Source organism: Theobroma umbraticum, unplaced genomic scaffold (assembly GCF_002168275.2).
Source record: "Theobroma umbraticum cultivar Fairchild unplaced genomic scaffold, ASM216827v3 scaffold_56.0, whole genome shotgun sequence".
NCBI classification, from domain to species: Eukaryota; Viridiplantae; Streptophyta; class Magnoliopsida; order Malvales; family Malvaceae; genus Theobroma; species Theobroma umbraticum.
Window position 1 is genome coordinate 4655283 of NW_018397256.1, and position 72089 is coordinate 4727371.

The 72089-nt window shown below is 31.6% G+C and overlaps 2 protein-coding genes, 1 non-coding gene and 1 pseudogene across 3 annotated transcripts; 3 read left to right on the forward strand and 1 right to left on the reverse strand.

The window, feature by feature from the left end:
* The first annotated feature begins 17574 nt into the window (after nt 1-17574).
* On the forward strand, nt 17575-17681 carry LOC149527511 (small nucleolar RNA R71). Its single transcript, XR_016350942.1, has one exon. It is a non-coding gene; the product is annotated as a small nucleolar RNA R71 (small nucleolar RNA).
* Nucleotides 17682-31813: 14132 nt separating this feature from the next.
* LOC110411595 (subtilisin-like protease SBT1.5) lies at nt 31814-33041 on the forward strand. Its single transcript, XM_089782555.1, has 3 exons — nt 31814-32360; nt 32449-32535; nt 32578-33041. The coding sequence occupies exons 1-3, from the start codon at nt 31814-31816 to the stop codon at nt 33039-33041; spliced, it is 1098 nt and encodes a 365-aa protein (XP_089638681.1).
* A 2-nt stretch (nt 33042-33043) lies between these two features.
* Nucleotides 33044-34120, forward strand: LOC149527512 (subtilisin-like protease SBT1.6 pseudogene; annotated as a pseudogene).
* Nucleotides 34121-50425: 16305 nt separating this feature from the next.
* Nucleotides 50426-59613, reverse strand: LOC110411591 (CASP-like protein XL3). The gene is made up of 3 exons (XM_021421819.2): nt 59253-59613; nt 58988-59126; nt 50426-50938 (listed from the first exon to the last, which is right to left on the reverse strand). Exons 1-3 carry the CDS (start codon nt 59405-59407, stop codon nt 50687-50689), a joined length of 546 nt encoding a protein of 181 aa, XP_021277494.1. The 5' UTR covers nt 59408-59613; the 3' UTR covers nt 50426-50686.
* Between the last annotated feature and the right edge of the window lie 12476 nt (nt 59614-72089).

The following is a 72089-nucleotide window of genomic DNA, read 5'->3' on the forward strand; positions in this document are numbered from 1 at the left end:
GGACCCCCACCATGTGACAAATAAAAAATAAGGAGACAAATGCACAAGGTGAAATATGCATGTGATTTTACTAGTTAAAGAAAGCATAAAGAATTTTTGCATGGAGAACACTTGGTGGCAATGTTGGACTAAAAGAAAGGAAATGTATATGCGTGTAATGTTATTGGATAAATGGGAGGCCAAATGAGAAATAATGTGGGAGAATGCATGTAAGGCTATTGGATATAAGTAGATGGATAAATGGAAATGCATTAAGAATGCATGAAGATAGATTAAAGAATGGATGGATAATGCAAGTAGATATTCAACCAATTAAAAGAGATGGAAATTGTTGCATGAAAATTCATAGGTTGGCAAGGTGGCCAAATAGCATGAAAAGATAAAAGAGTGTATGAATTGTATTTGGCTAAGTTGGTGTCCAAATAGAATAAAAGGATGAAAGTGTGCATGTAATTTGATTGGTCAAGTGGATGGCCATGTAAATACCAAGTTTCAAAGAGTAAAAGAGAAAAGAAAATTGATCTTGAGAAGCTTGAGAGAACCGACCATTGAGAAAGGAAAAGAAAGAAGAAATTGTTTTTGAGAGCTTCACCCGAGAGGAAGAAAAGAGAAAGAAAAGAAAAAGAAAGAAAGGAAATGGAGGAAGGCCCAGGTTTATGAGGATTCAAGAGAAACAATGAAGTTTCCTTTCCTTTACTTTGTTGAGTCTTGACATTTCATCATTCAAGGAGAACTTTGGAGATTTGAAGGAAATGTGTGGCTTGGTTTCAACATCGAAGTGAGGAAGGGTAATAATTGTGATTTTAGTTTGAATACATTTTGAAAACCAAATGGTAACATAGGAAAGTGTTTGTGGCAGCAAGATTTTCAAAGAATAAAAGGACCGGATGAATGCATGTTGATTGTACACGAGTATGTAGTGATTTGAGACCAATAAATGATGGGTAAGTGTTCTTGACCTAGAGTTTCATGAATGGAAAAAAAGATAGAACATTTGTTGATGATTTATGTTTGTGGTAGCAATGGTGAACAATGTTATGAGGAGATGTTGAATTGCATGTAGAGTTCAAGGTGATTTGGAAGCTAAGCATGCAATGTGGGTATGTTATGGCACATTAAGTTCGACTAGTTGAAAATCAATGGTTGCATGTTAGAGTATTTATAAGAATAAAGATGAATAATGCATATATTGATTAAGGATTCCTAGTTAAGATGCTACCCATGTATAATTGTGTATGTGCATAAAATTGGAAATAATGTGTGAGGTCTGTTATAGTGGAAAATAAATTATTTGAAATGTGGAGAGTTTTTGAAAATGAAAGGAACTAAGAATGTGGTACATAGGGCAGTCAATGTGAGCTGAATTAGAATGATAAATACTAAGTATATTAAGCTTGATTTATTGCTAGTAAGTGTGCAAGTGGAAAAAGATTTTCGTGGTGATTAACTGAAGGAGGAAACGGGTGACCAACATGCTAATTTGATTTGAAACGTAACCGAATAAGTGGTGAAGTAACATCCCGCCATTGTAAGGTGAGTAGGGGGTGTCAATTTTAAAAGATTCTATGCCATATCAAAGTATATGTATAGTATTATTCAATGCCTTTGTGGAAAGCATGAGTTGCTAGAAAATAATAAGTGATTTGAATACATGGTTTGGAATGATTTATACACTGCTTTTGTGGAAAGCATGAGCTGGTAGAAACAATAGGCATTTATGAATGCAAATTGATTTGGAAGTTGTTTTGTGTATGCTTATATATATATATATATATATACATATATGTAAAGTGTTTTAGAAACTGGGAAACAAGCCTTTTACAATGTTTTGCATCAAAACCATGCCTTGAATCTTTGTGTAGTGCAAATTGTTAATTGCACTTGATAAATGGCTTAAATAAAAATTCTTGCGAGTTGGTTTTAGTCCAAACTTTATGCAAATGTTTACACCATGCATGTTAATGTAAAAAAACAATTTTGAAAGGTTACCAAACCTTGTTTTCAAAGGATTTAAGGAAAAACTCTTGAAAACCTTGATTTGGTTTTGAAAATGGTTTTGACAAACCGAGAGCTTCGAGAGTAGGCTGAATGTCACATCGGGATAATGTGACCCTTATGCACAAGTGAGCTCTAGTTAGAAAACTTTGGGTCACCAACGAGTTGGTAGACGTGGCTAGGCCACAGTTTGTGATTATACATGACAAGGCCATGAGTTGTTATACGTGGCAAGGCCAAGAGTTGATATATATGGTTGCAACCACACGATTTCTTCGACCAACATCGTCGAGACTGCCATGGTTGTGGGAATTCGGTGGAAGGGGGCGTCTCGAATTGTTATTACGTGGAAAAGGGTCCACGGTTTGATTATCTATGATTACCTACTCGAGAGTTTTTAAGAGTTTGTAGACTCGTACTCTTTCACATGGTGGAGAAATATTGTTTTTACACAACTGTCGTTTTTAATTGAAAGCTTTTAGTGCTTTATATGTTCATCCTGAATTGATGTATATGGATGTACTCAGTTATATTTACATGCCACATGGTTTGGGAGTGTGCATATTTTTATACTGCCATTTGTATTTATGAAGGAAATAAATTATTTCTACAATTGAAATCTATTTTAGTATGCTTTGATTTCGGCATTGTTTGCCAAAGAAAGTATTGCACTATGATTTTCATAACATTATTTTGCAAGGCGCAAATACCTAATTTGTTATATGGTTTTATAAGGTTATAATTTTATATTCTAGTTTTATTGTTCCAAAAGTTCTACTCTAAACTTGTTTCCCATCAACGTCATGCTCACAGAGCCAATGATCACTGTGTCTAGGAGACTCACCCCTTTATCTCCCTTTGTGCAAATAGTGATCGGCCTAGAGTACATTCATCAACACATATTGTCCACCGCAGATAGGTAAAGGTATCTCATTGCACTTTATTTCGAGTCACTCTGCTATTAGAGGTCGAGTCGTTTATTGTATATTTCATTGTAAATGGACATTAGTCTTAATGCAAATGTATAATTAGAGATTATAAATTTTAATATATTTATACAATTAATGTGGAATAAAAGTTTAGTTGATTTGTCCGACTTTTCATTTTAGGTATATTACAAAGAGTTATATGGTTCCAAGCGATTACATAAATTAGTGGAATGAATATAACATATTAACTAAAGTTTAAATTAAGGCTTGTTCAGGACTTAGTGGCTTCTCCCGTAAAACTTGAACGCCAGTAGCGATCTAGGAACGTGTTGTTATATGGTCATAGCAGTAGGATTCTCACTGGTAGAAGTTTCAACATGCTTGCCTTTATCCTTTATGGATGCCTGGTATAGACTAGTGAAATGTTTTGGTGTACGACAGGTACGCCACAATTGTCTAGCCATGCCACAACGATAGCAGATACTTTCATCATTCTCCTTTTTGGGTTTCGCCATTGTCATGATTCAGGCCAAGATTGGATTGCCTAAGGCGATTAACCCTCCCACCGCCCTAATGTGGGCTATGCCCTTGGATACACTTATGGCCCTTAAATCGGCTTGTATTATTACCAGAACTAGCATTTTCCTCAAGCAATGATTTCAAGCAAGTAGGTGTAAGATTATGGTCCTTGAGTAACAACTCATTAATGTACTCGACAATCAAAAACATAGAAATCAACTACGAATACATCTTAAATTGACATTGTCAATAGTGCTATTGCGATACAATATTTGAAGCACGATAGGTGGAGAAAGTTTCCTCTAGTAGCTTTAATTTAATGAGCTTAACACTGCATAACTCTAACCGAGCCATAATACCAAATAAGGTTGAGTTATAGTTGGACACTAATTTGAACTCTTGTAGCCTAAGATGCTGCCAGTCATACTGTGTTTGAGGGAGGATAATAGTCTTGGTATGATCATACCTTTCTCTCAACCTTGTCCATAAGATCTTAAAGTCTTAGACGGATAAATATTGAGTCTTCAAGCTCTCATGCAAATGACGATGAAGGAAAATCAATGCATTCGCCTTATCTTTGTCATTTGTGTTCCCATCTTTAATAACTGCATTAACAAGACCTTACCCTTAGAGATGTATCTCCACATCGAGGCACCCAGATAGATAATTGCTTCCACTCACTTCCATGATGTGGAACTTGGGCTTTTCAATATTTTCCATAATTCTGTGTATAGAAATTGGACCCTTAAATTAATTATGAAACTATAAGGATTCTTGGAGACCCACCATCGCTTCAAGGGACAGAAAGAGGCTCAACGTCTATTCTCAGCTTCAGGCTGGTTGGACGGTACACAAAATTAAAATCTAATTGGTTGAAAAATTTTTTTTAAAAAAAACCTTTTTAGTTGGTTAGAGCCTCGTACGAATAACATGTTCTAAAATAACTTTGACATAGCATAATAGAGAGAAGCAATAGGAATGTAAAAAGGTCTTCTATTTCATTTCTTGTTCCAGTATATCTACCATTAACTATAATGCTTTTATTTATAGGCACACATAGATGAAGGGGCAATGAAGTTACATAAATAGAGGGGATAAATTTAGTAATTAGGAATGTATATACATTGAATGAAACTAGGAGATATACCAAAATAAATATGTACATTTGATATTAGGAGATACATTGGATGTTATGAAATACAATGGATATTCATATATATTCATAGCATTAATATATTAAAATACTTGACGATCAAAGTATCCAAATAATCCTTGTACCCATGTGTTTTCATAATTTAGGCCCTGTACTCAAAATCTGGTTAATTTAAGTCTCTCGATTTTGGAAATTGGAACAATTTGGTCCCTTTTCCTTACATTGTTAATAGTTACTATTAAAGGTGATGACATCAGTGTCGATGTCAATGAAGATATGGTAGATTTGCTTATGTGGCAATGCCATCTGGCAATTGCATGAAGACATGGCAATGTTGCAGTGGCAAATCGAGAAAATATTTTTTTTTCAAAAAAAAATTTGAGCCACATCATAGGTATTAAATTGAACAAAAATATATAATATAGGACTAAATTGAACAAAATTGAGGTGTTTAAGGATTAGATTGAACTAAAAAAATATTTTAAAAATACAAATATTTGAGTAAATGATGCATATACTTATTAAGAAGCTAAATATTTGCATGTAAAAAATTTATGGTGTTAAAAGATAAATATAAATATTTTTTTACTTGATTATTTGATTCTATAATAAGTACATTAATTTATTTTCTTTGTAACATTTATGTATAAATTCCCCTTCTATAAGAAAAAATTTAATATTTTATAGAGTTATTTATATAAATATCAAGATTAAAATCATTTTCACTTAAAATTTTCCATTTTTTATTAAACTTGATATTATTTTTAATGAGATGATTTCTTGGAAAATTATTTTGTCATTAAAGCATTTAATGGGCTTACTTTGGTTTTCATACAATATCTAAAAAAGGCAATTAAATCTTTTTTGTTTCTTTTTATAAATGGATTATAAAATAATCTCATTAAAAATAATATCAAATTTAATAAAACAAGAGAAATTTTAGGTCATAATGATTTTAATCATGACATTTATATAAATAACTCCATAAAATATTAGATTTTTTTTTATAGAAGGGGAATTTAAACTTGAATTTTGTAAAGAAGATAAATAAATACACTTATTATAAAATCAAATAATCAAGTAAAAAAATATTTCCATTTATTTCTTAATACCATAAATCTTTTACACTTAAACATTTAGCTCATTAATAAGTATATGGATCGTTTGCTGAAAAAGTTGTATTTCTCAATTTTTTTTGGTTCAATTTCGTCTTTAAACATCTCAATTTTGTTCAATTTAATCTTTGTACTGTACATTTTTATTCAATTCAGCTCCTATAATGAGATCTGGATTTTTTTTTAAAAAAATTTTTTCTCGATCTACCAGGTCATCATGCAAGTACCACGTGGCATTACCACCCCATCATGCAAGTGCTATGTGACACTACCACGTCATCATATCAGAGAGACATGGCATATTGCCACGTCAACAAATCTGCCACATCAGCATTGACATTATCACCTCTAGAGGCAAATATTAACGGCATAAGAGGAAAGGACTAAATTATTCCAATTTCTAAAATTGAGAGACTAAATTGACCAAATTTTGAGTATAGAGATTAAATTGATGAAAACACATAGGCACAAGGTCTATTGGGTACTTTGACCAATATTTAATAGCAATAAGGTTAATAAAAAATCTTTAAAAAGTCATCATAATTATTTAGAATAAATCTCTTAAAAATGGAACTTTTGGAGAAGTTGCGAAGGTAATTTTCTCAAATTTTTCCTACGTAAAAATAATTATGAGACTTTACCAATAGTGTTGAGGATATCTCAAAATTGTTTTTAAATAATTATTAAACTATGTAAAAAATGATAATAACTAAAATATTTAATAATTTACCAATAATATCATGATACTTATTTACTTGCGTATAAGTATTCAGAGTTTTTAACTATGAAAAAACATGGAAAAGAACTAATGATGAAATTTTAAGAGATTTGTAAGTGACAATTCCCATAAAAATCTCTTGGTGAGGAAATTTTCTAAACTCTACCAAAAGCGTTGGAGAACTTAAAATAATTTTCAAGAACAAGGTTTTTCATTCATTTTTTAAATGAAAATAAAAAATATAAAATTAATAAAAATGAAAAGCATAAATATGTAAATAGATAAAAGTCATTTAATGATGAAATTTTAAGAAGTTGTAAATGACACTTTTCCTAAAATTTTTAAGTGAAAAGTTTATTATATTCTACAAAAAGTGTTAGAGAATTTATAAGAAAAGATTTCAATATCAAATGCTTTTGACTTATTTTTAAGAAAATAATAAAAAATGAAAACTAATGATGCTTTAGAATTAAATAACGCTTTATACAAATATTTTTTTTAAAAGATTTGAAATAATCCAACAATGTAATCTTTTCAAGGAAATAAGTGATTTTCTTGAATGTTATTTAGGTGATGGAACTTAGTTTTCACAAAGTGTTGGGAAAAATTATAAAAAATTTCAATATTTAAATAATAAAAATAATTAAAAATACATATTTAGAAATTATTTGTCAAGATTAAAATAGAATAACACATAATTACCAGGTATTGTTCTTTGAATAGAAATCGCAGGGGCACTAATGCCTTCTTTCCTTAACCGTCCTCTTAAACTTTAAAATTGTTTCATAGAACGAAACTTAAATCTTTTAATAAGCTTAAGTCAAATTTAAGATATCATTATAAAAATTAGATTTAATTAAATGATCAATCACATCTAATAAAAATTAATGACAAATCCTTTTCAATTCGAGCAATCAAAATTTTGAATTCGCACATTATACATAGCAACTATTTTAGCCATCCGAAGAAGTGGCAGAATATATAGAACTTGTCGTAGGTGCACTAAATTATTGTAGGTCAGCCCCTAGAATCGTGTCCTACACTAAACTATTTCACCTGCTTTCTAATTTACAGTCTCTAATTATATACACACATATATATATATATATGTGTGTATATATATATAGATATGATATTGTTATATTCTACACTTTTTTGTGACGAAATATATTTAATAAATAACCCTTAATATTATCAATAAATTTCCAAATTTAACAAACATTATTTAAATTTAAAATAAGCTAATAATAATAAATCATTTTAACTACGAAAATCAAAATAATATAATATTGAAAGATGCATGTGGTGAAAATTACTTGAACTTGTCTCCTACGTTATTATTTATAGTTAAAATTTCAAAAGAAATAGTTAAAATTAAAATTAATGTTTAATTAATTATTATTGACAATACTAGTAGTCGATACAAAGGTGCGACAAAAATTAAAAGAAAAAAAGAAAAAAAAAACTCACATGTTGTCGGCAATGTATCCGTGACTTTTTTTTAGTGATAAAGAGAGAGAAAGTGAGGCGAGGAATTCAGAGTTGCAGAGGACGCAAGCCAAGGAAGGACCACTGGTCACAAGCACATTGCTATTTGGCATTTGCCTTAGTTTTGATGGTCATAAAATCAAGATTCGATATTTTATTAACTCTCTTGTACACCATGAACCAAAGCTATATATCTGCAAATTAATTTTCTGGTAGACATAAACTCCAACGTATATCATCAAATCCGTGCTTATATACAAAAATATGATCGAATTATCTGTTTGAATGCAACAATTCTTTTAATTAGTATAGTTCCAAAGCGAGTTTATCAGAAGGTGTATGTGGACGAGATGGCCGTACCCGCAATGAATGATGAAGCGGCTGAGGCTTGTGGGCACAAAAGTTGAAACACATTTAACCCGGGCATGTGCTTTTGCCAACAATGCTTCGATAACATTCTGGGTCCATAAGCAACTGGATTAATCCAGGACTGCACAACATTTTCAAGAGTGGTTGATTTCCAGTAGGCAGTAGCTGTGCCCACCGTTGCAGTCTTTAATCTAGATAATATTGGCTGCTGCTTTTAAACATTTGGATGTCCTACTGCCTTTTTCTTGGTGCAATACTAGAAAGAAAGAATATAGGATTTCTGCTACCTCTTTTAGAACACATGACTGAAAAATCGAAAGCACTAGGAAATGGCTTCAAGACATATATTTATGCCCCTTTCCTTAAGATTTTATTTACCCTGATTTAATAGTGTTTAAATGAATTACCAACAAATAAACTTTGAAAATATAATAAAACTCACTAATTGACTACCTTTTATACTAATGAAATCAATCTTTTAAGCACTCAAAGTGTATGATAAGATTGTCAAACTCTTATAATTTGAAAACAGTTTAGAAGCAATTTAAGGATAATTTGAAAAAAAAAATAGAGAGACTGATTGAAAGTTGTTTCTTTTCATTTTTTTTTTCATTCATATTCAAGAAACTAGAGAGTCCTATTTACATACAAAGATGATACAATTGATTGTTTTCCAACATAATCATTCGAACAAGTTTAATTATTTGAACAAACATAACTCTTGAATAATCATAATTGTTTAAAGGACCTTCTTCCTTTCATTCTTACATTATTATTGTTGAAAATGTCCTATCATTTTTAAAGTAACCTAAATGTTTTATAATTTAGAATTCGATTACATAAATGAAAGTGTTTTTCAATTGAACTTTCACTTAGTGGACAAACATAACTCTTGAATAATCATGATTATTTAACAAACTTTCTTCCTTTCATTCTTCTATTATTGTTGTTGAAAATGTCCAACAATCCCTCATCATTTTAAAGTAATCTAGATATTTTATAATTTAGAAATTGATTGCATAAATGAAAGTATTTTCCAATTGAACTTTCACTTAGTGAAAAAAATGTAAAAGTTAATTGAAATTGCATGGTAAACTATACTTTGAACTAGTTATTCCATTGGTTAACCAAACACATCTCATACAATAATTTCAACACCAACGAATACACAATATTCAGTGAACATTTATGGCTATACGTGTACATTCTTTTTTCTCGAGTACTATTAGATTCAAGCTCTTGAGCTCCTAAAAGTAGCTACACTGCACACTCACATAGGTAGATCCCATCAAGAATGCCCTGCAATTAAAGTACTCTAACAAATTTATGTTATGGATATATGAAGAGTATATTGCTCATCATTTCCTTACTATTATGGGTACTTAACATTTTAATGGGGAAGAAATATTATATTTCATATTATAGTGTTAGCAGCCACATACAAATTATGTATTTTGTCTCGTTAAACTCAAGGCTTGACGTTATACAAAGCATTAAGCTAAGGTTAAATGATGGATCACTCTTAATTTATGAGCTTGAGCTCCATCCCTTCTAAAGTCTTATTTGCAAGATTTCTACCAAGACATTTTGTCAAAGGGTTCATCATGTTTTTACTTGACTTCATGAAACGAAAGTTATAGTAATCACTTCATTTGAATTAATTGTCAGACATAACTATATCTCAACCCAATAAGTCTAGATTTTCATTACACACTTGACTATATACTTTTACTAGATTTGCTTCACTATAATAATGGATAAACATTAGAGAAATTGGTTTAGACCATAAAAATGAAACATTGACTAAGTTTTTTTAACCATTTGACTTGTTTGATGTCAACTACCAATGCAATAATTCAATTAAAAGGCAAATTACAACCTTTTCTAGAAAAATGGATCCCATTAAAAGGAAAATAAGCTCGAGAGGAGTAAAAGGTTAAATTTGGGGCTAATTCTAGCAATGGTGGCAACCGGTGATAGTAGAAACAGTGGCCTGACAATCAAATTTTGGGTAGAATAAGGGAAGGGAATTCTAGAAAGAAAAGCTCTTGCCTTAGAGAGAGAGTGGGAAGAACGAAAATAAGAAAAGAAAGGAGCTAAGATTCTTTATAAAAACATCAATACAACATCGTTTTGAAGGCACCTTATTTAAATGGCAAAATGACGTCGTTTTGTATCAACAAAAGAAACAAGAAAAGGCCTTTTAGGCCACTCTCAGTTCGTTGGTTCAAGCCCAATAAGTCTAGGTCTCTTGCTTTTTTTGGGTTTAGAATACCATTATGGTAACCTTTTTCTTTATTTTCTTTTTATCTTATTTTCATGTTTGTTTATTCAATTATAAACAAATTTTCAGTTGGACTTTTTTCATTTTTTTCTTTTAATATTCTTAATATTCTTTTGGTTAATTTTTTCTTTAATTATATTGTCTTATTTTTTTATTTAGTTAATTATTTAAATATTTTCTTTGTCAAATAATGTAGGGACCTTAATTTGGAAAACACATTTTAATAGTCATAAAATAATAAATCATGAAAATAATGTAGAATAGGTTTTGATCATAAAAAATAAATACTAAATGATAATTTGTTTGTGTCATAAAAATTTCACATAAAACCTAAACAAAATTTATGGAAATCCTTCAATGATGAAATCTCAATAATGTTTTAACTGATAACTTTGAGAGAATTTGTAGGTAAGGAAATCACTTAAAATCCTACTAAGAATGTTGAAGATTTTGGAAAATGGTCAATACAAAAGATTTACATAAATAATAACAATAAAAACAACAAAATAAAGTAAGCAAATAAATAAAAACTTAAAAATAAATAAATAAAAGTTTCCCTATGATGGATTTTGTTGTTAGTTTAATACACGCAAGTGTATGTGACAATACAAGTAATATAAAGGTAAGTCGAGCATTGTTTACCACAAAGACTTGTACCTATTCTTACTAAGTACTAAATTTATGACAAAATCTATCTTATACAAGCACCCAATTTTGAATGTTTTTTTTTAATAATTAGGGGAGGAGAGATTTGAACCCCTACTCTTTAGGCAGGAGAATAATGCACTAGCCAATGAGCCAAATGCTTAGGTGCATCCAATTTCGAGTAGTTGATTAAACTAAAAATGTTCTTTAAAACTAAGTAAATAAGGAAAATTAAAATTTCACTAAGAGAGATATTAAGTTAAAAGCCTAAGATTATGGTGTCTTTCAAAACTTTATTTGAATTTAATCATTCTTTTTAACATAGATTAATGAAATACATGGCTAACCTAAAATCTATGTTATATACAAGTCTCTATCGAGATCTTGCACACATTCCTTTTCAAAACTAATTTCATATGTCTATGCAAATCAATTAGAAAAGGTTCATTACGTTTGTGTTCTAATATGGCTATCTAAGGTATTTAGGGATATGTCTATCCTAAATACGAAACTATCACCTAACTCTGAGCTGAATCAAACAATGGCTATTCAAAACTATGATTTATTCTAAGCTTCTTTTGTGGAGTTCCATTTAGAGACTTGATACATTTCAACTAGTGATCAAGCAGTGAAAAGTAATAAGTGCAAGATTGAATAAACCATGTGATTTCCATTAATACCAAGCAAGGAAAAATCAAATATTCAAACTATATAATGAAATAACCATAATCCTAGAAATCAAAATTAGTTCATCATCATTTTTCAAGCAAACATAATTCAAGAGAAAAGATCATTTCTGTAGCAAAAGAACAAGAAATAATTGAAGACTAATAGAAATATCAAAGCCTTATTCAATTCTTGATCTTTAATTACTTTAGATTTCTTCTTGTTTCCCTTGTTGAAGAGCCTTTTTCTTTTTTCTCAAAAACTGTCTTCATTCACTCTCTATGCCTTTCCTTTCAACTACTGGAAATCACCTATTGATAGCCTTTAGAAAGCCTTAAAAACTCATTTCCTGATTGGTTGCACTTTAATAACCCATTTCAAAGCGCTAAGGCCTTAGTCCAATGATGCTTTAGCACTCCCGCTTTATATATGTTTTTGGCCATTTTTCAATCAATGCAGTGGTTTCTCCTGGGTGCCATAGTGCTAGCCTCTTGGGCTTTTGTATGGGAGCTATGATGCTCCATTGGGTACTACGGCCTTGGTTCAGAATTACTATAATGTCTCATTTTATAATGTAATTTTCTTATACTTTGAGACTTATTTGGGTGAAATGGTGAGTATAAAAGTTGTAAGTCTACCTCTCAGCTCTTTAATGGTCCCAGAATCATGTTGATTAGATCTCTGAAACTCAAGTTATCTCTAAATTATCAAAACATGTTTAGTAAAAATCTACACTTAATCTCCATTGCATTGTTCAACATTATTGAACTTTACGTATTCAAAAACCTACAACCATAAGGACTTAATTAGCATTGGCTTAAAATAGGTCTTTCTAGGATGAAAATAAACTATAATTACTTGAATTAGCCTAAGTTAACATGTTTTAAACTAATCAACTAAAAACATTAAAATTGTCTAAAAACTACTTAAAACACAAGGACTTAGTTATATTAACATCCCAAAATGTGGCTAAATAACTCTATATAATAGAGTTATCACATCTCAAAATTTAATATTTTTCTAGTCCTCGAGAAAAACCAAAATGAAACAATGTAATTGAAGACTTCAACTACGAGAATGCGCCAATTCAATGATCTTTTAATTTCCTCATAAATTAACTTGTCTTCCAAACTCCAAACAAAACTTGGATATTGTCTAAGTTCATGTTTTATCCAAGTGCATGCTCATTTTTCAAATGGATTTTCACATGTGTGTGACGTTTCTTACAATGCATATTATGCACTTTGGAAAAGATTATGTTCTTGCAAATCTCAACAAGCTAAGAATTTCATATGTTTGTTTTTCACCTCCCTTCCTCTAATGTCGACCATCGCTTAGCTATGGATCCTTAGGACTTTATTCAACTTATAATGTCAAGCTAGGGTTAAGGTATGATATAGCATATATTAAGGCTCAAATCACCCTAAGCATATAATTACTCTAGGATCTATATAGCCTTAACTTCCTTTACCAAGTACCTTTTTTTTCAGTTTTCATTCATCAACCATTATTGTTTTTATATTTTTTCTCTTCAAAATTCAACATCCCCTCAAACTTGCTTCCTTCAATGTTAGTAGAATGAATGCTTCATATCGTAGTAGGAATTTTTCTCAACTCATCCTTTTTAAGTTTTTAACATTTGATCCATATATAATTCTTAAACCAATGTACATACTTAAAAGTAAGGGCAGTGGATTGGAAATTTATTTACAAGCTAGGATAATTTATTTATGGTTGACAAAGAAAAGGATATATTTAGGCTCAAAAGGTTGTACTAGGGATAAAATTTGACTAGGTTAGCTTGAAAGGCCCAATCGATCCAAAGATGGCTTAAGTCATTCCTAGTTAAGTGTTACCTAGAATTTTGACCCAAGGAAAGATCAAACAAATTCTAAAATTCTACATGTAGTTTAAATATTCACATTCACATAATCATTCTCTAAATGTACATCATGAAACAGTATAAGAAATATGGTGCTCAAATATGGTTATCACAATCCAAAATGATGCTATATACAAAAATTCCATGCAAAACTACAACAATATTTATGATTGTTAAAAGTAAAGAGAATAACAAGGCAACTAGTTTTCATCATTGTATAGACAAATCAATTTTTATTGGTGCACTAACTCTACCTTAATGTTTCAACACATTCCTAATCCTAACATGTAAACTAACTAGTTTAAGCATAAATGCGATAACATAAAAGAAAATATAAAAATTTACCCTAAACTTAAAGTGAACATTGTCCCTAATGTTCATGAAAGTAAAGAAAGAGAATACTCCCCTAAACTCGTAGATGAAGTCAATCATCATCCTCCTCTACAGCATCCTCATCATTATCACCCACGGTGGGATCTTTGAGAGACAAGAGAAAGGTTGCCATGCTCATGTTAACATGCTCGGCATATGCCCTTATCATCTTTTCAATGGCTTTTTAAACACCCTGCTCGATGGTCTATGCAATGCTTAAGTTGTTCCATCCAAATCAACGTCACCAATAATGACCATACTCACATTCTCAATGTCAAGTGCATTGAAAAATTGATTAATAGTGTGAGCATTGAAAGGTACCTTACGACCTTGAATGAATGCTCACCCATCTTCACATTCCGTAACATTGGCATAGAATTCATGAACAATAGGCATTGCTGCTGCCTTTGGCTAGAGGTAGAATTTCTCCCACTATTGTGCATTGATAATATGTAGATGTTAGGATAAAGTCTTCTATGAACATTGATGCCACATTTTGGGACTAAAACTGTGTTGTATGGATTGGGAGTGGCACTTCTCAGCTTCAGCTGAAATAAATTTGCTATAATCAAAACTATTCCTACTACCATTAACACGTGTCCTTTTCTTTGGTGTCGTGGTGATTATCTGACCTCCAATCAACAGGCAACAAGCAATAAGCAACACACTTTTGACCACAAATAGTTAGTATACATTACAATTAAATGATCCATATATATAAAATAATTTATACTAACTATGCAACTCCACAATAATATGAATAACACTAATCTCACCAAATTTAAATTCTAAGTGCAGAAAATTAGAGGTATTCAACATACCCACTATTCAAAAATTCTAAGCTATGTACAAAACTAAAAAATTAATGAAATCCATACACTACATTATCAAATCTAGCATATACCATTCAATTTTAAGCAAAAACCCATATTCTGAACATAATACCGGCCATAAGAATAATTAGAGAAAGAAAATAAAGCACTTGCCACACTTTCCAACTCTCAAATGCTTCTAAGAAAGTAAAAATGCTCTAAAATCCTCTAAACTCAAAGTTTGATATAAGGAAATTGGTGTTTTGAACTAATATTGCAGTGGGTAAGTGAAAAAGAAGTGAAATTTTACAATTGGGGTAGAGAAAGAGTGATAAACTGCTACTTAGGGTTGAAAAATTGAGGGAAAAAGGTATATATAGGGGCATGGGATTGACACAACATCGTTGTGCTCTAGGGAGTCCTTGCCTTATAAATTTTTTTGTTGTTGTAGGATGCACCAGCGTCGCAGCTTTCCACAGCCAACGCCACAGCATTGCTAACCTATTTTTTTTGTTTTGAATGCTACTATTATTATTATTTACTTGCAAAAAGAAAATAAAAACAAGTAGTTAACAAGATAAGAAATAAAATTAAAAATGAAATTAACAATCACTAAAAAATAATTAATGAATAAATAAATAAAAATTGTTTAAGGAAAGAAAACTTGGGTTGCCTCATAAGCAATGCTTTCTTTAACGTTTTTAGCTAGACTCTTGTTTTAACTTGACTAAGGTCAAAAAGACTAATAAAAGTATCCTGATGATCTATGTCACTGCTCGATAGTGCTTTAAGCAAGGCCCATTTGCCTTAAACCTTGCATTGGTTGTGCTATCCATTAATTCTGCGACACCATATGAAAACACTCTTGAGATGAGAAACGATCCTAACCACCTTGACTTTAACTTCCCCAAAAACAACTTTAAATGAGAATTGAATAGTAATACATGTTGATCGGCTCAAATGTCATTCAACAACCTTTTTGCCAAGCTATCCTTTTGTCTTTCCTCTGTAGATTTTGGCATTTTCATAGACATTTAATCAAATCTCATCCATCTCTTTTAATTGGAACAATCATTGTACACCCACAACTACATTTACTGCAAAGCACTTTTCATAATCATTAGCATATTTTAAAGCTTTAACGGTATTGAAGGTTACCTCTTGGTCCTAGGTTTTCAAGGTAAGCTCTCTTTTCTCTTCATCTGTGAGTGTTCTAGAGATATGTAAGAAAAGTCTCTCTAGAATGATTGGAACCTCTTTGTCTTTTTCCATATCGAGTACCACAAAATTAGCTAGAAATATGAAATTTTGCACTTTTACTAATAGATCTTCTACATTGCAGCATGGATATGTAATGGTCCGGTCTGCTAGTTGTAAAGTCACTATAGTGGGCTTGATTTCTCCTAAACTTAATTTCTTATAAACTGATAATGGCATTAGGTTGATGCTAGCTCCTAGATCATTGAATGCCTTGGCAAAATAGTATGCCCCAATGGTGCATGGAATTATAAAACTACTAGGGTCTTTGAATTTCAGTGAAAGTTTGTTTTGTATGCTTGCATTACACTCCTTAGTGAGTGCCACTATCTCAAACTCACACAATTGTCTTTTCTTGGACAATATTTCTTTTAGAAACTTAAGATACGAAGGCATCTACTCTAAAGCCTCTACAAATGGTATGTTGATGTGCAGTTTTTTTAATACCTCTATAAATTTCAGAAATTGGTTCTCTTGTTGTTTTTGGAATCACTGTAGAAAGCGTGATGGTGGTGTGATTGTAGTTTCCTTGTCCATACTTTGATTGTTAGGACTAACTACCTATGTCTCATTTGGAGCTTGTTTCTCTACTTGTTCAATTTGTTTAGTATTACCCTCAATCTCTATTTCACTTCTTAAAGTGATGGCCTTTACATGTTCTTTGCTCTCCCTTTTCGTATTTGTCATAATGTCAATAGGCAACATCCCTTAAGCCCTACTATTAATTATGCTTTCCAACTACCCAATTTGTGCCTCAAGGTTTCTTAATGATGTTGCTTAACTATTGATAAGGGAGTCTGTCTTGGCCATATATTGCATTATCAACTCTTCCATGGATGGCTTCTTATTAGGAATGAGAACTATCAATTGATGTTGAAAAACAAGCGGTATATGCGGTCTTGAAGCTAAAGCTCCTTAGTTGTTTCCTCATGAGAAGTTTTGATGGTTTCTTTATCCAGGATTATATGTGTTAGAGAAGGGATTGTTTCGCTGTTTGCTTCTAATGAACTGAACCATTTATGTGCTATTACTTGGACACTGATCTTTGGCGTGTCCATCTCCACAATGTTCGGACACTACAAAAAGACTTTGAACAAGATTAGTACTAAAAGACTCAAACCTTTTATTTAAAGTAGCTACTTATGCAGTTAATGCCATAATGGCACCAATCTCATGAACTCCAGCAACTTTCCTTATGTGCAGATCGTTCAAATGGCCATAGGTAATTATTTGATGCCATCTCATCTAATAGGTCATATGCTTCATTGATAGTTTGCCCCATAAGGGCTCCTTCTTCAGCAACATTAATTGTATCTCAATCTTGGGTACATAATCCATTGTAAAACATCTATACTTGAAGCCAATTTGGAAGACCATGATGTGGGCAAAGCATAAGTAAGTCCTTGTATCTATCCCAAGCTTCATATAATGACACACCATCAAACTGTACGAACAAAATGATATCGTTCCTTATTTTGGTTGTCTTCGTCGAAGGAAAATATTTTGCAAAGAACTTCTAGGCAAGGTCATCCATGTTATCATTAAGTTTGTGGGTAACGGTTGTTCAATTTACTACCCACGCAAGTATATGTATCATAAAGATAATATAGAGATTAGTAGAGTGTCAATCCCACAGAGAATTGAATTAATCCTTATTATAAATTACTAAAATTAACACACCATAATTTTAACTAAACAATTAAAATTAGAAAGAAAAATTTTAACAAATAAGCTAATAATTAAAACTAACATATCAACAAAATTACTTCTAGTGATTACTAGACCTAAGATTATGGTAGCCCTCAATACTGCATCTGAATATTGTCTCTCTATTAACTCAGTTTAATGGATTAAGTTGCTAACCTCATGTCCTAAATTATTTACAAATCTTTGTCTAGTTTCTCATAAAAATACCTCTCCTAATTAATTTACTATATGTCTATGCAAATTAAATTGAAGAAAGATTCATTAAGTTTGTGCTCTAATTTTGGCTACATATGGCTTATAGGTGTATTTCTACCCTACATGTAAATCAAATCACCTAATCGACTAAGTGCATTCGATCATATTTTATTTTATTCAAGGTTTACCTAAATCTCTTTTGTCAAGGTTTAACCTAGGTTTTCAATTCAATCTAATTGGTGGCCAGTCAACTAGAAGCATTAAGAACAGACTAAAATAAACAACTTAAATCCAGTAAACATAAGTAAAAGAGAGATAAATAATTCAAATTATATATTGAGTTCAACCATAATCTTAGATTAATGAATTAGTTCCCCATCAAGTCATACATCATCATTAAATAAAATTTAAACATTAAAGACAAAACCCAGAGAATAAAAGAATAACGAAAAGATAGAAAAAAACCAAGGATTATATTCTTGATTTCCAAATCTCCTTGGATCCTTTAAATTTTTCTTAGCTTTGATAACTTTGTGGCTTGACTCGCAGCTGTCAATTTGGTGTTTTTTTCTTTTTTTTTTCCTTTTTTTTTAAAAAGTCCTCTGAAAAGTTGTTTTTATGGGCTTTGAAATTAGGCCAAGTTGGGTGAAGAAAGAAGTCAATTTCAGCTAAGATTTCTTCATCAGACTATGTGAGTTGTAGCCTTGCCCAATTAATTAACAAAAATCATAATTGTTCTAAGACTGCTACAGCATATCAACTTTGACAAGAAGTTTGACCATTGTCCATGCTGAACTGGACAAGAAGTTCTAGGACTGCTACAGTATATCAACTTCGACAAGAAGTGGTAAACATAAAAATTGTAGCTTTTTCTATTAGCATTCTAATGGTTTAAGAATTATCTCATTCAAAGCTCTATAAAGAGAGGAACAACTGAAATACCAAAATATGTGCAGTGCAAGTCTACACCTTGAAGTTGCTTTTGTTCCTCCACTAAAATTCTTCTTTCATCAAACACCTACAAAAACACAAATAAATCAATAACAACCTATCTTAATCACATTAACACCAAATTAAGCATAAAATTAACTAAGATTCAATTGACTCACCTATATTAACTAATTTAAAATAATAAAATAAAATCTACTAATTTTTATGCATTACTATAAGAACTAAGCTAAATTACTATCAAAATTAAGCCCAAATAACTCTATATCATAGATTTATCACACCTTAAACTTAAGATTTTGCTAGTCCTCAAGCAAAACATAGAAAAGAAATCAACTTACAAAAATCAAATTCAGTTAATGAAAACTAAATAAAAATAGTTACTACTACTACTACTTCTATTACTACTAGAGATAAAGTACACCACCTTAATGATTCCCTATAATTTTCTCAAGAGTATATCTATCAATCATTAATCTAAGGAAAAATATAGGCATCATTTAAATTCATGTTTCAATTCTAATGCAAGCACATTCTCGAATGGATTTCTCTCTATGTGTGTAATCTTTTACCAAGAATATTATGATATCCAGATGAGTTTATGCCAACACAAATTTCAAATTAGTCTTAGATTTTCATAGGTTTACTTTTTCTCTCTCTCTCCATTAATGCAGAACAATACAAAGCTAGCGATCAATAGGACTTTGTAAGCTTGTAATGCATAGCTAGGGTTACGATAAGATACAAGATAATAATGTGGCTCAAAACCCTAAGCACATAATTATTTTAAGACCTATCTATAGAGCTCTACTCTCCTTCTCCAAGTACACCTTTTATTCCACATTTGAACTTTTCTTTTTCAACACATTTTTTTTTCACAATTTCACAATTTTACACCTCCAACCTTATTTTCTTTGTATTGTAGGTAATGGGGTGACTTTTAATATCTTGAACTTCTTTTTTTCACATCAACATCACCTTTTCACCTGTTACAGTATTTAGCTCAATTTAAAATTTTAAAACAATATACATGCCTAAGAGTGAGGGTTGCAAACTTGAAAAATTTTATTTTAAAGTTATGCTCATTTATTTTGTAGTTAAACAAAGAAAATGGAAATTAGACTCAAAAGGGGTATCTTAGGGATAAAAATTTAACAAGATAAGCCTTTTAGACTTAAACAGTCCAAAGATAGCTTAAATCATCTCCCTAACTAAGTATTGCCTAGGATATTGCCTGGAGAGAAAACCAAACAAATTCTAGAATTTATGACATAATCTAAAATTCACATAAATATAAACCTTCTTTAGATATTCATAATAATTCAAAGTAAAAGATTTAATACTCAAAATTGTGGAAATCACATCCTAATAATGACACCTAGAGGGAAATAAAAATGTGGAAATTTCCTTCTAGGGTTTCCAAATGTTTAGCTGGTCTTCTTTTACTTCAAAATGAGTTAAGGGCGGCCTTTTGTACTTGCAAGGAGATTTAAAGCTGTTAAACATAAGCTTGAATTTAGATCTAGTCATGGTTAAGCTTGAGGATTGACTACAAGGCTCTTAGGATCGATTATGTTCTTCAAAAATATCAAATTAGGGCTTACATAATCGAGAATAAACTTCCTCTACTTGATTCACTTTTGGAGAACATATAACTTTTAAGTTTTGGCATTAAGAATTGACTAGCAAACCTTGAGGATCGACTATGGCTTCTTAAATGTGAGATTTCTCATGCTTGCTAGCTAGAAATCAATTAACTCTCTTATGGGATGGTTTATGGTTGCGTGTTTTCATTTTTTCTTTACCATTTTGCCATCGAATCGACTATAGCTCCTCAAGGATCAATTGGAACTTGATTCTTTATACTTTTCTTGTCTATTTTGTCCTTGGATCGATTGGCCTTGCTCTAGGATCGATTATAGCCTTGTTTTTCAAGATTCCTTATCATTTTGACACTTAACTTCAACTATATCCTCCTTGCTAATTCTTTGTGATCAAATATTAAGTTAAGGCATATTTGCTCTATGGTTTCTCAAGTTGAATACTCATGTTTGAAAGCTTTATGATGTTGTCTAAGTATTAATGGCTTTCCATACATTTATATGACCTTAGAAAGATGAAAGACATGATTTTGACAATTTCAAAGGCTTGTCAATAAAACTAAGATATCATTTCATTTTCTCAAATCAAAACATAAGATATTTCAAGGCTAACAAACTCTCCGTTTTTTATATGAAAAAATCATGAGCATATTTGCATTTGAAATCTCTTGAATTCTCCCCCTAACTCTATTAGTCTCTAAGCCCTTGTTTAAAAACTTTTAAGCTAAAGTGAGAAGGGTTAAAAATGAATAAAAACTTTAAAATTCTCCCCTTCAACACATGCATGAAGTTTCAAAAAGTTTTCAAAATTTTTTAGCTTTGAATGGTGAGTATAATAGCATTTTAATGTGCTTATAAATCTTTTCCCCCTTTTTATTTTATAAAAAAGGAATAGAAGTGTAAGCTTTAAGCACTAAGACTCAAAAGACAATGGTTAACGAAAATCATAAAATATATATATAAAATAAGATCAAAGATGTCTAACCATAAATCCAAAGCATTAACAAGTCAAGATATATTTCTAACCAAGCCATTAGTTAAATATATCCATTCAGCACAATCAAAAAGTAACACATATGTATATTTTCAACCAAGAATGCCACACATTAATATATATATATATAAGCAAAAGTGTGGCCATTACATTCGTTATGCTCATTACTAAAATATAAACATATATAGACAAACATGTAAACACCAATAAGTACACACACATGATATGCTAGAATATGAGAATGATGTGCATAAGTGTACAAGGTGCAAGTCATCTTAGCTAATGTCTTCCTTTGGAAAGGTGTTGTCAGTTTAATACAAGCAACTGCATGTGGCCGTACAAGTAATATAAAGGTAAATTCAATGTCATTTCCCACAGCGATTTGTACTTATTTTTCACTAAGTATTAAATTTATAACAAAGTGATCTTATCCAAGCAATCGATTTCCAAATGATTAATTAAACTAAAAGTGATTAAGAAAACTCAATACCTTGGATTATGGTGTTATTCAAAACTTCATTTGAATTAAATCATTCTCGTTAACTTAGATTAATGGGATACATGGTTAACCTAAAGTCCATATTATACATAAGTCTTTGTCGAGATCGTGCACACATACCTTTTCTAAACTAATTCCATAAGTTTATGCAAACTAATTAGAAAAGGTTCATTACATTTGTGTTCTACTATAGTTGCCTAAGGTATTTAGGTATATGTTTATCCTAAATATGAAACTATCACTTAACTCTGAAGTGAATCAAACATAGGCTATTTGAAACAATAGGTTATTTTAAACTTCCCCTGTCAAGTTGCATTTAGAGGATTAAGACATTACAAATGGTGATGAAGCAATGAAAAACATTAAATACAAAATTGAATAAATCATGCATCATCCATTAATACTAAGCAAGAAAAAATCAAATATTCAAACTACATTATGAAATAACCTATAATCTAAGAAAATAAATTTAGTTCATCATTGTTTTTATAGCAGACATAATTCATTCAAGAGAAATGATCATTTCTACACCAAAAGAACAAGAAATAATTGAAGAGCAAAGAAATATCAAAGCCTTTTCCTATCATGATCCTTAGTTGTCTTTGGTTTCTTCTCATTTCTTTCATTGGAAAGCCTTTTCTTTCCTCTCAAAACTTGTTGTTCATTGCCTCCTTGAGCCTCCTTTCTTAGTTGTACAAAATCTTTTATTTATAGCCTCTAAAAAACTTGAAAAACTTATTTCTCGATTGGTTGCGGATATATAATCCACATCAGAACACCACAGCCTTAGCTTAAGGGTGCCATGGTGCTTCTACCTTATATATTTATTGTTGGTTTCGCAACCAGCATCATGGCACTCCTTCTTGGGCATTGTGGCACTAGACTCTCGAGTTTTTATATGGATGCCATGATGCACCCTTAGGCGCTGCGGTCTTGGATTAGTGTAAACCTTGCAAGCCAATCGATTTTATGCTTGTAAAACACTACATTAATTAGTTATATTTTATATTAAATACATTATGGATATTTTATATAATGTATAAGGTATTCCTTTATCCATGAGTTTATTTATAAATAGTTATGAGAGACTTATGTTGATAAAGTCCTTGAAACATAATGGCCTTGTAAAGAAATTATAAAGGTTATAGTTATGAGATTCTTATGCATCAAAGCTTTGTTCCTAAATAAGTTCCTAGTCATTGTATTATCAATAATAAGGACATTGACAATGCTTAAAGATTGGTACATGTTAAGCCTCTTTTCTCTGAAAGTAAGCAACCAATATCATAAGTTGAAGTATGTGAGATACTTGGAGATAGTATGTGGGTGCTTGTTAAGGAACAAGTTTATTGAACATGACCCGTTGGGAGAGTTCCATTTGGTAGTTCACTCAAGTGTCCATGAAATACTCTCATGCTTCAGTAGTGTAAGTAATCTTGAGACTTGTGATACCAGGTAATCTTGTATGTGAATAATCATGCTTTGATTTCACTTCTATAGGTTTGAAGGTGACCAAAAGTTTAAATAGGGTCCTTTTGGGTGTGACTGAAGCATGCGAAGATGAATGAGTAGTTTGGAGAGAATTCATCACCATAAGTGATTCGAAGAAGACATGTCTCATTTTTTTCTTACTTATTTTGACTAAAAATCCTTGGCCAAGGCAATTTTGATAAGTCAATATGGAAGTTATAGGATTAATATGGATAAGTTAGAAAGTAGAGATCGAGTCAAGCTTTCTATTTATCTAAGATATATGATGAAAGGATTGAATTATATTGAGATATTGAGCACTAAAAGGTTAGTCAAACCATATTTTCTTGACATTTGGGAGGTCATGATGTATTGCTAGCTGCCATTCATGATCTATAAATATAAATATAAATTTTTAGTTAAATTAATTTATATTTATTACCGACATGTTGTGTACTTAATGGGTCACACACATAAGATGAATTGTTAAAATTAATTTAAGTTCAATTGAATGTGATCTAATTTATTTTATAAAGGCTTAATCCAATTAAGTATTGGGCTAAATCAAATATAATTTGATAGAGTATTAAATAAAGGTCCATTTAGCCCAAGACATGTTCTAATCTTTGTTAAATATAAAGTATGTCAATTCACTTTATAAAAGAATCCTTTAGCTACCTCTTGAATGCACAAAAGAGTTCTACTTTTATTTTCGTATGTGTTGAGACACAGCCAAAAGGAAATAAATGGAAGGAAGCTTAAAGTTGAGAGTTTGCTAGCACAAACTTTGGCTTAGGTATTCACACACTCTTAGTGAAGAGATTTCAGCAAATCATTGTGTGGATCACCATTAGAGGCAGGCAATTGTGTTGCTATGGTTTGAAAAGTCCAAGTTGGTGTACAAAACTAAAAAATGAAAACATAAAGAGGACTCCACCAAAGAAAGCAAGCATCAAACTTTCAGGTATGTTGAAATCTTTCTCTTATGATTTTTCCTAGATTAGTTTCAATTAAAGCGATCCATGGCTTAAAGGATTAAAATTTTAATATTTCACTATGTATGATCTACCTTAGCTTGATTGGAATCCCTTTCAACTATAGCTCTACAAGGCTGCAGCGTTACCCCTTATGCTACCTAGGTGTAATTTACTACAATGCCTCATTTTACAACATAATGCTCTCCTACCTCAACATTGAGCTGGGTGAAATGTAAACATGAAAGTTGTCTATAGGTTATCCATTTCAAACTTGAATATTGACTATGTCTTCCACGAGCATTGTTGTATACATAATCTAAAAAGTGGATACACATTAATTGGTCACTTTAACTATAGGTTATCCTTTAATGACTTAGAACCTTAAATGAAATATCACCTATAGCTTAAGTTTAAAATGAATGCCTAATGTGTTTAGATTGAGTACTCATTTCTTAAATCTTGACAATTGGTATTCACTGATTCTTAGATGTTCATCTTAAATATATTCATGATTTGACATAACAATTGGTATCACTGATGAATTACGAGAAATAACATGTACCACGTTGAATTTCATTGCTTACATAAGTTTTGATTGGTAAATGTCTTTTTTTTTTTAAACTTGAAATCATGCTTGCATTTTGTTAAACAAAATTGGAATCATAATTAATGAAGATAGCCATATTATTTCTTATGATCATGTTTCTGCTTACTTAATCATAACATTCTCTTACATTATTGCAATAAATGCAAAATGCTTTAGGAATCCTTCATTAATAATGATATTTTCTTGATGTGAAAATTCTCCTTGATTTGATAGTTTCATATATAATTCATAGAATATTTTTTGAAATGCTTTCTTGGCAATGATTTGGAAGAATGCTTGTTATATGAATAACTGATGATGATTAAAAGTGCTAAATGATGATATGCTTTTGATTTGGAATTTCTCCTTGAGTTGCCACTTTTATATGAATTGGAGAATTCCTCAGAAATGATTGATTGATATTGCTTGGTAATGCTTGCTTGATGATGATGATGATTGAAAATATATATAATGAATGCTTGATGGTACTCCATGATGGAGAATGCGTGATATCAATTGAGAATGCTTAACGATGCTTAATGATGCTTGAGAATGATGCTTGATGACTAATGATACCTTGGACATGCAATAAACTAATTTGCATAAACATCTTAAAATATGAATATTTGATGCATGTGTTGAAGATCTACTTAAATACTCATACTTATCTAGTTCCATGGATACTTGAGTATTAGATGAATATGTTGAATATCTACTTAAATACTCATTTATTCTAAGCTTATGATTTTTCTCCTAATAATTGTTTTTATAACAATTGGTAACTTATTGGTTTCATGATTTCTCTAAGGTGGAGTAAGATTATGCTTTAAAGTGATTGTCTCGTTTATCACTTCTCCTTTTTGTATCATGTTTCCTTCACTAAAAATTGGTGTTGATCTTATGATTTCTTAAAAAGGAGTTCATCATTGATATTTACATATGCATTGTCTAATGTTTCATTCAATCAAAATTGGTGTCATTAGCACTTGATGTCTTCAACAAATTGTGGTGAGAATCCAACATTTGGTGTCTTTCACTATTGGTAATGTCCTTAAACACCATAATTGGTATTGTGCTTTACATGGATTCTATGCTTCTCTCTTATGCTTAAATGTTGAAATCAACAATTGATATCAAGTTTTTATGTTCATTTCAAAATATTGGTATCAAGCTTTAAGCTTACTCAATTGATATCTAGCTTAAATTAGCATCAAGCGTTATATTGTGTCTTATCACTTGAGCTTTAAAATTTATTAAATCCTTCTTAAATGTGTTTGGGCCTTATAGTAAACAAATTGATATGCTTGGTATGCCTTATGTCCTTTTAAAAAAGCAGAATCTTTACTAGTGTTTTGCAAATTGGTATAATGAGCTTTAAAATAATTATATCCCTCATAATTGATGTATGTTTATTTGCTTTCACTAAAGAGGAACTTTTGCTTATATCTATCAATTGGTATATTGAGCTTTATATTGATTTCTAAAAATTAGTATTGGTGTTGAATATTTGTGATATCAAATCTTTCACAGTTGGTATAGTGATTAATGTGCTTATCAAATATTCATTTTTAATAAGTGGTATGTTCTTTATTGTGCTTATTCTATTTTGTAAATTGTGCTTATTGTGTTTCTATCTTCTATTGTGATATAACAAAAAAGGGGAGAGATATTGAGAAAATTTGCATTTTCAAAAAAGAATGATTGATCTTGTAGCTTGCCTCAAGTTTTAAACCTTGCAGTTATTAAGAGGGAGTTTTCGAATCTTTTAAAATATTTCAACCCTTCTCAAAGTTTTAAAAACTTAACATTTCAAATCAAAATACTTCATGATTAAACTTAGGGGGAATGATTTTTTACAAGCAAATTTTGGTCAAAGTTTTGTCATATCAAAAAGGGGGAGATTGTTAGCTTTATTAGCATTAAAATGATTATAGTTTTCAAATGACAAAAGTGATCAAAATTGCTTTAATGATCTTTGAACTTGTTTTAGTGATCCTTGAACTTGTTTGAATGATTTTTGAAGTTGTTTAAATAAGTTTTTGAACTTGTTTGAATAGTTTTTAAACTTTTTTAAATAAGCTTTGAAGTACCTAAATGTTTCCATGTGAAAAGTTTCAAAATTATTTGAATGAGTTTTGAAATTGCTTTAATGATTTTTGAACTTGTTTGAATAATTTTTTAAAACTTGTCTAAACTAGTTTTAAATGTCCGTTGCATTCAATTTTGAAATGTCCAAGTATTTGGCATCAAATTGGGTTTTAAAAGAAGAATTTTCTATGTTTTAATCTTTAAGTATCGATACTTTGGTCAAAAGTATCGATACATTTTAAATAGAATGGTTCTGCCCAAAATATATGGATGCATTCCCAAATGTATTGATACATTTCAAAATGTATCGATACATTCCCAAATGTAAGATATAGTTCAAAATGTATCGATGCATTCCAAAATGTATTGATACATTTGATCCAAAACTAGCCGTTACACACGAAAAGAAAAGGAAAAACGACTATTTTGTTCACCAAATCTTCTCTAACAGCACCAAAGCTTCTCTAACTATAAAAAGGACTTCTCCAACACATTTACAAGGTTAGAAGAGTGGAGGAAAACATCATTTGAATAAGAATCAAACCTTATAAAGAAAAAGAGAGAAAAACTAAGCTAGAGAAAGCAAATTCAATTCTTCCACCAAGTTTTTAAGCTTTCTTGTGCTATAATTCCTAGGTGTCTTCATTCCTACCTTTTGTAATAATTTTTATACTCATCATACTCTGCCTACATTGTACTTAGCAAAACTCACTTTTTAGAGGTATCATTTCTATTCAAAAATGTAAGAAAGAAACAGTTGTACTTTAGCCTTTGAAAGGCATTGTGAAGGTTGTGCTTGATTCATAAAAGCCATTGCATTGAGAGGTTGTGCTTGATACTTTGAAAGGAATTGTAAAAGTTATGTTTGAACCTTAAAAAGTATGTTTCATAGTGGATTTGAAATTCCTTAGTGAGCTAAGAGAGAGGACGTAGGCAAAGAGGGCAACCCTTTATAAAAATATTGTGTCTTTTGTCTTTATTTTTCACTCCTTGAATTTATGCATTTACATTAAAGAATTTATCAAATTTGTTATTAACTTGTTTATTCTTTAATTTACTCTTCAAACTATTATTGACACACTTTGATAAAAAAACAAATTTATGAAATTATTTTTAGCTTAGCTTGATTTGAAGCTTATGAAAATTTTACACTAGTGCATTTTGCCTTAAAGAGTTTGAAAATTTATTTTCAACTTGTTTCGTCAATATTTTGCTTAAATTACTTTTGGCATGTTTCAAAGTGAAAACAAATTTGGGAAACTTATTTTCAAACTTGCCTTCATATAAAGTTTAAATTTATTGAAAAGAATTTTTAAAAATTCAATTCACCCACTTCTTGGATTTTTTTTATTATTATAAAGCTAACACTTCTAACAGATAGGTGCGACTAGTTTCCACTACCTTGCCTAGAACGACGTCATTTGCAAGGAATGTCAAGGGTGACAAAGGTAAAGGTATAGCCTCATCGTCTCGAGGTGGACTGGCTGCCACATCCCATTTTGTTGTGGAATATGACTATCATATGACACCAAACAAGTATAGCCCGCTAGGCCCAAACAAGCCTTTTTACATCAATCATCATAACTTGGCCCATTACCCATAATCATCATATTTGAAGCATACAATATTAGACTCATGCATACATCCAAAGGCAATTATACATAGTTATGGAACTTCTAAACATAAGCTGTGCAAGTGCTTTCATTCATAATAAACTTAGAGTTAACAACTCATACATCATGTCATAGTCATTTCTCAACACCCTCAAGTGTTCATATAAGCTATTGAGCCACATTTGTACATTAATCCATAACATTCATAGGAATATGCCAAGCATTGGCTACATAATCATAAACATGTTCAATATCCATAAACATAAACATAAAGTCAACGCTGACTCGTCAACGGAACATGACCTGACTCTCTTTGGGCATCAAGTGGCTACTAAACACCTACCAAAGAAGGATGAATGGAACATGACTCCGTGACTCAGGAGTTGAATGCTATCATTGATTTGTAAACAAAAATAATTAGAAAAAATAATGTGTCAGTCATAAAGACTTTATGAATGGATACGGGGAAGGGGACAAACCAAATGGGAGAGTTATTTCCACAAATTACATCATTAATGTAAATATGAATTTGAGATAAACATACTTAATTTCAAATTTCTCAAAAAATAGAGTTGGCATAAACGAGTCTCATTTTCATAGTGAAAGTAACATTTCATAAACATATAGTTCAATAAATAAGCAAAACATTAGTGAAAAACCCTATAGGAAAAGTAAGGAAGTTGATGTTTTGGTGTTCCACATTTAGGCTCATGAGTGGCACATCAGCCTTACATGGAACGTCACCACTATGTAGTGGAATTTTGCTACACCATGTGTGGGGGTCGCTCTACTTATATCTCTGTTCATTTGCACCACGTGTGGAATGTCACCTCACATCATGTGGAGCATTATGATCATGATACTACGTACAATTCACCACACGTGGAATGTTATCGTACATTGTGTAGAGTCTATCATCACCATACTAGACACAATTCACCACGTGTGGAATGTAACCTCAGACTGTATGAAAGCTCTCGGAAACAATCACATACAAAGTATTAACTCATATCTCAATCTATCATTAATACATAATCAAAGTAGACTCATGCTATACCTTTAAATCTCTTATGGGGTATGTGGAAACTACATCATATATTATCTCGATGAGCCATGATTCACATATTCTAATTTTCCTCGTATAATCATATCATAAGCTTAAGGATAGGAACATCTACCTCAACCAAAACATTCATTTCCCTTGCTTTTCCATAACAATAATGTGGGTTCTAGTTATCCACAAATTCTATTCTTCCAAAAGTGCTCAATCATTATACTTATCATCAAGTATAAAGGTGGAAACTTACATCCACTTTTCATCCATATGACTATGTACATTTCTCATTTCATAACGGAATCAAAAGTTTTTTAAGTAAAACATTTGAAACAGTTTGTCCCCTCTTATTGAAAACTAATACATAATAATGATATTTACATATATAGTTATATTCTAAAACCTTTTGAATACATTTGGATAAAAATTCATTTGATTTAATTTTTGTAAATATAGTATTCAAATCATGCAAGCTAAACAACACAATAAAACATGCTTGGCTTTATTGTATTAAAATACTTAAAAGGGTGTATCCATTCACCTTCAAAATGTCAACCTTTATCAACAAGCAAGACTTTACTATAGCAAAGTTTTTGGAATTTTGGCAGCACCTAAAGATTTAAACAATTAATACAATCATTGTTCGGACTATGAATCACATAATTACCTTTTTAAACCTTTTCGACACTAACCAAGTTCATTTAAAACTAGTTTTCTAACTTAAACCCACTGTTACTTAACATAATAAATGCTTAGAAACCCATAAATCCTTCATCTTTATCTTAGGCGAGCCTTATGATAAGGAAAATCACAAAATCTTTGAGTTGTAGTGTTCAACAGAAAATCTAGATATAAAAATAATATTTTTAGTGTTGAAAAATTCATAAATCAGGATTTAAAAGTTAAAAGATGTCACATTTGTTTCAACTCTTGAGAAGAATTTCTCTTGTGTGGTTCAGTTGGAGATTAAGTGAAGAAGAAGAGGACAATAAGTTGTCCACTTTACTAGCACAAAGGCGTGGTTAAAAAGCTTTCTCTTTGAAAAAGTCTCCATTGCAGTCATGTGTGCATCTATTGGAGGTCAAACGCTTGGGTGACTCAGGTTCTTCACTTCCTTTCGATGTTCATAGGTTGAATCAAAGGAGAAGGAAACCATCGTGATTCTCACATCACTTGGCAAAGGAAGACTAAAATCGATTTTTTTAAATGAACTTAAGTCAAGACCTCATTAAAAAGTATAAATTAACAAGAGCAATCACATATAAACAAAAGAAAAATTGATGATGACTCAACTTTCACGTTAAACGGTTAAGTTTATGCACTTACACGTTATGACACCCTACTTGTTAATGAGATTAGAATTAAGATTCCTCAAAATTAATAGATAGCACACCCGTTGACAACCCTCGCTTTTCCCTCTAGCTTTGACCATTTATGCATGGCTTGTGAGATACTAGTTAAAATGGAAACATAGGCAAATACCTTGAGGACAGAAGGAGCAGAAGTAAACTTGACTGGAGCGTTTAGTTACTTGTGTAAATTGTGATGGTCCCACAAAACTAAGCCTTCTTCAATCGTTCAGCTTTCTTCTGCAGTCTTCTCTCCCTTTCATTGCGCCCTGCAGGGGCTGCAGCCCAAGGCATCACTCTGCTAAACCTGTCAAGCCAACTCCCCGAAAAGACTTCACCTCTTCCACCGCTTCATTAGTCATTGCGCTGCCGCTGCTGCTACCCATGTTCCGTATTACGTGGTCCAGCCCATTCCAAATCAACAAAGACGCAACTATGTTCGAAATAAAATAATAGATAAATAAACAAACCTTCTATGCATAAAACATCATCACAACCCTTATCGTTTTAACTAGTGAAGACAAGGCCATGTTTCATCTACTTTCTGTGTTCATCTTGTTTCTTTTCATATACAACTCTAATTCTTTAAATACTTTCATAGCTCTCCTAGATCCTCTCTCGAAACCCTCACCTTTCCTCTCTCAAAAACTTTGGTACTCTTCAATCATTTCTTCTTCGCCTGCTTCTTCTTCTTCTATCATTCATGTTTATAGTGCTCCAATCCATGGCTTCTCTGCAACCCTCACACCTGACCAAGTTAAAAGCATCCGGAAGCTCCCTGGAGTTCTCTCCCTGCTCCCTGACAAAGTCTTGCAACTCCACACCACACGTTCACCATCATTTCTTGGCCTGGAAACCCCAAATCCTTGCATGATAAATACTTCAGAATCCAATTCGATTATTGGGTTTATCGACACTGGTATTTGGCCCGAACACCCGAGTTTCTCTGACCATAACCTTGGACCAATACCAGTTCACTGGAAAGGCCAATGTGAAAGTGGCTTCAGATTCAATCATACAAATTGTAACCTTAAAATCATAGGTGCCCGTTTCTTCTCCGGTGGATATGATGCTGGTTTGGCCAAATGGGTAAACCCGTTAAGGAATTTCGGTCACCAAGAGACTGTGATGGCACGGCACGCATGTCGCATCCATTGCTGCAGGGTCTCCTGTACCAGGTCCGGGTTTTTTGGTTTTGCGTTTGGGTGGCCCGTGGCATGGCACCGAGAGCAAGAATTGCAGTGTACAAGGTTTGTTGGGCTTCAGGTTGTTTGTTATCCGATGTTTGTAAGGCTTTCGAAAGTGCATAACGGATGGTGTTGATATCATATCACTTTCACTTGGCTCATCTCGTTTGCCGTTTTACCTGGATTTATTGTCCATCATGTCGTTTCGGGCATTTTCTCACGGTATTTTCATAGCTGCGTCAGCCGGAAACGAGGGACCCACATTGGCAACTGTGGCTAACGAGCCACCGTGGATCACCACTGTCGGTGCCGGAACGGTTGACCGTGATTTCCCAGCTACCATACATCTCAAGAACGAGGTATCAGTTCTCGGTACATCCATCACCTTGATGCAGGATGATATATTGACCCGAAAATATTACTTGCTCCACTTTGCTGCCAAATTCAATTCTTCGTCTGGATTCAATTTCTCTCGCCAATTAATCGAGGGTAAAATTGTGTATTACCGGACAGAAGGATACGTAGCAAGATGTCACTTGGGGCTGTGCTTAAAAGAGCTAGGGCAATAGCCATGATACTTTCTCACGGAAATATTGATCCCGATGGAATAGTTTCGGAGCCCCATGTAATCCCAACTATTAGCATCGGGGCTTTAGAAGGCAAGGTAATTGAGGACTATATTTTACATGATGAAAACCCAATGGCTAAAATATCATCACAAGGAACAATTTCAATGCATGCAAAGCCAGCTCCAATTGTTGCCTCTTTTTCATCAAGAGGTCCTAATTCTCTTGTACCTGGAATTCTAAAACCTGATATTCTAGCTCCAGGTGTGAATATTTTGGCAGCGTGGACGGATGCGATTGGGCCATCTGGCATGGCATTGGATTTTCGGCGGTCAAGCTTTAACATTATGTCTGGGACGTCGATGGCCTGTCCGCACGTTTCAGGTGCCGCGGCGTTGATCAAATCATCCCACCCGGATTGGGGTCCAAATGAGATAAAGTCAGCCTTAATGACTACATCAACTGTCCATAAACATTATAATTACAATAGAAATAAGCCATGGTCTCCAATTTCGGATGAGTCTACAGGCAATGCTGCTACCCCATTTGACATTGGATCAGGGCATATGCTACCTATAAAAGCAATGGACCCCGGTTTAGTTTTTGGTTTGGAACACCAGGATTATGTTAATTTCTTATGTGAATTGAACTACACAAAGAAACAATTACAAATTGTTACAGGAAAAAAATCCCATTGCTCGAATGATAGTACATGGCAGTTGAATTATCCAACTGTAACAGTCGAGGCAGAAAAGGTTTGGCATGGGGCAGTAGTAGTAGCTAGGAAAATGACGAATGCAAATAAAGGGTCCAGTGAGTACAAGGCTAAGGTTGTCGGTCCGAAAGGGTATTATAAGGTGGATGTGAAGCCGAAGAGGCTGAAATTTTCTGGTATCTCAGATCAGAGCTTGAGTTTTAGAATAGTTTTAGAGAAAGAAAATAATATGCACGAGAGGAAGAAATTGTGGTTTGGGGCGTTAATTTGGAGCGAGAAACGGGGAAAGCATAAGGTAAAGTGTCCTATAATGATTTTTCTGCCAAAGAGTACTCAAGTGGATGAAGAAATTAAAGTAGTTTGCTAAGTAGATGGAGTAGTAGTTATGGGCTGCAATCATTGGACCACAGCTCTAGTGCTCCAGGTAGGGCTATTCTGTCTTCATCAAGGTTCTAGAGGATGTAATGAGTTTGTATTTGATTGCCTCTGCAGTTGTCTGCAAATATCTTTTGTTGGTACAATTTGAAATTAGCTACGCCTGTATATATTTTTTTATTAATCATGGTCCCTTTTAAGGTTTTATATGAATTTTCATGGGTCCGTATTCAAGAAAAAAAAAAAAAAAAACCACCCAAATGCCTCTACTTCCAATAATGTGATTTTTCCATCAGATGAAAGCATATTCAATTTCCTAGTGGGAGGGGCTTACATCAACATTCAGGAAAAACTCCTTTAGCGAGAGCAGCTTGCATTTTATTGTAAACAATATGAGCGGAGCTAATAGACAAAAAAGTGGTTTTAAATAGTTCTTGTCATTTTTTGGCTGAAAAAGAAAAGTTCATATCATTAAAATTAATTGTAAATTATTATAAACTCTGGATTATCAACGAGTATAGGGTTTATGATTGTTTACATCATGAACACATCATAAATGGTCGAGATTCCAGCGTTCTACAATTGAAGGGAAAAAAACTGAGATTAAAAAATGAATACAAAGTAAAACGTAAATACTAAAAAATAAATACAAATGCAAAATGAAAATAATTAAAAGTAATTAGTGGAAACATCAACCAAACCAAATCTAATTCTACTTTATAAGTGTTTTCCTATTACTCTTGCTTAATAAAATCATTTATTTTGTGAGTAAAGACCAAAAATATATATAATTTTGCATCCAAACATATTTTACTCAAAGGTAATTGTATATGTCTCCTAGGCGAAGAGTTTGATTTGAGTTTATCCTGTCTAAACTTAATAAAATGAAAATATTCTCAGTTAATCTCGTATTTTCTTACTAGACAAGGAAAAAAGGCAAATTTTTGCCATACTCTTTTCCTCCCATCCCGATTCTTTTTTTTTTGTCTAAAACATTTGTCAAGCTTGTAAATAATAAAACTGATAAATTTTATATTAATTAATTTATATTAATCCAAGGTTCTTCGTAGTTGAATTTTAGAAAATAAAGTGTACTTGATTTTTGATACATTATTTGACAACCAAAGCAATATTGACCAAATTAATTGTTGGAATTCAATGCATTAGAATCTTCCTCCTCTATTTTCTAATAACTCTCCAATAAATGAGATTCTCAATGTTTTATGTAGATAAGAAAAGAGACCTAGTTTACCTTTATATAGTGAATCCCTAATCCTTCTTATCATAGAATTTAGAATTTCTTACACAAGCATATACTCTTATGTCCACATTTAATATTGGAGTCTAGTTTACTTTACTAGATTATATTATGGACTATAATATTGTAATTATATATAAACCAAATAAGCTTAGCTCGTTTTTTTATAAAAAGAAAAAAATTAAATGTTTTCTAATAACTCTCCAAATGAATGAGATTCTTAATGTTTTATGTAGATAAGAGAAGAGACATAGTCTACCTTTATTTAATTAATCCCTAGTCCAAACCATCATAGGATTTAGAGTTTCTTACACAAGCCTATACTGTTATGTCTACATGTTTAATATTTGAGTCTAGTTTACTTTGCTAGATTATATTATGGACTATAATATTGTCATTTTATCAAAACTAAATAAGCTTAGCCTTCATATATATATATATATATATATAAGCAAAATAAATAAAATAATGTAAGTCTACACTTTATTATTTGAGAAAATCTAATAATCTCCCTCTGGAATGACATTATTTATATTCAAATTTCTGAAACACATTCTCTAAAAAATGAATGCTTAGGAACTACTTTGCAAATGTTCCTTAAAAATTTGAGTATTTTATGCATATATTGAACACCAATTTAAATGCTCATACTTATTTAATTCCGTGAATACTTGAGTATTAGATAAACATGTTGAATATCTACTTAAATACTCATTTATTCTAGGCTCATGATTTCTCTCTTAACAATTGGCGTTTTAGCAATTGGAAACATTAGTTTCATGATTTTCTAAGAAAGAGTAAGATTATGCTTAAACTGATCATCTCCTTTATCCCTTTTCCTTTTGCATCATGTTTGAATTAGCCTTGTTTTACTTTTAACCCCTCTTTTGATAATGTCAAAAAAAGGGAGAAAGAAGAAATAACTGTTGTGTTTGCTATTGTGTTTGATGAAAAAAACTACTATACTTGAATGCTTAATTTTCTTTAAATCTAGATGCACTCATTAAGGGAGAGTTTTAAAAATTCTTTTTAATGATGACAAAAAAAGAGAGAAGGAAGACTAAGTTAAATAAAGTTTGATAGGTCTTTATGTTTATTTTATGTGTGTGATGCTTAGTTATGGTTTAGTTGTATATTATGTGCTAGTTATTATGGATATTAAAGATATCTTGCTTAGCTACTGTGGATATTGTATATCTTGTTTAGATACGATGGATATTATGAATATTTTATTGCAAATCTTTAAAGAAAACTAGATGCATTAACTAAATAGGAGCAATCCTCATTATGCATAAAGATTTAAAGGATTCATATTGAACATAGACATTACGTTTTTAATCTAGGAGAGTTTTATCATCATCAAAAAAGAGGAGAATGTAGAATCCATATGTTTTTTATGATAACAAAACATTTTTTATTTATTGATGTCTAATTATATTTTTTGAATGTGCAAGAAAAAGCTTAAATTTCTTAACATATATATTGTTTGAAAGTAAGTCAAGATGCCTATTCAGTTGCAAGATGGGTTAACTAGTTAAACAAGCAGAGAAGAAAAAGCTTTAATGAAGACAGATTAGTCTTAACTGCTTAGCACAAATCCTTAATCAATTAAAGTAATGATGGCCGCTACACTGAGGATAGACAGAAAGGTCTTAACTGATTAACACAATGCTTAATCAATTAAGAAGGTATTGGACGCAAAACAAAATATTATTAATTGGTTAACCAAAGGTGTTAATCGATTAAGGGACAAACTTGAGGTACCTAAAAAGTGCCAAAATTCAAATTTAAAATGAAGTTGATCATTGGAAAGCACCAAATGAAGGAATTCAAATTTGAAGATAATTTAATGGAATAATGTTTATTTCACCCAATTAAAGTTAAAGAAAGGGAAACCTCAATTAGTTAAAGGAAAGACTAACCAATTAATGGAAAATTACTAACTACAGAAGTTTGAAAATGGAATGTTCTTAATCAGTTAAAGCCACCTTTAATTGGTTAACACAGTGAAGCAGACTACCAAATAGAAAAGCTTTAATCAGTTAAAAAGTCACTCCAAGAATTTGGAAAGAATCACTAGAAGACACAATAATAGCTATTTCTGACCCAAAACTATCTTTAATGGCTAGAAATTGTCCTCCAAGTATAAATAAAGGTTCAAATGATCAGAGATGAGTAAGAGAATTTACCAAGAGTGATTTTGAGTTTAGAAGACCAAAAACCTTCTTTTTGCACTTGTATCTCACTCATATTTTTTGTAAAATTGTTTGAGCTGAATTTTATACATCTTAGATTAGCTAAGTGATCAATTGTACTTCATCTCTTCTTTATTTCTTATTACTTAGAGTCTACGGGGCACTCTAAAGTGTAGACTAAGCCTAGAAGTCTTAGGGATTCTTGTAAAAGTTTAAAGCTTGGGTTAAAAGCTCATTTTGTAAAAGCTTGGTGGAAGATGTTAATTCCACTAGTTTAGTGAAGTTGGGTTGCAAATCTTTAATTGAGAGATTATGGTAGCAGATATAGGTCAAGGGAACCAAACCACTATAAATATTTATGTTTTGTCGACTTCTCCCTACCTTCTCCTTACTTGGTGCCTTTTAACTTCAACAAGTTTTAACCCTTCCATTTCAAAATTATACAAAAAGTTTTTCAAGCTCAAGAGCTGCTTCAAAATATTTTTAAATGTTATTCACCCCCTTCTAGTACTCTATTTGGACCAACAAACCTTTCTTTACCTTTTCAAGGATCAAACAAAACCATTACAACACTACTTTTTAAAGGTTCAAGTACATGGAGGAAGAGTTTGGTAAAGCTAAGAAATTATTACAAAAGATATGAGTGAAAGCACTAAGAATTTGAAGCATGAAGATAGCTCACAAGCTTATTAGAAGAATAGGAATGGCTTGCTCTAGCTTCGGTTTTCTCTTTTTTTCCTCTTCTTTTTAACTTCAGTTGATTCTTGATCAAATGATGTTTTTCTCTTCTCTTCCCTTACTCAAAATGTGTTGAAGTCCTTTTTATACTTAGAAAAAGTTTCTAGCTGTTTGGGATGATTTGATGGGAGAACTAGCAATTTTTCTTATCTTTTTTATGTATAACGACTACTTTTGGAGCTTAGAAATAGACCTTTTCTTCTCCAAAAATTGATTCTTTTTAGGTATGAAGCTTTTTATTGTAAAAAATCAATTAATGCATTCTTGAGAAGTTGATTCTTTGCGTCTCTAGAGCCCTCTATTTTGAAGAATTAATCAGTGCATTCTTGAGAAATCAATTCTTTGTCTTTGGAGCTTTTTATTTTATAGGATTCAATCCTTACATTCTTAAGCCATTGATTCTTCTTCATCCTATATTTTGAAAATTGATCTTTCACTCCTCTAGAAATCGATTTTTCTTGCACTTTGGGCATTAAATTCAAATTTTAAATTTCCTCTTACCCACTCCCTGTTGATTCATTCTCCAAGCTTTTCTTATTCTTCAAGTTTTTTATTTTTGTCTTGCAAATTCAAAGGAATCAATCACTTGATGCTTGAGAAGTCGATTCTTGTTCTTCTAATGGCTTTCTTATCTTCAAGAATTGATGTTTTATTTTCTAACAATTAATTTTTCTTGCTTGAACTTGAGATTCAAAGTATATACAAGATTTTTCCTTTCATAAAACAACTTCAATCCCAAGTTCAAATATCAATCAAGTAAGGAAACATTAAGCACATCAAAAGCATTCAAGGATTACTCAAGCCATTTAAAGATTACCTAAATAAGAAATTTTGATCATTTTTGTCATGTCAAAACTCTAATCATTTTCAAGGTATTAAAGCTAATAATCTCCCCATTTTAATATGACAAAACTTTGAGCAAAATTTGCTTATAAAGTACTTCCCCAAAATAATTGCAAGCTTCAAAACTTGAAAATCAAATATTCCTTTTTAAAAATATAAATTTTCTCAATATCTCTCCCCTTTTTTTATATATTAAGAAGGATGATCGACACATAATAAACACAATTTGCAAAACATGATAAGTATGATAAAGAACATACCAATTGTTAGAAAAAGATATTCAATAAGCACATCAATTATTCTCCCACCAATATTCAAAACTAATAGCAATTGATATATATAGAAGTCCCTTTTTGTAAAAGCAAATAAACATAAAATCAATTATGAGGGAAAGAATCATTTTAAAGCACATTTTATAATTGGTGAAGCACTAGTAATGACACCCCCCATCATTAAGCATTCCAAGCATATCAATTTCAAAGCTAAAACACATTTAGGAAATATATGCTCACTTTTAAAGCTCAAGTGCAAATTGATATTATAAAGCTTGATGCAAATTTAAAGCTAGATGATAACAAAAAATTACCTAAAGCATGATACTAATGGTTGGAATAAACTTGATATCAACTGTGCATTTCAACACTTCAGCATAAATAAGAAGCAATAAAGCACATTTGGTGTTAGAAAGATATTATTGATAATGAATAACACCAATTTGTTAAATTTTCACCACAACTTGTTGTTGATGATGCCAAGTGCTAATGATACCAACCTTAAATGAGACATGCATTTGTCAATGATAAACTCCCCCTTAATAAATCATAAGATTAATGTCAATTGTTAGGAGAGAATTGAAAAATAGTTCTTAAGCATGTCTAAGGCATCATTAGGCATCAAGTACCATTCCTAATCATTTTCAAGCTTCATTAAACATTTTTAATTTTCATCATTAAGCACCATCAAGCATTATCAACCAAGTAATATTAATCATTTCAAAAGAATTCCCCAATTTATATAAGAATGAAAATTCAAGGAGAACTTTCACAATAAGAGCATATCATCAAATATTAAGAGAGTATTAGCATTAAGCACTCTTAGCAAGCATTCATCCCAATCATTTTCAAGCAAGCATTTCAAGATAAATTCTCCTAACTATATATGAACCTATCAATTCAAAGAGAATTAAAAGCATTTAGCACTTGTTGCAATTATGTAAAAGAATATTATGATCAAGTAAGCACAAACATGATTGCAAGAAAGATTTTGGCTATCTTCACTAATCATGATTCCAATATGTTCCATGAAATGCAAGCATGATTTTACTCTTCCTCAAATATACAAATGTTGTCAATTTTGCACACATAAATATAGATATTGAACAAGTAATATAGATAGTAAGTCTAAAATCGTATCCCATAGAGATTTGTTCCTAAATCTTTACTAAGTACTAAAATTGTCGCAAACTAATCTTATTCAAGTAACTAAATTTTTTCTAGAAAATTAGTTAAAACTAAATTAAAGTGAACATGAAATTAATGAACAGAAATTAAAAATTCATTTGAGAAAGGTAGTAGATAAAAACTTAGGATTTTGAGTTCATGCAACACATTATTTGATACCAACTTTTTGTATTACTTACATTTATGAGTAGTTTTGCTAACCTACAATCCAAAGCTATGTATAAGTCTCTATCAAGATGCTTGCACAAATGCCTAACTTAATTGGGTCACTATATGTCTATAGTAATCAATTGAATAAGGTTCATTAAGCTAGTGTTTTAATTTTGCTATGTATGGCAATTGGCATATGTCCATCCGAATCAGCGAATTAGATCACCTAAGTGACGTGAACATACACCATTTAAATTTTAATCCAATCTAAAATCCTTCTGTCAAATCTCAATTAGATTCACAAATCAATTAATTTCTAGCCAGACAATTAAAAGCATTAAGAGCAGATTTGAATATGCAAAAGTATACCCATTCATAGTAAATAAAAAAGAAACAAATATTCAAATTACATGTTGAAATCCACCACAATCCTAGAAAAATAGTTTAGGTCCTAATATCTAATAAAAACTTCATCTAAAGAAAATTAGCCATTAATCCAAGTTAAAGAAAATAAGAAAAACACAAAAGTAGAGAGAGAAACCAATAATTGAAGCTTTGTGATATTGATTCTCCCTTAAATTGTCTTGCTTTCTTACTTAGTTTTTGGCTCTTTTTCTCCAGAGAAATTACTTGTTACCTCCTCTTTAAAACCTTTAAAAAAATTCACTTACATAGCCCTTAAAAGTCCTAACTTTCAAAATCTCATAAGATGTTTTGTTTTTGAAAATTCCTCGAGCGCCACGTCTTTCAAGGGTTCTGTCTTAAACTCCACTCTTTTAGTGCACTACTTCCACTTCGACAAAGATTTCATCCATCATTTCATTAGAACTAGGTGAAGTGGTAAAACCAAATTTGTAGCCTTGCTTTTTAGCTTTCTAATGGTTGAAGAATCATGTCGTTTGGACTTATGTAGCAAGAGTTATGCCCAAAAACCGAAACATGTGCAGGTAAAGCACAGTCTGTTATGCACCTTTTTTCACTAATTAAAGTTATTTTTTATCCTACTCCTACGAAAACATAAAAATAAACATAAATAACATAAACTAACATTATTAACTTAAAATAAACATGTAAACATAAATTAAACTAAACTAATAAAATAACAAAAAACACCTAAATCAGATCCTAAATCTAATCTAACTTAGCCTAATTATGTTTTTAATCTCTCATTAAATATATATATTTGATGCACATATCAAATACCCCCAAACTTGAATCTTTGTTTGTCCCCAAGCAAAAGAAGGATCTAAAAACAAAACAACTAGCTTGAGATGCAATTCATCAAAGCGTGAATTCTCCATTTTTCCTTCAGAAATTATCCCACAATTGTAATTCAAGGTGAAGCATAGATAATCATTAGATTCTTGCTCAATTAAATTGCAAGTTCATTCTAAAATGAATTTCACAATATTCATGTGTGTGTAAATGATCTTTTTACAAAGAATATCATACAATCTAGATGAGATTATGCCAATGGAATATTTTTCTTGGTGCTTTTCATCTCTCTCTCTCCCTCTCTACTTATGTAGACTAACACTTATTCAAAGATCAATAGGTCTTTATTAGCCTTGTAGTGTAAAGCTAGGGTCTAGATATAATAAGGATATAAAGTGGCTTAATATCACCCTAAGCACATAATTATTGTAGGACCTATAAAGCTTTATTTTCCTTCACCAAGTTCACCATTTTCATTAATGTTTTTTTCTTTTTGTTCAACACTTCTTCTTTTTCTCTTTTTTTTTTCATCACAATTTCACACCCCAAACTTACTTCTTTTTATTGTAGACAATGGGGTAAATTCTAATAATTTTGAAAAAAATTTTCAACAACTGCACCTTTCTACCTTTTTCAACATTTAGCTTAGTCTATATTTCTTAAAACAATATACATGCTTACGAGTAAAGCTCGCAGAATTGAAAGTTTATTTTAAGACTAGGCTTAGTATTATGTAGTTGAACAAAGAAAAGGGAAATGAAGCTGAAAAGGATATACTAAGGATAAAAGTTTAGCGATGCTAGTTTGAAAGGTTTAAATGGTTTAAAGATGGCCTAAATCATGTCCCATCCTAAGTGTTATCTAGAGGTTCGCCTCATGAGAGAATCAAATAGATTTTAGAATTCTTGACTTCACCAAAAATTAGCACTAACATAATCTTTCTCTAAATAAAATAGCAATTCTAAGCAAAAAGATTCTTAATGCACGATTTATAGAAATCACATTCTACAATTAAACTAACAAAAGAATATCCCAATCACTCAATTCATGACTATATCAAACCAAGAATCAAAATAGCAAGATAACCAAACTATCATCCTAGGATTGGTACTATCATGGCATAGGCAATTATCATCTCAAGCATTCCTAAAATAAATCCACAAAACAAAATTTAACAAAAATAAAACAACCTAGAAACATCACAAAAAACTAATAACAATAAAACTCTCCCCTAAACTTAAATTGTACATTATCCTCAATGCCAAAAGCTAAAAAGAATAAGGAAAATAAACTTCCCTATCAATAATGGTAGTGTATTAGAAGCTCTTATTTTTTGTCTCCTCATCTTCATGCTTTCTAAACCTACATACTCAACAAAACAAGCTAGAGAGAGGTTATAACTACTTATTTAAATAGAAAAATAAAAACTAGCTAAAATAATAACTAAATCTAAAAGGATATAGATTGGGTTGCCTCCCAAGAAGTGCTTCTTTATAGTCAATAGCTTGACTTTGGTTAAGGTCTTCATTCACCTTTTAAGGAAATTTGAGTTTATGTGGAAAAAACTTAAAGTGTGAAAATAACCTCCTCCTAAGATGAGGTTGTAATGGCTTTAACTCTAGATTTGGTGCTTGCTCAACCTAAGGTGGCAAAATAGGCTAACTTTACCCAACCTCCCAAACTAAGTTTTTTTTAAATAATGCACTTTTGCTGTAGCCTTCAAAACATGTGCAACATTTGTAAGTTCTTCATTCTTGTCCTTTGTTGTCGCATCTTAAACCAAATAAGCTTCAAAGAGTTTCTTTGGACTTTACTTATCAACAGCCTCCTTAGGCAACTCATCAATTATATCCATAAAGGGAATGAGCGGTACTTATGGCTTGAATTATGGTGGTGTAGATACTTCCTCCTCCTACTTAACTTTTTCATCTTGAACTTGCTTGCTGGAAGTATTCTCTTGGTCTACTTTATCTCCATCATCTACCACATTTTTGCCATTTACCTTATCAAGATGTTTACCATATTCTTCTTTTCTATGATTAGGCTTAAAGTCATTTGGTAGGGTACCTTGAGGTTTATTATTGATAGTATTGAAAAGTTGGCCTACTTATGTCTCAAGATTTCTAATTGATGTCACTTGACATTGAATAATGGCATCATTCTTTGCCATGTATGCATTATTTTGTGCCATAAATTGCATGAACATCTTTCCATTGTTTGCATCATTTCAAAGATAAGAGCTTTAACTTGTGACTAAAAATCATAATGGAAAACAGGCTTTGATGAATATGTAGGACCATAGTCACCACTCCATGAAAAATTTGGGTGATTCCACCACGAATTGTAACTATTGGAGTATGAAATGTTTTGCTGCCCATTGAAGTTTCCATCAAATTGCATTGATTCATAATAGGTTTGACAACAATCATTTGAATAGCCATCTCCACAAAGCTCGCATGTCACAAAAGGACTTTGAAAAACATTAACATCCCAGGCGTCAATTTTCTAAGACAAAGCCTCTACTTAGACTGTCAAAGTGCTAATTGCATCCAATTCATAATCGCTAGCAACCCTTCTAAGATCAAATTGTTCAGATGGCCATTGATAGTTATAATAATGCATCACCTCAACCAATAGTACCTGAATATAAAAGAAAGAAAAACTTAAATTAAGATTAATCTGTGAATATTAAAATTAGCAAAATAAATAAGAAAACAAATCCCCAATAGCGTCACCAAAAACTTGTAGTCGATTTGCACACACAAGTATATGTCTCAAACAAGCAATATAGACAGTAAGTCTAGAATCGTATACCACAAAGATTTGTTCTTAAATCTTCACTAAGTACTAAAATTATGACAAACTAATCTTATCAAGAACTAATTTTTTTCTAGAAAATTAATTATAACTAAATTAAAGTAAACACAAAATTAATGAAAAGAATTAAAAATTCACTTGAGAAAGGTAGTAGATTAACACCTAGGATCATATGTTCATTCAACATTTCATCTGATACTAACTTCTCTTTATTTACATTCACGGGTGATTTTGCTAACTTAGAATCCAAAGCTATGTAAAAGTCTCCATTAAGATGCTTGTACAAACACCTAACTTAATTGGGTTACTATATATCTATAGTAATCAATTAAATAAGGTTCATTAAGCTAGTGCTCTAATATGGCTATACATGGCAATTGGCGTATGTCTACTGGAATAGCAAATCAGATCGCGTAAGTGACGTGAACATACACTATTTAAATCTTAGTCAAATCTAAAATCTTTCTATCAAGTCTCAATTAGATTCACAAATTAGTTAATTGTTGGTCAGATAATCAAAAGCATTAAGAGCATATTTGAATAAGCAAAACTATGCCCATTCATAGTAAATAAAATAAAAATAAATATTCAAATTACATGATGAAATCCACCACAATCCTAGAAAAATAGTTTAGCTCATAATTTCTACTAAAAACTTCATCCAAAGAAAATTAGCCATTAATCCAAGTCAAAGAAAATAAGAAAAACACAAAAGTAGAAAGAGAAAACCAATAGTTGAAGCTTTGTGATCTTGATTCTCCCTTAAATTCTCTTACTTTCTTGCTTTGTTTTTATCTCTTTTTCTCTAAAGAATTTGCTTGTTGCCTCTTCTTGAAAACCTCTAAAAAAGGCCCCTTAAATAACCTCCAAAAGCCCTAACTTTCAAAATCCCATAAGATGTTTATTTTTAAAGAATTTCTTGAGCACCGCAGGTCTCAAATGCTCTATCTTGAACTCTACTCTCCTAGTGCAGAACTTCCACTTCGATAAAGATTTCAACCATTTTCCAATCAAAACTGATAAAGTGGTAAACATCAAAGTTGTAGTCCTACTTCTAAGGGTTTAAGAATCACATCATTAGACTTATGTAACAAGAGTTAGGCCTAAAAAATCAAAACATGTGCAGACAGAGCATTAGTCCATTATGCATTTTTCTTCACCGGTTGAAGTTATTTTCGATCCTAGTCCTAAAAAAACATTAAAAATAATAAAACTAACATTATTAACTTAAAATAAAAATTTAAACATAAGTTAAAGTAAACTAATATTACAACTAAAAACACCTAAATCCGATCCTAAGTCTAGTCTAACTTAGCCTAATTATGCATTTAATCTCCCATTAAATATATGTATTTGATGCACACATCAATAGACATATACCAAAAAGAATGCAATCACTTAAGTTTAAGGTATATGTTTTTTATCATAATTCATGAGTGATATCAATTGATATTGGAACATAAAGCATTCAACTCATGAATATATTTAAAGTAAGCATCCAAGCATCAATGAATACAAATTTTTAAGATTTAAGAAATAGACATTCAATGGGTAACCTATAAACGCAAGTTGGATGCTTGCACAAAGTATCTAGATCATTTAAACAACTAAGCTCATGGAAGACATAGTAAACATTCAAAAGCATAATCAAAAAGATTTTTCAATTATATCAACACTCAATATACTTCATGATCAAACTTAACTTGAGTAATGAAGCTAAGCACTAGAAGTGATCTATTACTTAAAGTCAAGTTTTAGACTTTAATCATTAAAGTCAAGTAAAATTAAAGATCATGTAAGCATTAAACTTGACCGAGATAATAGATGAACTAAGAATATTTCTCATGAAGTCCAAACAGTTTATCCTAATCAAATTCACATGCTCAATCAAGAAATCAATCTTGAAACAATCATTTAAGTACAAACAAGAAGCATATTTCAAGAATTGATCCTAGACTAAGCATTTGGAAATTTTAAATTCATAAAAAGATTTTTCAACATAGGCACATGAACATTCCATTTTCAATAAATAATTTAATCAATATGAGCACATGAGAAATAATAAGATAAAAGAATTCAAGCATTGCAAGCAATTATATACATCCAATAAGAATAAGTCAATAATTATTTTCATTAAGAAACAAACTTGTCTAAATCATTATAAGCTTACAAATGGCAGTCATTTTTCTCATGTATACTCATTTTACTTTAAAAGCACTAATTCAAGCAGTCAAAATTATCAAACTCATCATTAACCATTTTGAACTATTCACGTAAGCTTTAATTTGCGAATCAAGATTGTTCAACTGGTTAAATTATCTTTGTCACAAACTCACTCATTTAAGTACCTAATTCATGTCCATTAAGATAAACACTTTAAATCATTCATATAACTCAAATATAAGATTAAATCTCAATCCAAAACCTCAAACTTTAAGATTCATCAATCATTTTTCTAAAAATTTGCCTAAATATTACAAGGCATGCTTCATATACTTAGCATATTCAACATATTATCAAAAGTCCTCAAACACACAACATATTTCAAGGTCATTCTTAATACTCATGGGCATATTCTCAAGCTTCAAACACATACATAAAAATTTAAATTAATTTCTCAAATAGCTTAATTCATTCCATATAAGCCATATCAAAGTTAGGGGTGTTACATTGATTCTCATGTTGTCGACATCGCTCATAGTCTTATTCGCATGGAAAGGTGTTTCAAAGGTTATTATGCCAATAGATACAAGTTTCACACATTGGATTATGGTCAGAATCATAAAATGATGAATAGTGGTGTATGTCTCAAGGGAAGTTGTTATAATGATTACAATTGTGACTTTTACAGATTATTAGTTTATATCGTTCAGCTAGAATATTTTGGTGTCAACAACCGAGTCGTGTTGTTCAAATGCCATTGGTTTGATATTGACAAAGGTATTCGAGTATATCTTGTTTATAAATTAAACACAACTCGATTCTTGCTAGCAATGAGCCTTCTGCTTTAGTTGAACAAGCAACTTAAGTGTAGTTCAATCCGTATCCATCAAAAAAAAGAGATCATCGTGATTGGTGGGTAGTGTTCAAAATGAAGGCTCGAAGTCAATTTCCCATTACGAATAATTCACAAGAAAACAAAAGGGTGTATCAAGAAAATTAAGTTTCCTTCAATTCATGATTTGATCATACTTTGATCGACCTTGATAATAACCCAGTTCTTATTAGAGGTGAATATGAAAAGATTAATATATTTGTGGAAGTTGAACATAATGAAGATGAGAAAAATGAAGACACTAAAGGAGAATATGATGAGACAGTGAAGAATCTGACAAACAACATTGCTCACACAAATTTACAAACTTATTATTTACACTTTGACATTAAAACTTTATGAAATTCATTCACAATTAAATTAATGTTTATATGCATATTATTTTCTCAATAGTTATATTAACAGTTGTACATGTTTCTTCTTATTGGCCAAACATGGTTCTGTTAAAGAAGAAGTTGAAGGAAGGTTTTCCATGACAGGCTAATAACCTAGCCTTTTGGCTGCCCAACTTCATTTGCCACTGCCTCCATCATAACCCTAAATGCAACCTCTGCCTCATCCTCCTACCAAATGGTGTACTTCCTCTCTAATGGCAAATATTGAGCTATGATCAAATGATGAACCAATGTTGAGTTCGACAACTCTTGTTGAAACCCCTATTACTCTGAACGATGCTATTACGTCCAACAGCATGCCACAAGCTAGGGGGAAGGGTCAAGTCTCGACTTGCCAACTTTGACTCATCCAGACTGATGGATACTTCTACACCCTCTCAATGGGAGGTCATTTCCTTTACCTAAATTCATATAATTAATTGTATGAAATCAATTTAGTTAATTAAGTAATGCATGTTATAAGTAAAATATTGCTATACCTTTAGTGATGTGTCTTTTGTTTTTATTCTCTTTTTATGATTACAGGAATAGGAAAAGCAGCACCAGGGGATGTTCTTTGAGATCTTTAAACGCTCTCACAAACGGCAGAAAGATACTAGAGAATTTGTGGTCAAAAAGTTCAAGACTGTATGTGTAAATAATACGTGTATTTATATATATATTTGATATATATGTTACTTATCGATTAAATAACTTAATCATTTTAATTCCTTTTCTATTGTAGGAATCACATGCTTCGACATATATCACAAAAGTACAGTGCAAAGCCATTGAGCTAGTCGAAGTTTGATTCAGAGGCATAGATTGAGGCCATTGGAGTGCCCAGCAACATTCAGACCCATGTTTACGGATTTGGCACCAAAGTCCCTGCTTCGAGACTTCTAATTGCAACCACAACATCTGAGTTTGCTTGTGGCCCCAATGATGCACCACTTTCTCTGTCGCCTCCTACCTTGAGCCCAAGGGATATCGACAATTGCTTATTGATGTCAAGGCCTTGATGGTGGGTTTCAACACACTTAATCACTTGTTGTTAAAGGTAATTGGATCGAGGAGATTGTAGCTTGAGCCAAATGCCTTCGAGGCTTCCTCATCACGATAATCGAATTTGCAGCCTCCACCATAGTAGCAGCACCCACCCCCACCCCCACCATTTTTCAGTGAGATTTATATTTATATTAGATGTTTACATTTGGATTATTATAAGATGTTTTACATTGGAATTTTTTTGTTTACAACAATTTGTAATAAATTTTCTTATTTTCTATATGCATATATACATTTCCTATATGTTTACTTTATCAATAACAACATCATGAGATAATTTTGTTACGAATAGGATGAAATTTCATACAAATTGCAAAAAAAAAAAAATGCTCTGCAAGTATTACAAAGGGCATTATCAATGGATTTCATCCATTAACGACAGAATTCATCAGTTACCGACAGAATCGTCGATGAAGTTCATACGAAATGCCGACGGAATATCACTGAAATTCTTACCATTGCCAATGGATACTACTTGTAAACTTCAAATCTTGCTCCGTTAGCATTCCATCGGTAAATGCCAATGAAATTGCCAACGAAAAGATTTCGTTAGCAATCACTAATAGGATGGTATTCATGGGTAATTTTACCAATGGAATTAACCAACAGATTTTAACCAATATTGACGACTATGCCATTGAGGAATTTGAGTCTTTGTTGACCAAATGACTAATGGAAATTTCGATTGGTAAATTACTAACGGAATAATCCATCACCCATGGATTTACCATTACCGACAACAGTATTTTTGACCAACTACCAACAGAAAGATCCATTGGTATATTTGTCAACAATATACCATACAGACAGAATCGTATCTATTACTGACAGAATTTTTCGTCAATGATACACTGTTCTTTTGTAGTGCCATTTTCCCATAACTTTTCAATGGGTGAAATTCTTAATGTTTTGTATAAACAGGAGAGGAGACCTTGTCATACCTTTATATAGTGAATAGTTAGTCCCATCAATCATAAGGATTTATGGTTTTCTACACAATCCTAAACTCTTAAACTCATTTAAGACTAGAATCTAACCCATGATACTAAATCATATTATAAATTATAATATTGTCTCTGTATGAAAACAAAATGCACTTGGTCCATGTTACAAAAAAAAATAAATTAAATAGTGAAAGCCCACACTTTATTGTTTGAAAAAATATAACTAAAACTTGCAACTTATAGTTTTCTGTTATGCACATCATTGGTAATAATCATTAAGTACATGACAAAGATAAAAGATCAATAAGAAACGCAAACCTAGTGTTTCTTTCTTCTTCTTCTTGCTTTTATATTTGCTCGCTATTTTATTTAAGTGTAAACAACAATATACAATTCAAGGCGGCTTTCATGATCAGGAAATATCAAAGCGAAAATAACTCGTCATGTGGCCTTCAAGAGCAGGAACTTTTTCGGGGAGAAAAGCCTGAACAAGTTGAATGCGGAGATGGAAGCGATGAAAACCATTATGAGACTTGCTACAAAGCCGCAGAGCAGCGACCCACCGATTTGGAAGCAGAATCTGGTATATTTATTGCACCACTTCATCCATTGAAAGTTCTCTTCTCCAGTTACAACCAAAAGTGAATGCTCAAAAGCTGCAAAGTTTCCAGCAAACACTACGTACACTGCTGCCTAATAAAGCAATTAAAAATAGAAATCAGAATGAACAGCCTCTATGGGAATCTACAATTCTTTAATCGCAAGAATATATGAAAATCATGTCAAATTAATCTAAAATGAAACAGGGTAATTCATTCTACTAGCCAATGATATTTTATCTCAATGGTAAAGAAGGGGCAAACCTTTGGATGTCAAGTTTAAATCTCACCATATGTGGATTTGTCCAACTTTATGTTGATTTGTTTAGTTAATTGATTTTTTATTAATTTCTTTCATTAATTGATGGAATATGTGAAATATATTAAATTTATTTTATGGTAATTGAAATTTTTCACATATAATCGTTATCTCAATAGAAAAAAACTCACTTGCTAGATTAGTTTAATCAAGGGAAAGGTAAAATTGATGGTGTTGACTAAGTGTTGATGTGGTATAGTTATGTTGACATGGCACAAATGTTGACATGGCACAATGTTGACTTGTCACATGAATTTAAAAAAAATAATAAAAGCACTCCAACCATAAATTAAATGAGATTTACAAACAAGAAAGAAAGAAAATGAACAACCCATCAAAACATATTAACAAAAGCACCCTCACATGAAATTATCTTCTCCCATGGAAACCATCTCTTTTTTTTTCTCAAGTGAAGAAAAAATAAAATTAAAAAAGAAACAATTTTGAAAATAATAAAGAGAAAAAAATTATTATTGAAAAAACTATTTTATATTAAACTGGGAATTAAAAATTTTACTTCAACAATCCAAAAAGCTAGTTTTAGTTTGTAAAACAAAAAAAAAATCCAGCAATGAAAAATACCTAGAAGAAAACCAAAGTGAAATATGTTTGCAATTTGTAAAAAGCTTACAAGGAGTGGAAGATTTATAAGAGAACTAATTGTGCACAATCAGCTTTGCACATTCAAAACTCAAAAACATATTAACAAAATCTTACAAATTCTTTGTTTCTTGTTTGCTGTTTTGTCCACCAAAGTCTCTCAACTTGTTCAAAACATTTTGAAAATTATGTTCACTGAATATTAAGATTCAAAACAAGACTAAGAATCATGATCATACCTTTCTTAAACTTCAACTATTCAATTCTAGAACCAATTGTTTCTCCATATCTTGGTTCTCCTTCTTGGGTTGTTAATTTTCTTTTGTTTCTCCATATCTTGGTTCTCCTTCTTGGGTTGTTAATTTTCTTTTGTTTCTCCATATCTTGGTTCTCCTTCTTAGGTTGTTAAGTTTCTTTCTTTCTTTATTTATAAATCTCATTTAATTTAGGGTTAGCGTGTTTTTTGTTTTTTTTTGTTTAAATTCATGTGGACACATCATCATTATGGCATATCAGCCTTGTGCCATGTCAACATTTGTCCCAAATCAACATAACCATACCACATCATCACATAGTCAACACCACATCAGCATACTTAAAAGTTAAATTTAATGGTGTTACAGTTAGGACTGTAATTAATAAATTTACAATATATAAAAGACTCAATTTACACAAATTATTATATAAAGATTAAATCTATTTTTTTTATAAAATGCAAGGATTAATTGTATAGTTTAACCAATTACCTAAAATTGCGTAAACTAAATACTACTAAGATACTATATGTACTTACAAAAGAAGGAAACTTGTATTAAATTAGGTTAATACTCGTTACATCATTTAGGAAGAAAAAACCATGGCATTCCCTTGGCAGTACCTATGCCATCTTTTTTTAAAAAAAGCAAATATATTTCCATTTTATTATTATGAATAGTATTTATTTGTTAGGCGCATTATGCGCAAATACTTATTTTTATTTATCAAATAACAATTATATATAAAATATAAATGTTTCTAAAGTATAAGATTAATTGTGTATAAATACAATAATATTATACTTAAAAGAAAATTGTATATAAAAGATTAACATTTCAATTATATATAATTAAAAAATTTATTATTAATTTATAAATTATTCAATATTATTAGAATTAAAAAATACTTCTTAATGAAAGTCAATTAACGCTATTTAGAATTCTTCATCCGGATAGGCCTTCATCTGGTCAACCATTGGAGAGTTAGTCCAAACCCTCCATAGATTTAAATTTACAAATATATATATATATATATTTATTATCACTAAGAAGAAAATAATTAATATTTTTTGCCGGCGAGACTTCGGCTAAAAGAGTTATGCCCAAACTCAACATGAAGTGAGCCGGACTAGCGGACTTGTGTGAAACCCAGCCCTTGACCTATAGAATTGAGAAAAAGGCCTGTTACCATATTATTGTATATTTTTCCTTTTTTCCATGATAAAGGGGAGCACATGACCCTTAAAAGCCACGTGTCCCCCTTACCCTTTTGTTGCTCCACTCAAATATTTAAGCGTCCACTGTCCCTTCAGCTGTAAGGTCACTCGTTTAGATCCGTTTTGTTTAGTACATGAGGGGTAGTATTGGTCTAAGTTTTGTTTAGTACTCCAACTTTTTCCTAAATTCTTATGCAAGAGTGACTTAGGTATGAGTAGTGTATTTAACAGGGTGCCTCTCTTGGATCCTTATATACCTTGTTACTATGAGCCCTTTAGGTTTAATTTGAGTCACTCTTAATTGCTTACAGATGAGTTTGACTTATAGAAGAAGGATTTCCTTGTTTTGGGAGGAATACGGCTTAAGAAGGAAGGAATTCCCATATTCAATGCAAAGAATATGATTTATAGAGGAAGATATTTGCATATTGAGGGTCAATTTGGTAATTGAAAAATAATACGTTCAAAAAAAATTTTATGTAAAATATTTTGTAAAAAAATTTAATGATCTCTATTGCTTGGATAAATTGTCAAAAATATTTTCTGTTTGGAAAATATTTTTCACCATCTGTAATGGAGTTATCTAAGATAATAAATAGGAGTTTACTACAAAACAATAGTGTCATTTTGTTTTCACTAATTTGGGATCAAAATTAGGAATAAAATTGAAAATAGACAAAATCAATAATGATATTTTTCCAAAGTATTTAACCACGTATTTATAATGAAAGTAAACTCTAATTTTAAAAAATTTTCATCTCATTACTTTTTTACCATAACATTATAAAAATATCAATATTCATCAATTGTGTAAGATATTCAAAACCTATCCTAATAGATATGTATTCATAAAATGACGATCATTGAAATATTTTTTGTTATAATTATTAGTGAGATTATATATGTTATTTATAATTAATTTTAAATTTTTTTATTGTATTTTATAATACAATACGATACTAGACACTCAATACTTAAAAACAAGATTTCAATAAACGATATGTATGTCAATTTAACAATTACACTCACATCAATTTCGGACTCTTATGAGGTATTTGTGAAATCTCTTATTTGCAAAAAATGTGCGATAACATTAAAGTAAGTACAAGCAGTGTTCATGCCCCATGAAGCTCAAAAGGTTAGTAAGAAAGGGGTAGAGATTTAGCTGACTTGGCATTGGCAGCTAAGGTTCAAAAAACAAGTCAAACCAACAGGGGATCTATGGGTGGAAAGTCTTAATCCAGCAATGTTTAGAGCTTTCAGTGTAAAAGTATAGCCATATCAAGAGTGATTACCATACAAAAAGGATCAGAGCAACGAGCATAAAAGTAAATGTGTTTTCGTTGCCAATGATGGTAATTGTGCTATACTTGCAATCTAAGAAAATATGGATGCAAATTCTAGTAATAGTTGGCATAGTTATTAATGGCGGTCAATATATGAAACATATAGTACTATACGTTATGACACTAAAAAAAAATTATACAAATTGATATCTATTTTTGTACAATACACAATATGTATGCATATTGTATGATATGGTATGATATACCTTTTATAAGCTTTATGCTACCCAATTACTAAAAATCCATTTTTTTTATTGATTTTCTATTGGGCTAAAACATGAAAAATTATTTTTCTATTGCTTTTGATTTTCAACATTTTGAATTTAGACAAAAAAAATACTAAACAAATTGGGTTTCTTTTTACTTCAACATGTTATGTGTTTTTATTGTTAATTAATAAATTAACATGAAAAATGTATATCTTGTGTGTGCGTATGTATGTGTATATATATATATATACACACACACACATACACACACACACACATTTAAGATACATGTTGAGAATTCAAATTAAAAAACCATCATCTTTTCAATTTATATCATATAATACTCAATTCTATTAATAAATATAATATTTTAAAATTTTTTATTTATTTTACATGTATACATGTTATTTATAATTATATTAAAATTTTTCTTATTGTATTACAATATGATGCTCATACTCGATACTCAAAAATAAATTTGAATATTTGGCATATATCTCAATTTAATAATTATAATAATTAGTATTTACATTCTGTTTGTCTCACTCATGTACGCTCCAAAAGGATTATTTTGATTTATTGCAAGAAAAGATGGTTGAGATTTCGATTTTGGGTAAGTATCATGAGTCTTGAAGTTGTGAAAATCAAAATATTTGATGAGGTTGTGCATTCTTTGAGTGGTGTGGCTTATGTCTTAAAGATGTGTAAGAATGTAATATCATTAAGCGTATTAGACTCCAAAGAGTACGGATTTTCTTCTTATGGTAAAAGTCACATAAGGCAACATGGTCTTTATGAGGGAGAATTTGCATAATGATTTGTATCATCTTAAAGGTGAGGCCTCGAAGAGATGGAAATAGTGCATAGGAGATGATAATTACCAAAGTGAGATTTGATTAATTAAAAAGGTGATGAAAGGTTCTTATGATGTAGACGATTTTAAAAAGATGAAAAATCTTGTCAATGTTGGTGAATTAGAGGGGTTGTCAAGGTTCCTCTCTGAAGTCAACTAGTGTTATTGGCTTGATGGCTATACATGTGCATTATCGTTTGTGAAATCATTGTTGGATCATGTTTGATTTGTTACGTATAGTCGAGGAAATTTTGAAGGCGAAAGATTTAGAACATCTTGTTCTTGGAGAGTTGTTGATGGTGTTGAAAAGTAGATGGGGTTTGAGAGTTACAATTGGGTGCAACTGATGGAAGAAATTTAAGGAGTTTTAATTCAAGTCAAAGGTGGATACTTGTTGAGTTTTAGATTAACTTGAAATCTAAATTTTATTTAACTAGAATTATTGTTCGTATACAACATTGAGTAATTATATAATTTTAAACTTCTTCTCCCACATTGAATCCTAATCTTATTCCACTATGAATTTTTATATTAAAAAAATGAATCTCTAGTAGTGCTTTTGAAAACTTTAGGAAACATCTTGTATCCATGTCTTTTGCTCTATATGGAGCTAGAGTAGGTGTGGGTGAATGTTCTTGTGAGGCTAGGGTGAGTGTTCTTGTGTGACTATTGAAAGAGGGTGGAAAAGAGGTCTTTGGGTTGGTTTGAAAAATTATATAAATAGATTTTATTGTACTTTAATTTTTTAATATATAGTAAAAGAATAGTTTCACTATGTGAACGTGCAAAAGAAACCTAATTATATAAATTTTTATATTTTTCTATTTATTTAATTTCTTTAAGTTTTATCTTTGCTATTTCTTAAGCAATTTTCATATCAGTGTAGAATTGAAAAGTTGTCAAAAAAATTTTTGAGCAGTTTAGAAAAGTTTTACCTAAAAAGTTAAAAAAGCAAGTTTTACCTAAAATGATGTTACTTATTTTGTTTGTATCTAAAAGCTACTATTGAACCGAATAATATAAATAAATAAATTGAAGTCTGCACATTATAATTGTTAAATAACTTCGATATTCAATTCTCAAAAACTAAATAAGAATCTAAATCATTTGTTCTACTGCAGATGGTAAAATCACTAATATTCATTGTTTATCTTTTAACTTTACCAATATTTTAATTTTAAGCTTGAAATAATATAATTAATTTTTTTTTCCATTAATGAGCTGCCGTGGTAATATGAGGGTGTCCAGGCTTGTTTGATCTAACAAAATAACCCTACGGTATTTGAAACGTGGAGGCTATCAATTCATTTTCATCGGCAAGGACGACGGAGGTTAAATGACTGGCTAGCAGGTAGCAACAACTAGCACTAGCTCTAAAACATTCAACCACCAACACTAGCTATACTTCTATTGACAGCGGACGGTTCATACCTGAACAAATAAATGCTCCAAGTCTACTCCATGTTTAGTTTATCATCCACTAGGTTAGGTATTAGTGGTTCAGCAAATGGTTTTTACCCTATACCACATATGATTCAAATCGTTCAACTGAAAGTTATTAATCACGATTGACTTTGAATCTCAAATGAATCTTAAAAATCACTTATATCAAATGTGAAGCGTGATATCATAGTCTCACTCACTGAAATTTTTAATATCCTTGCATGCTATTATTTAATTTAGTAATTGTTCATGATCTGCTTACTAAAAGGATAAGATTAGAATCCTCCTCCTTATCAAATGAAAAAACAAATCTATCATTACCAAGATCACACATTACAATCACAATAAAAAAATCATTTCATAACATCAAGATCACACCAATGCAATACAAGATATCACATGGAGATGATACATGCTATGATAGCAGTTTTTATCGCTTGCTCAGGTGACTTTCATGTTGGGTGCAAGTCTTCACAAACAAAGATACAATAAATCTTGACCGACTTGTTAAATTTGAGATACTCAATACATGTAAATGTAAGAAAGATTTCTTTATCAACTACTAATAGTTTTCAAATTAGATATTTATTTAAAATTTAATATATTAAACGCATGCTACACAATAAGCTTATTATTCCTACACAAAAACTTATCTCACGTAACGAGATCCCCTATAACATTCATTAGCAGAACCTTTAAAAAGAGGGATCAATCTTATGCATGTGATAATGTTCGAAGGTGAGGAACAGTAAAGGTGAACACTTGTCCAACTGTAAAATTGGCCCATGCTGGTGTATTACACATACTCTTTAAGGTAGTTATATAGGATACCCGACTATATATCCATCACTTGGAATCAAGGAGTGAGCTTACGTCCGACATAAGGAGACCAAAAATTTAATCGGTGGGACCTCAAAAGCGCTTTCTCAGAGTACGCCTAAAGCAAAGCCCAGCAGTTATAGCATTTTCTTTAACTTGATTAATTGCCAGATTCGCTGAGACGATATTTTCGGACATGAACTTTTTATCCTATGGTTAGTTTTGTTAGGATCATGTCTCTAGCTAAAACATGTTTTAGTTAAGGGGCCAAACAAACAATAACCAAGTAAATAATAATAAGTTTTTTCTTTTATTCTTTTGGCCATAAGTTAGCTGCCTAGGGTTACAGTTGAGGCTATGCAAAAGAAGGGATGGGATTGAAAAGTGTTTGTGTATATTTTTGGTTGCTTTTCATGGCTGTGTGGAGAAGAAATTTTGGTTTTGGTATTTTTTGCAGATATCACTTCAAGTGTGCAGGGAAGGTCGGACTGGCCTTGACACCGTTTACTTTGTGTTTGGCACCGGGAGGTTTTCCCTAGAAGAAAAATCAATTGTTAACGGGGTCTCTTTTGCTGTATTCATTCCTACTGGAAATGAAAGAAACTTTGACGTTCAAAACTCAAAGCGACTGAAAAGCAAAATAATAGTGGAATTAAGTGTTTTTCTTTTAACAAAAATAGGTGGGAGTTTTCGACCAAAGAAAAAGCACAATAATTTTAGTCGTTTTTATGCTAATTAAACTGCTTTGTAGGTGTACCCATTGGTCACTGCTGTATACTTTGTGTCGAAAGAAACACAATTGGCTGTATTTTAAAGTATCATTAATGGAATTTAACAGAATGGTAATACTTATGATTGATCAAGAACTTTAATATATGATTAATAACTTTTATCAAAAGAAAAGAAAAAAATCTTCACCTGAGCATTTGGTAAGCTAGTGCATATATGGGTAAAAGATAGGCAGAAACTTAAAAATCATTACTTTGAAATATCCTAAAATATTAAGATGAGCAACAAATTTGAAACAGGGAGTAAACGGTAAGCAGAGACTTGAAATCATAGTATATATGGGTAATTAGATACCTGATCCAGAACGTATCGAAGCCAAGCAAGATATTTGTAAGATTGGAGTGAGCTTCCTTTGCACCGAGTTGAGAAAGAGTAACAGCTTAGTTGGACTAGGTTATAAGCAGCAGCCAAAGAAGTGATATACACCAACCCTCTGTCAAAAGAATCAAAAGTTGATCAATTGCATATATTTGATCCAAATGAATAATTTTCCTTGTGGCAGGTATTGGCATGTACGCCCAACTAATACAAACATAAATAGATGGATAAGTAATCTTACATGAGAGCACGCAAATCCTTGAAGGAAGCTTTCTTTTCAACATAGAAGATGACCTTCGTTTGAGAGTCAAAGCCAACTAGACAAGCTGTCAAAACCAAGAGCAATATGGCACAAAGCCTAAGGAAGGCTTCGGCTTTCTGGATGCTGAATTCCATGGCCGCCAGACTGAATCAAACAGTCTAATTTCTGCCTCTTTATAATAGTGCAACAGGGACTACTGGGAGAAAGGAAAAGTTTCTGGTGTAGAAATGTCCACGGTGGTATAAATAAGTGCTAGAAAGAAAGAGAGATCCTATTCGAGGATTCTTGCTTTCCTTTCATGAGATTTGATATCCAGTTAAATGGTATAATTGACGTACCAACCACAGTAATGAATATGACTACATTCATAGCAATTTGTATTATTTGTTTTATACCAAGGAAAACTTAATTCCCGATGAACGTGCTGCCTAACGATTTGGTCACCAATTGTTCAATTTACAGCTTGTTGTCTCTACATGTGACTGAGTTAAATGGACGCTACACGTTATTATTTCAGGAAACCAAATGATGAAAACCCCACTCAACATGAAATGCAATTAAGATCAACGGAATGACTTGCTCCGAATTTCCGGTCAATAAGTCAGCTCGTAGTTTGACAAAAATAGTTTTAAATATTATAAGTCTTGCAAATAAAATTAAAATCATACTAAAAGTAATAAATATTTTGAAAATAATATATAAATTATCCCAGTTTAGGTGCTTTATTAAATCGTCTCTGAGGTTTGTTGGGGGATACAACTACATCAATAAATATAGTCGTTGCCATTACGCTTCCGGAATTTAGAGCACGTTTCTTTCTTATCTGTATAGTATTTAACAAGTAGTGCCAAGTCCAGCGACGTTGCCCTAATTTGTAGCTTTCCTGTGGGGACACAGCTTCTATAAACTGAAACTCAATTCCTGATGCCAAATGACAAAAGCAGCTATTACTAGTTTAAGGTAATTGGGTGACAGGTGCTTATTCATACACATTGTTTGTCCCAACTGACGTTGACTTTATAGCCATGTAGTTCTGTATACAATAGAGAATACATGTAGAATTGCCACACGCAAAAATTTTGTTGGGAGTAGATGCAAATAACAATAATATCTTATATTTACATACCTTATTAGCCTATAAAATTGTTATTAATTTGTTATCTCCCTTTTAAGAGAGAGTTGAGGTCTAAGTTTGAATCCTTTCCTCTCCCTTTAAACCTTCTCGTACGTACCGTAAATGTGAAAGTGGTAATTAGATCAAGAATCCCAGGCAATGTAAAGATCTTTGTATGTGGATACCTCATGTTGTGATTATTTTGAAGTAATTGGACAAAACGAAGCTATTATTCTAGGTTTTTAAAGAAAATAGAACAAAAGACCTTACCTAGGCAACTCATAACAAGCCAAGTAAGATCCTAAATCCCACGTGAATGCTGAGATACTTTGGATGAATACCGGCATTATGTAAGTAAGCAATACTTGATTGAAGAGTGATGAAGAAAGGATTTTCTCTTGGAAGCTTCATTCTTGCTTGGAGTGTTTTCTCTTGGTGTTTTCTCACATGAAAAATGAGTTGCAACCTTCCTTTTATATGCGAGAACCTTGTTCTATCCGTTTGACCCTTTTAATTAAAAATTTTAGCTGTTAAGTTTGTCCTTTTGTGGCTTATCTGATATGAAGTCCTGCGATTTGAGTTTCGATACTTTTACTTCCAAAATCAACTAGTGTCTCGATACTTTTTCTTCCTTGACGGAGCTGTATCTCAATACTTCTGTGCCCTAGTCTTGATATATAATAGTTTGCTCTCTAAAAAATTATAACTAGAGATGTGGTCTCGATACTTGTGCACTTGACCTTTAAAATTTTTAAGCTTTAAAGATAAGCTCTCGATACTGTGTCAATGGTATCTTGATACCTGGACACTTCCTCTTTGGAATTTGATGTCTAAAGGTGAAGTCTCGATATATGAAAGCTTGAGTTTCGATACATTCGAACTTCCTCTTTTGAATTTGAAGGTTGAAAGCAAGGTCTCGATACTTTGAACTTTTGTCTCAATACACTAGCATTTGCTCTTTAGAATTCTACTATTCTGAGGTGATGTCTCAATACATGATGTCCTAATCTCGACACTTTAATACTTGTCCTTTGGAATTTGATCTTTAAATGCATGGACTCTTAATACATACTAAAGGTGTCTCTAGACACCTTCTTCCTTAGGTTATTTCTTGAGGCATTCAAAGCTTAAAGTTACGATACCCTCATGCGAGGTCTTGTTACTGCAAGTTAGTTTAAACCTGTAGAGTTTTAGGTTGACTAAAATTCTACATCTTATTTGATTAAGATTCTTGTTTGTGTACAACATTGAGTAGTTGTATGATTTTAAACTTCTTATTCCACATAGAGTCCTAATCACATTCTACTCTAGACTACTATATTATAAAAGTGGATTTCTATGCTTTAGAATTGCAAGTAGTGCTTTGAGAGCTCTAGAGAAGGGACACCTTGTAACTCTATCTTTTGCTCTAGGTGGAGCTAGAGTGGGTTGGGTGAGTGCTCTTAGGAGGTTATTGAGAAAGAGCGTGCAAGGGATCTTAGATTGGTTTAAGGAGCCATAAAGGTCAATTTATTGTACTTTGATTTCACAATAATAGAAGAATAATTTCACTCCATGGATATAGGCAAAAGGCCAAACCACGTAAATTTTTGTGTTTTTCTGTTTGCTTGATTTTTTTAAGTTTTATCTTTGTTGTTTCTTGGGTAATTTTCATAACAAACTAGTATTAGAGCTTCGGGTTCGGTAAATTCAAGATTCAACAAGGATGTCAAAAGTTACTAGTTTTACAAAATTTTCAATTGAGAAGTTTGATGGAAAGACTAGTTTCATGCAGTGGCAGAGAAGGATGAAAGATCTCCTTGTGCAGCAAGGTTTAATGTGCCTTTTGCTAGAAAATGAGGTAAGGCAACCAGATGACATGAATGATGCCGAATGGGTAGAGTTAGAGCAAAAGTGTGTGAGCACTATTCGACTTTGCATTAGGGATAACGTGTTTAACCATGTTATTGATGGAGATTCTACTCCAAGGTTTTGGGCCAAGTTAGAGAAGATTTACTTGACGAAAAGTCTTTCTAACAAGTTGCAACTTAGGCAAAAGTTGTATCGCTTAAAAATGGAAGAGAATGGAGACCTCATAAAACCTATGAATGAATTTGACGACATCATTGATCAGTTGAAGAAGGTTGATGTGAAAGTGGAGGAAGAAGAAAAGGCACTGTTGTTCCTAACTTTGCTTGCAGACTCCAACAAAGTATTTGTGAAATCTCTGATATGTGGGATGGATACAATAACGTTAGAACAAGCACAAACAACGTTAATGTCTCATGAAGCCCGAAAGAAAAATAAAAAAAGGGATAGAGATCCAAGTGGCTTAGCATTAGTAATTGAGGTTCGTAAGAGGAAGTCAACCGATAAGGGATCTAAGGGTGACAAGTCTAGATCCAACAATATTCAGTGTTTTCAATGCAAAGGGTATGGACATATTAAAAGGGATTGTCTTACAAAAGGGGATGAAAGTAACGAGAACAAAGGTGTGCGTGCTTTCATTCCTGAAGGTGATGATTGTGATGTCCTTACAATCTTAGAAAATATGGATGCAAATTCTGATCGATATTTAGATTCTGCTTCTGCCACTCACATGTGTTATCAAAAAGATTGTTTTTATTTACTTCAAAAAAGGGTGATTGGGAATTTGACTTTAGGTAATAAGTCAATAATAAAAGTTATGGGTCTTAGAGTAGTAAAAATTAAAATGTTGGATGGGGTTGTGTGCTCTTTGGGTGGTGTGGCCTATGTCCCAGAAATGTGTAAGAATCTAATATCATTGAGCCTATTAAACTCTAAAGGGTATGGATATTCTGCTTGTCATGGAGTGGTAAAAGTCCCACAAGATGACATGATACTATGAGGGGGAATTTGTATAATGGCTTATATAGTCAAGAATGTGAGGCCTCAAAAGGTTGAAAATAGTGCACAGGAGATGGTAGCTATCAAAGTGAGATTTCATTTGTAGAAGAAGTGATGAAAGGTTCCCATGGTGCAAACGATGGTAAAAGGACGAAATATCTTACCAATAGTGAATTGGAAGGGTCATTGAGGTCCTTTTTCGAAGTCAATTAGTGACATTGACTTGACAGCTACATAGGTGCATTGGCTATTTTGTGGAATCGAGTGTTGGACCATGCTTGATTTGGTATGTGTAGTCGTGGTAATTATAAAGGCCAATGATTTGGAAAGTCTTATGCTTAGAGAGTCGTTCAAAGTGTTGAAAAGTAGGTGGAGTTAGGAAGTTGCAATTTGGTGTGACTAGTGGAAGAAATTTAAGGAGTTTGAATTCAAGTCAAAGGTGGAGATTTGTTTAGTTTTAGGTTGACTAAAATTCTAGATCTTATTTGATTAGAATTTTTGTTTGTGTACAACATTGAGTAGTTGTATGGTTGTAAACTTCTTATTCCACATAAAGTCCTAATCACATTCTAGTTTGGACTTTTATATTATAAAAGTGGATCTCTAGGCTTTAGAATTACAAATGGTGCTTTGATAGCTCTAGAGAATGGACACTTTGTAACTCTGTCTTTTTCTTTAGGCGGAGCTAGAGAGATTTGGGTGAGTGTTCTTGGGAGGTTATTGAGAAAGAGTATGCAAGGGATCTTGGGTTGGTTTGGGGAGCCATAGAAGTCAATTTATTGTACTTTAATTTCTCAATAATAGAAGAACAATTTCACTCCGTGGTCGTAAGCAAGAGGCTAAACCACGTAAATTCTTACATTTTTCTGTTTGCTTGATTTCTCTGAGTTTTATTTTTGTTGTTTCTTGGCCAATTTCCATAACAAAGCCCCTTTCAAGGTATTCTAGCTTAAAGTACTTAGCGTATTTTACAACCAAAATACGTAAGGGTTTTTATAAACTCTTAATGCACTTGAATATTCATATTTTGGTCATTTATTTTTGTCATATTAAAACAAGGATCAATTATAAAGCTAACAATCTCTCCTATTTTAATATGACAAAACATAATGAGCAAAAATTTTATTTGAAAAGCTCCCCCTAAGTTTTTGAATTGAAGCACGATCGAAAAATTATAAAACTCACTCTCACTTGATGCTAAGCTTGAAAATTTGTGTGTGTGTGTATGTGAGTTGTATTTTGCTCAACATACTTCTTCCCTTTTTGTTATATCAAAAAATAAAATTAATCATGTTAGGGGGTAAAAACGTAAAGTATCAATATAAAGCTCAAATAGTCAAGCTATTAAATAAGCATAAGATAAGCAATGGATGCATTTTGTAACAATAATGCAAGAACAAACTTGAACAAGTCATTTCAGCACTAGTAAAGTCATAATCATCATTCATTAACAAAAAAGTTGGTGAACATGTACATCCATCATGTGTGGCTATAAAGATATGTAAACAATTATAAGCAACATATATAAGCCATCAAGAAATGAACATAAAAGCACGATGATTTATGTTTGCCAATTTAAGAAACCATCCAACCACAAAAAACATCCAATGTTTTTAAAAATCTTGAAGGCATAAGTAAAAAAAAAGCCCCAATAAGTCATGGAGATAGATCAATAATAGGGTTAATGAGGTCAGTGGGAAGGTATGCCAAATCAGCTGGATTAATCGTAGTGTTGTGCTCGGTGCCTCAACAGTTGGTGAGTTCAGCATGGCAGGAAGAACGATTGATGAAGCTACTCGTGTCGGAGGAGCAGCTGTAGTGAATCAGTCGAAGTTGCGAAGCTCAATAAGCGAAGCAACATCCCTTTCGATGTCTTCTAAGCTCATCCATACTACTAATAATCATTGCAAACCCAATATCAAAGTAGGTGATGCACTAATGAATGTCTCATCATCATTGTCGCTGCTCTCATCTATCTCTTCAGTTCTTACTTTTCCTAGGCTTTATGGAGGTATGACGTTCGTCAAAAACAACTACCCATTAATCAGTCGATACCCAAACTTATTGATTGCACGCTCTCCAATTGTAGTCTATAACTTGTGTTGAGTTGGAAGATCAACTTTAGTGCCAATACCATGGCCATCAATGATGCAATTGATCACCATCCCATGCACTAATGGAATGCTCTCCTCAACTATTACTTACATCATATCTCAAAAAATAAATCTGCTAGATTGATTTGAACATTGTGCTTGATGTGATGCAAGAAGAATAGATCCTCACCCCTCACACGCGAATACTTCTTACCATTTGGCCGTAGGTTCCAAGAAATAATCAAATGTAGGATCCCATCATGAAAACTAAGTCAGTTTGCACTAAATTGCCTTAACTCGGTAAGTGGGGGGAAATAAAGAACTCTCTCTGTAGTTCATTTTCATCAAGCCCATCTCTTAAGTTGTACATATGTCTTCTCAAGTTACGGATGCACAGTACATCACTTATCATTTTTTTTATCAATGTGCATTTTCTTTTCCATAACATTTGTAACAAAGCCATCATTGTGAATATATGGTTCCTTACTGTCATTAGTGGAGTCATCCTTAAAGATATTGGTAGCATCACAAATTTTAGAGATTATTAAAGTAAGAGTTACATGATGGTTGAATGTGAAATGGCCTGAACTTAATTTAGCAATTAGGGATTTCACTATATTCTCAAATGAAAGAGCTAATCCTAAGCTATGAAAGAAAACCAAGAAGATTGAGGATTAGATGAAACTGTAAAAGGAGTGCCTCAAGTTTAACATTGATAGAGCTTTTAGAGGTAATCTTGGTGAGTTTGGCATTATAAGGGACACGAATGGGGATACCTTAGCTCTTTTCTCTAGGCTATAGGCCTCTCAAATTCCAATATGGCCGAGTTATTTACAATTAAAGAGGCAATTCTATATACAACCTCAGCTTGGTGCTCCTTTCACTCACTTTTCTTTGAAAGTGATTATTATAATATGGTTAAATGGGTTCAAAATCCATTTGAAGTGCCCTAACGAATGAGAAGGCATGTCACAAAAAACTTTAAGTTTATGGAAATGGTTCAAAGTTGGCAGATCAAGTACATTCCATGGTCATCAAATAATGTTGCTCACACATTAGTGAAGGGAGGCATTCAAAGGATCCATAATCTATTGTGGATCAATAACGATGCAATGGCGATGAATCGGTTATTGAGCCCTGGTGTGGGAGTTGATATATAAACTAAATATTCAAAAACTAAGGTGTTAGTAAGACTATATTTAGAATAGTTGAATGCATGGCTAAGTCTATATATGTATGTATGTATATTGTACATGTCTGTCTTGGTTTGTCTAATTTCCAACAATCTGTAGAGAGAGGTTGTGCAGAACCCAAAATGTTGTCTTTTGGATTTTTTGGGGTATTGATAAATGTGTGCGAAAAGGGTCCTGTAGTTCTATTGTACAAGCAATGGTCTTGTTTGCTAACCTTTCCTCTATTTTTGTAAGGGTTTGTCACTAATAAGCACAAATTTTTTTTTTTAAAAAAAAGGTCAAAATACTTAAGAAATGCTTGTACTATGGTATTTTCTTCAATTTAATCTCTCTACTCAAAATTGCAACATTTTAGTCCTTTAATTTTGAGAATTGTTTTAATTTAGTCTCTCTAACATTTTTCGTTTAAAATAATTGTTATGGTGCTAACATCAGCGCTGACGCAATGTTAATGTAACACCATATGCTAACGTGGTAGTGCCACATCAGCATGTTAGGATGACGTGGCACTACCACATCATCACAAAAAGTGATGTGGCAACACTTTAAGTTCAAGCGCTGACGTGGTAGTGCCATGTCATTTTGACATGATGATGTTGCACTGCCACATATACTTTGGTTCAGGATGCCAAGTGGCACATTAAAAGGCTACCATTTGGCACATCAAGATGTTGACACGTGGCACTCTTATTCTTCAAAACAAGATGTGCTTTTGTTGAGGTTTGAACTCAAAACTTTTAGCAAATATGTCAAAACTTTTACCACCACACCCAAAACCTTATTGATAATTATAACTTGCTTGTGTTTTATTTCTTCTTTTCTTCTTTCTTTTTCCATTTTAGTTTTTTTTCCTTCTTTCTTCAAAACTACATTGTTTTGAAGTATTTTTACACTTTCAAAAACCCTAGCTATAAAAGCCCTTTAAAGCCTTTTTCCCCAAAAACAAAAAAAGGCTCCAAAACAACATAATTTTCAGGAAAGAAATAAAAAATAAGAGAGAAGAAAAGAAGAAATAAAGAACAAACAAATTATAGTTATTAGTAAAGTCTTAGGTGTGGTGGTGAAGGCTGTGGCATACTTGTTAGAGGTCTTGGTTCAAACCTCAATAAGAGCACATTTTCTTTTTGAAGAATAAGAGTGCCACATGTCAACATCTTGATTTGCCACATGGTAGCCTTTTTGTGTGCCACGTAGCATCTCAAACCTAAAATATGGTGTGCCAATGCCACGTCAACGTGTCAGAGTGACATGGCACTACCACGTCAACATCTAGTGCTACGTCAGTGCTGATGTCATACTTAAACGGAAAATATTTTAAGGGACTAAGTTAAAGTAATTCTCAATATCAAGGGACTAAAATGTTGTGATTTTGAGTTAAAGAACTAAATTGAAGAAAATACCCTAGTATAGGGACTTCTTAAGTATTTTCACCAAAAAAAAACCCTCTAACTAGATATTATAGTCTAACAGGGTAATAATATTATATTATAACTCAAACTAAATAATTTTTATAATTATCTTAACAAAAGTAATGAAGTAGGTGTAATAATTGTTATTGTATTGCAACCTCTATCATTGCATTTTATTCAAAATGTTCTTAAACAATTATATAGTGCAACTAAATTAATAAAATTGTTATTAAAAATATTTAAAAAAAGGCGCGACTAAAAAGAATTTTAACAATACTATTGAAAAAAAAACAAGCAACCATGGAGCATAATTGCATTTCAGAGGAACTAACATTCCCCACAAAAAAGATTTTTTGTTCTATTTCCATTTTTACTTTAAAAGTAAAAACTTTATATCTTTCGCTGCAATGAGAACTGATGATGACCTCATTGTTTGTTACAAATGGGGGTTGGTTTTTTGAATGGTTTGCTCCTTTTGATTTTGGTGATTTGAGGCTTTGTTTTTTTTCTTATCTCTAATTTTTGTATGTGGGGGAGTGATGAGTGAAATGTAAATTGCAAATTAGGAATAGAATATATACAAATCAGGTGGCCTATTTTATGTCCATAAGAGATACCCTGTCTATGATGAGCAATTGTATAGATTATGAAGAATGTATGTTAGGTTTAGTCTTTTGTGAAACTAAAGACTCACCCAAGCATTTTGTTCTTTCATAATTTAATGAAAGGGAAACTCCACATAAACTCTTTGTGGTATGACATTTTCTCACATAACATCATGAGATTATTATTTTCTCATATAAAACTTTGTGTTTTAATTTTATTCTCATAAAGAGTGACCATGTTAAATTTTCAATTAACTCTTTTGTCAAAAGACAAGAAAACCCTTATATTTAAAAGCCTTATATATTTACTATAAGATCCTTGTAGTAAAAGCCTTATATGTTTATTGTAAGATTCGAATTTAAATCCAAATCGATTTAATTACAAAAAGTTAATAATTTCAAATTGTTCAATTCAAACTTGAAAATTTTAAATTCAAAATGACCCAAACATAAAATTCCATGAACCTGAAAAGATCATAAAAACTTTATTTTTTACTATAGATGAAATTCTATAATTTTTTCATCCATTTCTCTACATCATAAAAATCCAAATTATTCACCAAATGTGTTTATATGTTTACTAAAGTATTTACCAAATATGCCCACATCATCCATTTGGAATTTATATGTTTACTATGCATTCATTTTACTAAATATATTAATTTAATAATCCAATTTTGACTTAGTTATTTATACTTAAATGTGCACTTGGTAAGCAAACAAATTTACTTGCAAAATTTTTAAATTCTATCAACTAGTGAAAAAGATTTTTTTTTCTTGTTAATTGTTTGGTTACTTTGAACTTATTATAACTTTACTTTTAATTATTATTTCTTTATTTAAAATCTTAAGAAAAAAAACAATAAATAGAAGTGTCAAAAGTTACAATATAAGAGAGTACAAAGGGTCAATTTTATATTAATATAAATTTTGATTAAAGGGAATTAAAATCTTCTTTAATACTACAAAAGCCTAAAGAAAAAATTTATTTCCAAAAATAATATTAATAGTGTTAACTAAAGCTTCTTTCTTTGTTCTTCCCAATTTCTACAGTGAAATATAAAAATATAAAGTAAAAAGAATTGGTCATTCTTGCTTACATAATTGGAATGCCATCTAGTCACGTAGTAACCATATTTTACTTTAGTGTTTTTCCCATTCAAAATTTAGATGATAGCAATTAACTTTAATTTAAAACCATTATTTGCATTTCCTTGTACTCTTTTGCATTAAATATGTAGTACCAAGTGTTATTATTTTATTAAAATTCATTAGGATATGTTCAACTAAGAAAATTTTGAAAATTCAAGATTCAAAGACAAGAAAGAAGATATTTAAATATAAGAGTCCTATTGTCTTTTGATAAAAATTTTAACACCATTACCCCTTGTGGGAACAAAAGAAAAACTTAAAGTTTCTATGAGCCCCTCGATTTCCATGTAAGGGTAAAATTGTAAATTTTCTTGGTGAGCTTAGAAGAATCTACGAATTTGAAATATGTTGCTAGATTTTCTTGGAAAACCCATGTTTTAGAAAGGTTTTAAGCTAAATAGGACAAAAGAGGGAAGATAATGTCAAAAGGATAAGTATAGGCTAGAAAATTGTCTTGTGTTGTAAAATTATCAATACCTTAAAAATAGGTATTAATATTTAAAAGACAAAATGCTTTGGGGAGCATTTTGCATGAAAAATATCAGTACTTGAAGAGGAAGTATCGATACTTAAAGGATAGAATGCCTAAGGTGGCATTCTATGTGAAAGGCATTGATACTTGAAAAGGAAGAACCGATACTTATGGTCAGAATGACTTGGAAAAAGCATACCACATAAAGTATTGAAACTTGAGGCGAAAGATACAAAAATAAAATTATTCGGGTTAAATGCCATTTTTACCTTTCTTTCTCACCCAAGCCATCTTTTCTTATCGTCACCCAAATATTTCTCAAAATTGGTCCAAATCTAATCTAAATTCAAGTTTTAAACTGATTAAGGTAAGGTTTTTAGCATTTCAAATGTTTTTACCAATTGATTTTCAAACTTAACTTCTCTCACTAAGAGAATTTTTGGTTTTTTTCTTAGGTGTTAAGGTTCTCCAATTGAGCCTTTTGAGGAAAGCTCACTAAGGTAAGTATGAGCTAGAACTAAGATTAAGTTGAGAATTTTGATTTGGAGGTAGATGATGAACAAAACCAAGTATGTGAAATGGGTAGGGGTTGTATGGAAGTTGGAAAATGTACACGTAATTCTAGAAAGAGGTTTATGAAGTACTATTATGAAACTATTGTGAGTTTTCAGTGTGAAAATGAATTTTTGAATTTGATGATATGGTTTGCTCATCTTAGGTTCCATTGAATGTCCAAGGGTTTATAGTTAAAAGACGTTAGCTAGGTGGCCTTGCATTGAGTTGGTGGCATATAACGTGAGTGTACTTGCACTGAAAAATGTTTTACTATGAAAAGCATGAAAAATATGTGCTTGAAATGAATGTGTCTAGGAAAATGTTTTTGGTATGGTTTGACTATTGAAAATAGGCACATGTGTATGTATGTTTTCATACAATGAACTTGCACAAGAACAAGCTTTTCAAATTGTGTAATAAATCAATGATATAAAATGTTGTGTATGTTTGTGTTTTCAAAGGTAAAATTCTTGATGTTTTATAAAGTTATGTAATGTTGAACATCTTAAGGAATTGTAAAATGTTATGTGGTGATGGCAATGCAACTTTGTGAATTGTGGACACCTTGATGGCGAGATTGAAATAATATGTATGTATTAAGTGGCATGGTAGTAAACCTACATACCTTATGATTTTGGATTATGAGAACTATGTAAAGGACCTTATAATGGTTTACATGAAAAAAATGTTTTTCGTAAAATAGTACATGAAGGACCTGTGATAGCGACAACATTGCTCAACATTTTGCACAATGGGATCACCCTAACTAGCAAAGGGAAGTGGAAATGGTGCTAGTGTTGTGGCCAGAGGATGGCACAAATGTTATATGAGGTCATTGGCCATAGGCACTAGATCATATCATAAGGTTTAGCTGCCTAAAGATCACCCTTGATAGTAAGGAGTGGAATACACTATCTGTTGGCTTAAGGTCCTTCTGGCCAAGTTTATACATAATGCTTAACTAGTAAGCTCTACCTAGCTACATTTGATGAGTTATGTAATAACGTTGTAATGATTTTTATTTAAATGAAAAATTCAATTTTTAAAGCATGTTTTCAAAAGGAATAGTGTAACACCCCAACCTACGTAAAAAAATTTAAGCAAGAAAGCTACGTTTGCCTAGTGAATTAGGTAAATAGAAGTACATATGGTTGATGAGTGATTTCATCTATACATATATGCCATGGGCTATTATTGTAAATTGTGATTCAAGTATGCGGAATTTATTGAGTATATGTTATGATGCCATATGTGCACATGAATTGAAACATGAGCAACTATATGATATGAACTTGTAAGGCACAACTATGTTTAATGCTAAAGGAGCTGAAATTAATTGACCATATGTGAATATGTAAATATGAATATTTATGCAT

Coding starts and splice junctions, on each gene's coding strand:
- LOC110411591 (XM_021421819.2), bottom strand. CDS start 59,407: ATGGAATTCAGCATCCAGAAAGCCGAAGCCTTCCTTAGGCTTTGTGCC. Junction 59,127..59,252: donor AAGGATTTGCGTGCTCTCAT/GTAAGATTACTT, acceptor TTCTTTTGACAG/AGGGTTGGTGTATATCACTT. Junction 50,939..58,987: donor TTCGATACGTTCTGGATCAG/GTATCTAATTAC, acceptor TTGCTTTATTAG/GCAGCAGTGTACGTAGTGTT.
- LOC110411595 (XM_089782555.1), top strand. CDS start 31,814: ATGTTTCATCTACTTTCTGTGTTCATCTTGTTTCTTTTCATATACAAC. Junction 32,361..32,448: donor CTCCGGTGGATATGATGCTG/GTTTGGCCAAAT, acceptor CCATTGCTGCAG/GGTCTCCTGTACCAGGTCCG. Junction 32,536..32,577: donor CAAGAATTGCAGTGTACAAG/GTTTGTTGGGCT, acceptor GATGTTTGTAAG/GCTTTCGAAAGTGCATAACG.